Here is a 61679-nt window from a genome sequence, read left to right as displayed (position 1 = left end):
GCAGGGAACCAATGGGAAAAGTTACCTGCAGATGGTACAATTTAAAACATCTAGATCAGGGGTGTCAAACTCGATTTCATTGAGGGCCGCATCAGGGTTGTGTTTGACCTTGGGGGTGGACAGGGCCAAGGGTGGCATGGCCAGCTTGACATCACTCAGGTTGGGGGCGCCTGTGGTGGTCCAACTGTTCTGCTAGGAAAAACAGGCTCCCAAGCTCAGTTTCTGGCTGCAACAACCTCCTGCAACCCTCTGCTAGTAAAAACAGAGCTCGGGAGGGCCGCTCACAGTCCTTCACTGTTTCCAGGGTGGCCCCGTGGGCCAGATCTAAGCATCCCATGGGCTGGATCTGGCCCATGGGCCTTGAGTTTGACAACCCTGGTCTAGATGGGAATGGTTGAATTTATACAGAAATCTGGTCTGCAGCAGGGCATTCCTTCTGAACAGACTGTGAACATCTAAAAGGACTCCCACTGCACTACACTGGATGGATTTATTATTGGTTCTATTATTGATCATGCCTAGGATTAGAGTTAAGTGACAGAACAATGGCTTTGCATGCATAAAATTCCAAGATTCAGTTCCTTGACATCTCCAGGCAAAGTTCCTGCTCAGAATAATTGAAAGTTGTAGGGGAAAAATGGGCAGATGGGTAAGGCAGCTTCTAATATTTTCTTACCAAGAAGCAACAGGATCCTTCAGAAATCATTATGAAGACAGTGAATTAATTGGACAGGAGACAATGCAGGAAGCCGTTAATGTACACTGGACTTTTTTCAGGTATGCTTTGTGTAGACTCATCTGTACCACTGCTCCTTCTAATCCAGGGGTGTCAAACTGGCAGCCCGCAAGCCGGTTGCGTCATACGCAGGCCACGCCCACCCCAGCTCCGCAAAGGGTAAAATGTCACGATATGTCATGTGACAGCAATGTGACACAGCGAGTTTGACACTGGTGTTCTTATCCCCGATTTACAGTTTGTAGCCCAAAGATCACATTTATACCCTAATCCATGTCTATTCAGATATTTGGGGTATTCCCCCCCCCAATACTCTTGAGAACCAGTTTAAGATGATCACTAATTAGTTCATTATGTAAATGTACATAATTTTTTTCTTCTGTGGTAATTTTGCATAACTATATCAATTTAGAATAAATGTGTATTTAAGTTGTTCCTTCCGCTTCTAGAAATATAGAGCTTATTTTACTATTGTAACAGTGCCAAACCTTTTCTCTCTTCAAGATTTCTGCCTTATCAAAGATATAACAAAATACAATAAATTATAAAATAAAATACAATTCCTATTTGAAATGTTGAGCAGATTAATCCTTTTCTTTTTCTATATGGCATTTCTTGTCCCAAATCTTTGCTATTTTTTAAAGATCATATCATGGAATGACCCTATGGCAGCTTTCCACAATCTAGCACACTCTACAGTAGAAGTATTTTGTTTTAATTCCTAAAATGTTCAGTCAAAATGACATTAGTTATTATAGAAGTGAGTCCATCACATATAGAAGTGGCATCAAGCTGGAGCATTGCCTAGAATACACCCTACAGGTTGAATATGCAATGACTTACAATGTCATTCTAAATCTATAGTTTTGTAGATGCCCTTGAATTATGGTTGCTGACAGTTCAGCCATTATAAACAGTGGTGGATGATCAGGGAACCCTGGAAGGTGTATTTAGCATTGTTTTAACCTATGTTGTGGTTCGCCAGCAGCCTGCAGAGCTGGCAACGGACTTGGACAGAGATGAGGCTGAGGAAGAGCGTGGGCCAGTCCTGGAGGCTGGGGAAGGCCGGAATGAGGGCTCTGTGTCGGAAGCTGAGGTGGGGTCAGGGCCATCGGGGAGTGAGGTGTGGACTCCAGAGCCTCCAGAGACTGACAGTAGTGAGGCAGAGAAATAGGAGGAGCCTGTTCCTAATGCACGCATGAAACAAGCTGCCAGAAGGCAAGAGCAGCTCAAGCAAAAAGGACAACTCCAGAGTAGGGCCAAGAGAGGCTTAAACTCCCATAAGGCGTTTGGGCTCTTTGCCGGAAAACAACATTGATAGCTTCATCTTGTTGCATTTGTTTTGTATCGGTGTCTTCTGAACTTTTGCCAAGAAAGGCCTTTGGCAATTTGCCTAATTGGACCGAGGTTAGTGATAGGACTGAGGAATTGTGTTGGGAGGAATTTGCTTTAATTTAGTTGAACTATGCTGAGAATGAAGTAATTCTCAGCTGTTCGAATAAGGTTTGTTTGTTTTTACACTGACTGAGTTTCCTACTACCTATTTGGGCCTGGGTCACAGCAACCTACCCTATCTGATCTAGCCAGGAAGGGCTACAGTCAGCTACAGAGCGTTGACTGGTGGGTCTAGAAGGAAACCCTTTTCTACCATGGCATATCACTGGAATATCATTTCTTCTGGGATTAGATTGGCTTGAACTCTATTGGGGTGCTAAGAGTCCATCTTCTGGCTGTGTGGATAGCTTGGATTGTCCATGGCTGCTACATTTTTTATTTTGGATTTATATTATGCATTTTGTGTTTTTATTTTTATTGTAAGCTGCCTGGAATCATGTAACACGAGATGGATAGCTATATAAATGGAATAAATCAATAAATACCTCAAGAACCACAGGTAATAATCTTCATTCAATTAAAAAGAATATTCAGCTTCCCTATTCTGCAAGATATCAGCTGTGATTCATTGATTGTAAAATACCGTCACTTGTGACATTTGGATTAACAACACTCCAAACCTCGGTTTTAATTATAGGCATTACATAACAGATATCCCTACGTCACAGATGATATGAGAGTATTTTTAAAAGACGAGCATTGAATATAGAAGCTTCTGCTGTTTCATATCTCTTGCTTATAGATTTCTACAAATAACAACCTTAAGTGGGAAATCATGTGTTTTGATCATCACTGTACATTGAGGTGAAATGTAAAATTTGTTACTACCGGTTCTGTGGGTGTGGCTTGGTGGTGGTGGTGGTAATGTGACTGGGTGGGCGTGGCCAACTTTTTTTTTTTTACTTTTAAAAACATTTTTTCTATAACCTCTTTGGCTGAAGAGGTTGTAAAAAACAACATTTTTAAAAGTCTCTGATGATCAGGCAACTCAGTTGGGATCGCCAGAACCTTTTAAAAACATTTTTTTAATGGAAGAGGTTGTAGAAAAAATGCTTTTAAAGTGTTCTGATGATCCCAGCTGAGTTGCCTGATCGCCAGAACCCTTTAAAAGCATTTTTTCTACATCTTCAGCCGAAGAGGTTTGAGAAAAAATGCTTTTAAAAGGTTTAGACGATCCCAGCTGAACCACGGGATCATCAGAGGCTTTTTTTTTTTTACTTTTAAAAGCATTTTTTTCAGCCGAAGAAAAAATGCTTTTAAAAGGTAAAAAAACCCCTTCTGATGGCTCAGCTGGGCATGTGGGGGTGGGGGGTGGCAGGGATTTTTGCTACCGGTTCTCCGAACCATCCGCTGCCATTGCTACTGGATCGGGTGATCTGGAAATAACAGAAATGATGACATACTGACATTTGACTGTTTATTTTCAGAGAATATAAGAAGATGTTGACTTTTAATCTGGGCTTCAGAATTAAACTCCAACCAGTAAGTAAAATAGTACCTACTAAACCTACTACCTACTCAACATTTGTATGAGAAAAGAAGGGACATTGCAAAAATCTGGCAGTCATTCCATGAAGTGCTGGTCCAGCTTAGCTATTCCAAAATCAAAGGATAACTAGATCACTAGTACAATCTGGTGAACTTCCTGAGTTCAAAAGTCAACTTAAGCAATTCTCATGCTGGCCAGGAAGATGGTATGGTATGGTTTCCCCATTATACATGGATGGGGTCAGGTTGAGGAGATGTATAATGATCTAGAGCAGTGATAGCTAACCTTTTTGCCATTGCGTGCCAGGATGGGGTGGGGGAAGGTTTGCGTGCCCACACCCATAACCTATGCATTTGGGGAAGGCGAAAACAGCCTTCCCTACCCCCTTGGAGGCCCTCCGGTGGCCCAAAATGGCCCATTTTCCAACTTCCAGTTGGATAGGAAGTGATGTTTTTTACTGTCCCTAGCCTCCAGAGCCTCTCTAGGAGTGTCTGGAGGCTGGGGACAGCAAAAAAGTCACTTTCTGTCCAACTGGAAGTTGGAAAATGGGCCGTTTTGGGCCTCCAGAGGGTCTGGGGAAGGCTGTTTTCCCCCTCCCTAGATGTATAGAGAGAATCTAGAGCCAGGTGAGAAAGAAAAACGGGCCTTCTCCACCTACTACAGGCCCTCCAGAGGCAGGAAACAGCCTGTTTCCCTACTTCTGGTGGGCCCAGAAGGCCCAAATATCAGCTGGCTGGAGTGCGCATGCGCGCCGGAGCTGAGCTGGCGTGCCCACTGATATGGCTACGTGTGCCACCTGTGGCACACATGCCATAGGTTCGCCATCACGGATCTAGAGAAAACAATAAAGTCTAATCATGAAATACAATAAAATTTGATGAAAGAATACATTTGGTGGAAAGCTTGGGATTGAGACATTTAATTTTCTCTTAGGGCTGAGGTAGAGATAGAAAGCAATGTAAGCAACTATTCATTCTTTGTGGACAAAGTAGGTAATAGAAAACAGAACAATAGAGTTGGAAGGGACCTCGGAGGTCTTCTAGTCCAATAACCTGTTCAAGCAGGAGACCTGTTGTGACCTAGGCCCAAGTAGTTATTACCAGACACAATCAGTCCTAAATAAACATATTTTATTAGAACAGCTGAGAATTACTTCATTCTCAGTCCAAATTAAGTCCAAAACAAAGTCCTTCATAAAAAGTTCTTCGGCCTTATCACAAACCTTTGTCTTCTTTGGTACCCTGTCAAAGGCTTTTCTTGGCAAGAACCCCACAAAGTTCAGAAACAGGAGACAAGAAACAATTGTAGCAATGTTGCTTTCCTACAAAGAACCCAAGATCCATTGCTGCTCTTTTAAGCCTTATGGGAGGGGCCAATCATTTCCTGGCCTTACTCCCGAGTCATCCTTTTTGCTTTAGCTGCTCTTGTCTTCTGGCAGCTCTGTGCATGTGTGCACTAGGAACAGGCTCCTCCTGTTCCTCTGCCTCTGTGCTGTCCACCTCTGGAGGCTCTGGGGTCCACGCATCGTTCCCAGATGGTCCTGACCCCATTTTTGCGTCTGACACAGAGCCCTCGTCCGGGCCTTCCCTGACTCCAGGACTGGCCCATTGTCCTCCCCAGCCTCCTCACTGTCTGACTCCATTGCCAGGTCTGCAGGCTGCTGGCAGACGACAAGAAGACCCTATATATCATTTCAGGTGAATGGATGTCCACTCTCTTTTTGAAAGCCTCCAATGTTGGAGCATTCACAACTTCTGAAGGCAAGCTATTCCATTGATTAATTGCTCTCACTTTTAGTTCTAGGTTGCTTCTCCCCTTGGCTAGTTTCCATCCATTGTTTCTTGTCTTACCTTTTGGTGCTTTGGAAAATAGTTTGACCTCCTCGTTTTTGTAGGAGCCCCTCAAATACTAGAACACTGCTATCATGGCACCCTAATTCCTGTAACCGTAATACATCATCATCATAATCACCCTCACCACTGTCACCATTACTCTTATTTTTTAACAGGATTTTTTAAAGGAATGGGACAGGCTGGTACATGAAAATATCAGGGAAGGAACCCTTTTCTTGCCATCATTTTTCCCATTTGAAGCCTATTCTGTCCACCTGTCTTTTAATTTTCAACCTGTACGATCAGTTCATAAATACTGGCAGAAGCCTCAACTTTATTTATTTATTTTTTGATGCAGAATTAAAATACTGCAATGAAAACTGCCAGTTATCTCTATCTCCATGTCAGGAAACCTATGGTCAGTTTTCTGAAGGGCTCTATTTATTTAAAAGACAAGGAATTTCAATGTAATTTTTAACCTATACATCTAGACTTGAAATATTCCATATTTTCTTCTGTCCCAATTACAGTTACATGACAGGGAGGAAGCGGGCTGCCGAAAGCGCCTCTTTACACAATCTTCTGCTGTCCCTTCTTTCCAATCAAAGACTTGTGGATGTGAGGAATTACGCCTCCACCAGCAATGGTCGCTTTAATAAGAGAGTCCAACTCCTCATCACCACGAATGGCAAGCTGCAAGTGACATGGAGTGATACGTTTTACTTTAAGATCCTTCGAAGCGGTTGCCTGCCAACTCCAACACCTCAGCAGTGAGGTGTTCAAGAATTGCTGCACTGTACACGGCAGCTGTAGCACCAACCCTCCCATGGCTTGTGGTGCAAGTCTTCAAGTGTCTGTGGATACGGCCCACTGGGAACTGAAGCTCAGCTCTTTGCGAGCGAGATACTGCCTTTGCCTTGGCCTTTCCACTGTCTTTGCCAGCCTTGCCTCCAGCCATGTTTGCGTCGCTCCTGGGCGAAGTCCGGTCCTGATTTTGCTCTAAAAAAATATTGCTCTAAAAAAATCAGAACCATGCTTTTCATATAACAGTATTTCAATTTCTAGATTTTTCCCATAATAATGGCCCCAGTAACACACACCCCTCCCACTTCAAGGTATATTTATCTGACATGGCACTCTCTGCCCACTAAAATGTCAACTTCAAATAAGTCATTGCAGGTAATGCACTTTAAAGATATATTCTGGAATTTTAGGGTTTCTTTCTTTCTCTTTCTTTCTTTCTTTCTTTTTTTTTTTTTGAATTCACAAAACTAAGAAAAAAGAAAAAAGAAAAAGAAAAAGAAGCTTGGAATTATTTTTGAAAAGCTGACTTTAGTTTTAAATGATTAAAAGTTAGTATTAAAAGCAATTACTCCACAAGTAATTGTTTGATATGTTTGATTGTAGCATTGTTTTCCAAATGGGAGGGGGGATTTAATAAGGGGAGCAGGGCGGGTTCAGTTTCATTTACATGTATCAGCTACAAATAAGTCAACTCAGCTTTTCAAGTTGATATTATATTTTTATCCCATAAATGTGGTTCATGCCAATTGTAGCAGTTACAATGGCATTAATACATTTGACTAGTCACCTTATCTGAGTTCATTTGGAATTGATTACTCTAGAAGACAAGGTCAGGATCCAAAAAGAACTTGACAGACTTGAACAATAGGCTCTATCCAGTGGTGAAATGTAAAATTTCTGTGGGCATGGCGGGGGTGGGTGGGTAATGTGAGTGGGTGGGCATGGCCAACTTTTTTTTTACTTTTAAAAGCATTTTTTCTATAACCTCTTCAGCTGATGAGGTTGTAAAAAATGCTTTTAAAAGGCTCTGACAATCCCAGCTGAGTTGCCTGATTATCGGAGGCTTCTCTTTTCTTTTAAAAAGAAAGAAAAGAAACGGCTCTGACAATCCCAGCTGAGCCACACAATCATCAGAGGCTTTTTTAAACTTTTAAAATCATTTTTTTTGGCTGAAGAAAAAATGCTTTTAAAAGGCTCTGATGATCCCAGCTGAGCCGCACAATCATCAGAGGCTTTTTTTTAACTTTTAAAAGCATTTTTTTGGCCGAAGGAAAAAATGCTTTTAAAAGTAAAAAAACCCCAATCCTGATGATCATGTGGCATGGGGGAACCCAGCTGGGCATGGGGGAACCCAGAGATTTTTGCTACCGGTTCTCTGAACCACCTGCCACCATCACTACTGGATCAGGCGATCCAGTCTGAACCGGGAGCATTTCATCCCTGGCTCTATCCAACAAAATGGAATTTCATGTGGAGAAAAGCAAGGTTTTACACTTAGGCAGGAAAAAAGCAATGGTACAAGTACAGATTAGGTGAAATCTGGCTCAAAAACAGTAATTGTGAGAGGGACCTTGGAGTCCTAGTGGATGATCACTTGAATATGAGCCAGCAGTGTGCAGCAGCAGCCAAAAAAGCTACCACAATCCTTGGTTGTATAAACAGAGGCACTAAATCAGAATTACGTGAAGTATTAGTACCGCTTTATAAAGCCTCAGTAAGGCCGCACCTAGAATACTGCATCCAATTTTGGGTCACCACATTTCAAAAAAGAGGTTGAGGCTTTGGAAAAAGTGCAAAGAAGAGCAACTAAGATGATTAAAGGCCTGGAGACTAAAACATATGAAGGACGGTTGTAGGATTTGGGTTGGCTAGTCTAGAGAAAAGAAGGACTGGGGGGATATGATAGCAGTATTCCAGTATTTGAGAGGTTCCAACAAAGAGGAGGGCATCAATTATTTTCCAAAGCACCAGAGAGCAGACAAGAAGCAATGGATGGAAACTAATCAAGGAGAGAAGCAACCTAGAATTAAGCAAAAACTTCCTAACAGTAAGGACAATTGATCAGTGGAACAGCTTGCCTTCAGAAATTGTGGGTGCTTCATCACTGAAAGTTTTTAAGAGAAGATTGGACTGCCATTTGTCAGAAATGGTATTGGGTCTCCTGCTTGGGGGTGGTGGTTTGGACCAGATGACCTACAAGGTCTCTTCCAACTCTGTTAATCTGTTAAACCTGTCAACTCAAAAGGCTCAGATTGCCCAAGGATCTGCTAATACTGTTCCGTAGAGGAATTATTAACCAATGGACCAGCTTGCCTTCAGAAGTTGTGGGTGATCCATCACTGGAGGTTTTTAAGAAGAAATTGGACAGCCATTTGTCTGGAATGGTATAGGGTCTTCTGCTGCTTGAGCAGAAGACCTTCAAGGTCCCTTCCAGCTCTATTCTATTCTGATTGATTGATTAATTGGGTTTAAGGCCTACAGGGATATCAGGATAATTATGATAATCCTGAGACCTCAGAACTATTGTTTTTGTGCTGCCTCTGCCTTTTCAAATGGTCTTACACAGACTCCCAAATTACATGGCAAAATGGAACTGCTACAGCTGAGAATTATAGCTAGATGTAGGCCACCAGGAAATTATATACAATGTACTTGAAGAAATAATAAGTTGTAAAGGCAGTCTACTCAGAGGTATGCTTGTAACTCTCCAACTCTCCAACTCATGAGCCATATGCAAAGCTGCACATCCAACCCATTCTCTCTGGGCAGCCTCTATTAAGAGCCCAGTTAGGATTTTAAAAAAATGTCTTTGTTTCTTAGGCCAATGGGAGGGGGGGAAGTGCTGGTGATGATAAATTATAGACTTACCAAACCAAAAATTGTTACTGGACCTTGAAATTATGCAGTTTTGAATAGTGTCTTCTGGCATGTACAAAGTAACTATCTTGTTGGGAATTATGCTACATATTTCTCATGGATCAACTTCTTGACAAATAAGCTAGTTCCAACTGCTAATCTGTACTAATTATTATTATTTCATTTTACATGGGTATATGATTAGAACAGATTATGGCTTGGCTCATAAATACTGATTTGGCTCTTAGTTTTTATCTCCATGGATTAGTACTTATTGAGTTAGTAAACCAGAGTGGGAAGGGAAAGAACCCTATAATTATGAGCTCCTCAGTTTAAAATTCCTTCTGGCACGTAGAAAAATCGCATTGTAAATAGAGCCTTTTCATTGGTGCCATATCGGGATTCGTGCAAAAATGCTTCGTGGAAATCAAAATAAGCTTTAGAAAGTAAGCAAATTTTTGTAATTCTTATCTTGCATTAAATATGAGATAACTGAGGTTTTGAATTTCTTTTTCTAATCATAAAGCCCTTCCTCATGTGACTTTTCTGGCCTCACTTCTGGAATGGAATTGATCAACTGAAATGGCTTTCATCGCCCCCACCAAAGAATGGCACCAGGTTAGAAAGCAGGAGACTGTGAGTTCTAGTCCCGCCTTAGCCATGAAAGCTAGCTGGGTGATTTTGGGCCAGTCTCTCTCTCTCTCTCTCAGCCCAACTCACCTCACAGGGTTGTGGTGGGAAAAATAGGAGAAGGAAAGTTGGATGTGTTGGCTACCTTGAGTTACTTGTAAAAATAATAAAGTTGGGAAATAAATAAGTAAATAAATAAACAAATAAACAAACAAATAAATTCCTTCAAAACAGGACTTACACTATAGCTCCAAAATTAGGTGGGTCCGGGACAAACCTGAATTTAATTCTAAGTGAAACTGGCTGGAGTTGGGTTAAGTAAACACAGTTTAATCACTTATTTCTACTACCCCTCATCTATTTCATACATTTTACTGGGTGTCACAAACACTATAATTTCATATAAAATGGTCAATTTGACTTGGTTCTAAGGATCAATTTAACTTCTCTTAGACATCTTTCTTGATTTGGTTGACCTTAGTACATTCTAATACAAAGATTTGGACAGTGTCATTTCTCTCAGATTCAACCAGACTTTTTAATAATGATTCAACGTCTATATTTGGGGCGGGGAAGAGCATTCTGTTCAGAATCTAGGAACGGTGGGGTTCATATGTCCTGACAAACTGTTCCCTTATTTCTTAGTGCCAGGAACTCAATATATTTTTCACAAAACAATCTGTGCCAGTTCCTTTTGCCCACAAATGGTGGCTGTGGGAGGGATGCTAATTAAAGAGGAGGCTTCACAAATCCAGCTGGTCCTCAATGGTGTAACGACCAATAGCTTAAACCCTCAAGAACCTCAAAAGCGACCCCATGCCTACATGTATAACAGTTCATCCCATAGAGCAGTGCCTAAAATGTTACTCTAACATGCTCCATGCTGCTTGCTTCGTATTATATTCTTTTTCAGAAAGTTAGAATAATAACACTCAGCATTAGTGCTTGAAAACGTGAACTCTGTAACAGATTATTGTTCAAACTATCCAACAGAGTGTATTCTGAAGGCAATTCATAGAATAACACTGCTGAAAGACATTTTGCTGGATGTTATTAAGTCCTTTTTTCTGCTTAGACCCCACTGAGCTTTATATTTTTGTCTTCTTGGGAGTGTTGTTCATGCAAGCACACTGTGATGATTGAAGAGTTAATAAATGTAGAAGAGACAGCTGTCTCCCAGTGGTAGGATGGGAAGAAGTTAATTTAGTAACACAAAAAGCTAAAAAGAACTGTATTTCTTACGAAAAAAAATGTTCAAATCCTTGAAATCAGATACATATCTTAATCCAGAGAATTCTTAAGATAAATAGTACAAGTGAAATCAGAGGTATTCTTTCTAGGTTTGATGGAAGGACTTACAAATTCCTACAATAATGGAATAATGGATAGTGAAGCTAATGGATTTGATTTGATTGAAATGGTGAAAGTGATTACTTTGATTAAAGAAAAGATTGTCTAAACTTTGTTTCTCCTTGGAAATCATTATTGGAAGCTGAAAGAAATGAACATTTAATTTGGGGGAATCTGACAATTAAGAGTTGCTTATGTTTATAGAAATACTGCGTATTATTGTTGATTTAGATCAGGTGTGCCAAACTCAAGGCCCACGGGCCGGATCCGTGTGGTGCTTAGATCTGGCTGCAGTGCCGCCCTGGAAACAGCGAAGGACTGGCCCATGGTGCCTCTGCCAGCGAAAACGGAGTTTGGGAGGGCCGCCCGTGACCCACCTGAGCTCCATTTTCACTGGCAGAGGATTGCAGAACACCGTCACAGCCAAAAATGGAGTTTGGGAGCCCATTTTCGCTGGCAGAGTGCTTGGGCCGCTACAAGGGCCCCCAACATGATTGACATCAAGCTGGACAAACCCACCCCAGCCCCCCCAAGGTCAAACACAACCCTGATGCGGCCCTCAATGAAATTGAGTTTGACACCCTTGATTTAGATTAGAAGATTGATGTATTTTATATCTGTATCAAAGAAAGTTGGAAGTTATTCTTTTTTTCCCCTTTCCCCCCTTTTTCTTCCTTTTGCACCCTGGTTCTGCTGTTTCAAAAATCTCTTTTTTCCACAGCTCCTTTGTTTTTGCATGTTAATATTTTACCTTTTGTTGAAATATAATAAAAAACATTTTAAAAAATCCAAATTCTCTTTTTGGTTAACTCGAACGTCAAAAAAATTAAGACCAAACTTTCATGTTCTCCAAAACATTTTCTTCAAAGTGGAAAGAAGATGGATGGTTTGCATCCAATAAGTGGTTTTGTTTTGTTTTTTACATGGCAGGAGGGTTGCCTGCATTTAAGTTACCCTATACCAGGTGGTACAATGGTTTCCAGATTCCCCCAAAGCTGGGGGAATTTCCGAAGAAAAACAAATATGAATTCCACAAAGAATAAAATCCGAAACACTCTCCCATTCGTGCCAATATATACTTTATCTTTGTTTCTTTGGGTAGAAATGGAGGTAATCTTTTGTAAGAGCAGCAACTCATTTAACAATCTTTAATTACCAGCTTAATTTTTGGAATTAAGCAGAGAATTTTAGCAGAGCTTAAAATGCTTCAGGAAACATATGTATGTAGAACAATCATTTAATACATGGCTCAAAACCTCCTATTAGCAATTACAAGTGCAGGTGCTCTGTTAAGGCCTTGCCTATCTTACCCCTAAAGCTGAAAAGGAAAATGTAAAGAAATGAATCCTATTCCATCTCCTACAGAAGAAAACTTGCTGGCTCGATCGGGGATGACCAGAACATAGGTTAAAAAAAAGTGGGGGAGTGGGGGAGTTGACAGCTGCAACTGTGAAGGTGGATTTCACCGTCTTGACATTTTGTACCAAACCTGGGTCAGCTTGATGACAAAATCATTTTCCTGCTGTCATTAACTGAAGGAAAAATACAGGCTTTAGACATGATGGCCGGGAAATGTGAAAAGAAATTTGTCCATGCTGGCACCTGTAATTAGGTCCATAAAAATGTACGTGTAGAGGCTCCAGTGACGTCACCGCTCCTGCTGGGTGCTCTAACAGAGCACTCCGTGTTAGAAGATTGTAAAAGTCAGTGAAACAGAAAAAATCACTGTTCACTGAGCTTAGCATACCCTCTGGGAAAAAGGGGGTTATGCAGAGTTGTGGAAAAGTGGCAGGTCTGACAGGGGGTTTGCTCTTAAGAGCGAATTTTCCTGGATTTATGATCCCACCGAATTCCACTCCCTCCAACTTCAAACACGCTCCTGTTTTTTATCAGGAAAAAGGAGTGGAGAGTCGCTTCTGCTCAAAAGGACTTATTAAATTGATTGATTTTCTAAGCAGGCAGAATTTCTGGCGTTCGATCTTTGATGTAGAATCAACACGGCAAGTACCGACTCCCTTTTGAAACCTGAAACCTTTCTTTGTCTTTGATTAATTGACTTTTAAAATGGCGTCTGAAAGTGAAAGTAAAATTTTTAGTACGATAAGTAGCGTTATTTGTGGATTGTTACAAGCGGAGTTTTTATACTGAAAGGAGGAAGGAAAGTTGTTAAGTTTAAATTCCTGATTCTTTTGAAGACAGAATGGCAGCTAAACCTTTAAAGCCTTCTGGAAGAAGGGGATCTGAACCAAGTCTTGAGGATATATTGAAAGTACAATTAAAACTTTCTGAAGATAGGCAAAAAGAGATGATGGAGAATTTTAATGCAAAAATAAGAGAAGATATTCTCATGGCAGTTCAAGGACTGAGTAAAAAAATTGAGGGATTGGAAGAGGAGATGCAACAGATCTCTCAGTCAAATAAGCATTTAGAAGACAAAATGAAAGGTGTTCAGAAAAAAGTGGATCAAAATGAAGAATTTAAGGGAAAATTTTTATAAGATGTTTTATAGATGGCACTTAGATCCCAAAAAATTATCATGTATGTATCCTAATATCCAAGCGAAATGTTGGAGGTGTGATTGTGATGACGCTACATATTTTCATATTTGGTGGACTTGCAAGAAAATTAAGGTCTTTTGGATAAGAATTTGGTGGATTATTCAAAATGTACTGAAGAAGAAGATAAAGTTCCTGCCACAATTTTTCCTTTTGGGAATTATAACGGATTGTACAGGGATTGAGACTAAATTGATTCTGAATTTAATAACAGCAGCAAGACTGTTGATTGGACAATACTGGAAGAAAGAAGAGATACCTACAATAGAAGAATGGATACTGAAAGTTATTAATTTGGCTGAGATGGCTAAAATCTCAGCGTTTTTAAAAGACAATACGCAGGAAAGATATTTAATTGAATGGAAAAAATGGATTGATTATCTACAAAACAGATATCAGATTAAGAAATATCAGATTGCCTTTGAATAATTAGAAAGTTATTTTATGTAATGGGGAGGGGGTTGGGAGATGAAAAGCTTTGGATGTGGTTATTTGGATTGGAAGGGAAAATTTTATTCTATGTTTGGTTTATGTATAACAATACCTTGTGATTGACCCGGGAAGCCGGGGGGGAGGGGGAGGGGTTTTTGGGGGAGGGGGGGAAAAGGGGGAAAAATGTTTTTGTTTTTTAAAACTCTTTCAATAAAAAAAAATGTACGTGTATACATTATAGTTATAGACTAACTTTAAGAATAAAAGATAAAGAGGAATTGGTATATTGGTATATTTCAAGACATGGGAAAGATTCTATGTATGGTTAGAAAAGAGACAGAAATAAAAGACGATAGACAATAGATAGATAATCAATGTTAATAAATGGAAATTAAATGAGAGAAACAATAATGAAGAAATAGAAACCCAGATATTGCCAGAGTAAATGGAAAAGGGGGATGGGGGGGAAGAAGAGAAGATTATAAATATAAATGTACAATTATGAAATGATAGATTGGGTAAAATAGAAAAGAAACTGTAAAGAAAGTATATATTATGAGAATATTGGAGTTGCTCGGATACCAAACAAAGGAAATATCATACAACAAAGAACAAAGAAAGAAGAGAGGAATAGAAGGTAAGATAGAGGAGGTGAAGGAGAGAGAGGGATGGAGAGAAGGAGGGAAGGAGAAGGAGAGGAAGGTAAGTTAGGGATAAGAGTAGGAGAGAAGGTGAGAAAGGAGGGAAAGAGAAGAGGAGTGGGTGAGAGGAAAGGGAAGGAGATATGAGGAAGGAGAGGAGGAGGAAGAAGGTAGGAAAGGAGAAGGAGGGAGGGAAAAGAGAAGAAAAAGGTTTGTTGTAAAACGGAGGGAAAGAAAGGGTAGAAGAGTAACTCCAAATGCAATTAAAATGTTTTATTTTTGTGCTTTCTTTAGAGAGAATACATATGATTATCTATGAATAAGAAAATGTACATTTACAATATGTGTATAAGAAAATAAAAAATAAAAAACTTTTTATTAAAAAAATGTACGTGTATTTTATATTTTATTGTCTCAAACTTGTCCTGCTTTTAATTTTAGTATTCTGTAAATTTGTTATGACACACATGCTATGTGAATGAAATAATCCATTCAAAATAAATTTGAATTTGAACAGTTTAGGTTTATTTGGAAGAAACTTTGACTATTCGAAGGTGATGCTAGAGAATGCTGCTGAGTTTACACTACAAAAAGAGAGAGCAAAAGAGCTCTTCCAAATGGTGGCATCAAACTACCATCCATCAGTCCATGAGATGATAGATGATCAACCAGCCATAGGTTGTACTGCCTCCTTTGTTGATATTTGTTCTGGAGCATTACAGGTAGTCCTCGACTTATGACCACAGTGGAGCCCACAATTTATGTTGCTAAGTGAGACATTTGTTAAGTGAGTTTTGCCCCATTTTATGACTTTTCTTGCTACAGTGGTTAAGTGAATCACTGCAGTTGAATTTTGATCACGTGACCATGGAGATGCTGCAGTGGTCCTAAAAGTGAAAAATGGTCATAAGTCACTTTTTTCAGTGCTGTTGTAATTTCAAACAGTCACTAAGTTAACTGTTGTAAATTGAGGACTACCAGGCCCAAGTAGGTAGTAATAAACCTAGTCTGTGAAAAAACAAACTTTACTCGAACAGCTGAGAATTAATTCACTCCCAGCATGGTTCAACTCAAAGTAAAACAATTGCCTCCCAACACAAATTCCTCGGTTATCTCACAAACCTTAGTCCAATTAGGCAAACTGCCAAAGGCCCTTCCTGGCAAATGGAGGAGCATGTGGTGAAGCAGAAGATAATGATTACAATCCCAAAGTGGCTGGTGCTGGCCACTCAGGAGGTGACACGAGGCTGGCTCCAGGGGATTACGAGTGCTTCCTTGTTGGAGGGAGTCTTTCTGGCCGCCTTGAAAGAGGCGGTGGTGAGGCCCCTCCTCAAGAAGCCTTCCCTGGACCCGGCTGTTTTAGGTAATTATCGTCCGGTCTCCAATCTTCGCTTTGCGGCGAAGGTTGTAAAGAGTATGGTGCATATCAGTTTCCCCTGCACCTGGAGGAAACTGTCTATCTGGACCCGTTCCAGTCCGGCTTCCGGCCCGGTTACAGCACTGAGACGGCTTTGGTCGCGTTGGTGGATGATCTCTGGAGGGCCAGGGATAGGGGTTGTTCCTCTGCCCTGGTCCTATTAGACCTCTCAGCGGCTTTCGATACCATCGACCATGGTATCCTGCTGCGCCGGTTGGAGGGATTGGGAGTGGGAGGCACCGTTTATCGGTGGTTCTCCTCCTATCTCTCCGACCGATGCAGACGGTGTTGACGGGGGGCAGAGGTCGACCCCACGGCGCCTCACTTGTGGGGTGCCGCAGGGGTCGATTCTCTCGCCCCTTCTGTTCAACATCTATATGAAGCCGCTGGGTGAGATCATCAGTGGCTTCGGTGTGAGGTACCAGCTGTACGCTGATGACACCCAGCTGTACTTTTCCACACCGGGCCACCCCAATGAAGCTATCGAAGTGCTGCCCGGGTGTTGGGAAGCCGTAGGGGTCGGGAGGGGGAGAAACAGGCCCAAGCCCAATCCCTCCAAGACGGAGTGGCTGTGGATGCCGGCATCCCGGTACAGTCAGCTGAGTCCACGGCTGACTGTCGGGAGCGAGTCATTGGCCCCGATGGAGAGGGTGCGCAATTTGGGCGTTCTCCTGGATGAACGGCTGTCTTTTGAAGACCACTTGACGGCCGTCTCCAGGAGAGCTTTCCACCAGGTTCGCCTGGTGCGCCAGTTCGCCCTTTCTGACCGGGATGCCTTGTGCACAGTCACTCACGCCCTTGTGACGTCTCGTCTGGACTACTGCAATGCTCTCTACATGGGGCTCCCCTTGAGGGGCATCCGGAGGCTACAGTTAGTCCAGAATGCGGCTGCGCGGGTGATAGAGGGAGCCCCTCATGGCTCCCGAGTGACACCTATCCTGCGCAGGCTGCACTGGCTACCTGTGGCCTTCCGGGTGCGCTTCAAGGTGTTGGTGAACATCTTTAAAGCGCTCCATGGCATAGGGCCTGGTTATCTACGGGACCGCCTGCTGCTACCGAATGCCTCTCACCGACCCGTGCACTCTCACAGAGAGGGACTCCTCAGGGTGCCGTCGGCACGACAGTGTCGTCTGGCGACACCCAGGGGAAGGGCCTTCTCTGTGGGGGCTCCCGCCCTCTGGAACGAACTCCCCCCAGGACTTCGTCAACTTCCGGACCTCCGAACCTTTCGCCGCGAGCTTAAAACCCACTTATTCATCTGCGCTGGACTGGGTTAGTTTTTTAAGCTTATGGGTTTTTTAATGGGTTTTTTATTTTTAAATTTTAATTATGGCCTATTTAATAAGTTTTTTAACTGTATTTTAATATTTATAGTGTATTGTGTATTTTTTACTTGGCTGTGAACCGCCCTGAGTCCTTCGGGAGAAGGGCGGTATACAAATTTAAATAATAAATAATAAATAATAAATAAATAATAAAGGTGCTTTTTCAGGTGGCAACTGGACTTTCTTGTTTTTCATTCTGAAGACATTTCACTTCTCATCTAAGAAGTTTCTTCAGCTCTGACAGGATAGTAAGCTCTGACAGGATAGTAAGCTCTGACAGGATAGTAAGGAATGAAAGGATTTTTTGAAGTGAAACGTCTTCAAAAGACAAAACCTTCAGGTTGCCACCTGAAAAAAGCATCTTTGGGACAACCATGACTTGGGTGATTGAGAATCTCCACAGACTTTTATCAATGCAATTTGGGATGAACACCCTTTAAATGGAGTGGGAGTAGGAATGGATTTCCAGAGGAAAAATGGCAGACTACAGGAACCAGGAGCGCTACTCAGGTGACCCTGAGGACACAGATAAACCTCCAAGTGCTTCAACAACCCTCTAAAAGGATGCAGATTACTAGCTGCCTGCAAGGAATATAAATCCTTCCATTCTCCACTATCCTGTCAGAGCTGAAGAAGCTTCTTGGATGAGAAGCAAAATGTCTTCAAAAGAAAAAAGAAGAAAGCCCAGGTGTCTGCTGAAAAAGCACCTTTGAGACAACCATGACCTGCATGATTGAGAATCTCTACAGAATAATGATGACAAGTAAACTCTTCTCAGCCAGTGCTGCCCAGAATGCTAGTGCTGGCAGCAAGTGACCAAGGAATGGCCAGTTGTTAACCTCAAGGCCAACAGCACCTGGTGCCACCAGAACCAGAATGGAACAGGCAAAATGGCATTGCCTTCACTCAAAGTAATTGTCATGGGTTATTTTATGAATACCTGACTCAGTGGGCTCCAAAACCCAAGAGAACAAATAGAACAACACAAGTTGTTGCTGGTATTCTTACGATTTATATTGACTGTTTCCTAATATGATTTGATTGCTTATTTGTTTCCTGTGACTAACATTAAGTGTTCTACCTTATGATTCTTGATGAATATATCTTTTCTTTTATGTACACTGATAGCATATGCACCAATACAAATACCTTGTGTGTCCAATCACACTTGGCCAATAAAGTATTCTGTTCTGTTCTGTTCTGTTCCTTAGACAATACATACACAAGTAGTCAAACACTATTCTCCAAAGCACCTGAGGGCAGGACAAGAAATAATGGGTGGAAACTAATCAAGGAGAGAAGCAACTAAGAACTAAGGAGAAATTTCCTGACAGTTATAACAATTAATCAGTGGAACAACTTGCCTTCAGAAGTTGTGAATGCTCCAACACTGGAAGTTTTAAAGAAGATGTTGGATAACTATTTGTCTCAAGTGATGTAGGGTTTCCTGACTAAGCAGGGGGTTGGACTAGAAGATGTCCAAGGTCCAAGGTCCTCCAAGGTCCCTTCCAAGGTCCCTGTTATTCTATTCTATTCTAGTACTCATTGCTCCACTCTTTCCCACTTCTACTACACATCCTCCTACTGCTCCTCCAATTTACGGATAGTACTTGACTTATGACCACAATTGAGCCCAACATTTCTGTTGCTAAGAGAGACATCTGTGAACTGGGTTTTGCCCCATTTTACAACCTTTGTTGACACAGTTAAGTAAAATGCTGAAGTTGTTAAATTTGTAACCCGGTTGTTAAGTGAATCTGGCTTCTCCATTGACTTTGCTTGTCAGAAGGTCACAAAAGGGGATCACGTACCCCAGGGAAACTGCAACTGTAATAAATATGAGCCAGCTGCCAAGTGCCTAAATTTTGATCATGTGACCTTAGGAATGCTGCAACAGTCATAAGTGTGAAAAACAGTCATAACTCACTTTTTTCAGTGCCATTATAACTTCAAAGGGTCACTAAATGAACTATTGAAGCTGAGGACTATCTATACCAGAGGTCTCCAACCTTAGTAACTTTAAGGTTTGTGGACTTCAACTCCCAGAGTTCCTCAGAACTCTGGGAGTTGAAGTCCACAAGCCTTACAGTTACTAAGGTTGGAGACTCCTGATCTATACTACACCTTGTAAGTTCTATTGCTGAAGAACAGTATCTGTTGTGCCTCGCTCGCCCCCCTCTCCGCAGCCGGGCCCCTCTCATCTCCTGCTATCTCAGCCAGAGACTGATAATGCAGAAGAATGTCCTGGCATGCCTCCAGCCCCCAGCCCTGGCACCATGCCCAGACAAACCGAGCAAACAAACCTCCCCCCGATAGCATGTGCACCTGAAGCCAGCCACGAGCTGGAATTGCCGGCAGCTGGGGACGAAATGATGCAGTGGATAGATCCATGCTTCTGGAGAATGGAAAGGTGACGTCAGCAAAAGGCAGGGAGGGGCAGGCCTGGATAAGTGCTGAGTCATGGAGCCACACCCCGTGGCCTATATAAAGGATCTGCTTTCTGGCATTCTTTGAGTCAGACAAAGTCTAATTTGGATTGCTGAAGTCACATCCTGGTCTTCTGCCTGCCCTGAGAACTCTGACAGAACTTTGGCAAAGCTGCAGAGGCTTTGCGCCCACGCTTGATATGGACTTCCCCGACCTGGCCGTCAGAGGAGGAGTGGGACACGACAGTATCTTTTTCTATCTGCTTTAGTCTGTTTCAGGCTAGTTCATTTCCACAAAGACACACACCTCCTTTCTTCGCTCTGACACACCAACACCTCCAGCTGCCTCTCTGCTCAGCTTTCATAGCCAATAGTTACTGTGCTGGCTAGGGAGAGATCTTAAAGAGACAGACAACAGCAACACAGGTGCTGGCCATTTTGTAGGCAGCCTGTCCTCTCACAGTAATGAACAGGGGAAAAAAAAATGGCTCTATGACAGTGTCAGAGAACCTTTGGCATTCCTACGTGCCAGCCTGCATGCCAGAAGTGGCACGCGAAACCATCCCGTGAGGTATCCCGCGCGGCAGGGCGATACCCAGAAGAGCGGCGGTCCATCCCGCATGCGCGAGCCGGCACCCAAATACCCAGATACCAGCATGGAAGCACGCCCGACGAACAGCTGGCTGTCGCGCATGCATGCGATGTCAACCTGGAAGGTCAGGTGCCAGGCTGCGCATGTATGCCAAAACACTGCTCTTCCGGGGTCCGCCGCTCCCACACGTGCAATGGCTGACCGGCACACGTTTGAGCACAGGAATGCAGAAGAGGAGCCAGCGGGGCCACGCATTCGTTGCGTGATGGTTTCACATGCCGCTTCCGGCATGCGTGCCGTAGGTTCACTGACACTGCTCTATGAAAAACCCTTGTTGGGAGTTGCAGGAGAAAACCTGTAATAGCAATAGCACTTAGACTTATATACCGGTTCACAGTGCTTTTACAGCCCTAAGCAATTTACAGAGTCAGCCTATTGCCCCCAACAATCTGGGTCTTCATTTTACCCACCTCGGAAGGATGGAAGGCTGAGTCAACCTTGAGCCGATGAGACTCGAACTGGCAACACATAACTGGCAGAGGTTAGCTATTATTCCCAGTTGAAATTTGCCTTCTGTGTAGCACAGGACTCAATCCAGATTTAAAAAGCAAGGTAGTCCTGAACCACTGTGGAGTCCAAAATTGCTAAGTGAAACATTTGTTCAGAGAGTTTGCTCTATTTTACGACTTTTCTTACCACAGTTGTTAAATGAATCACTGTGGTTGTTAAATTCATCTAATTGTCATTCAGTGAATCTGGCTTCCCCATTGACGTTGCTTGTCAGAAGGTCACAAGCATCCGAATGTAAATCATATGACTATGGGGATGCTGCAATGGTCATAAATGTGAAAAATGATCACAAGTCCCTTTTTTTCAGCGCCGTTGTAACTCTGGACTGTCACTAAATGAACTGTTATAAGTCAAGGACTACCTGTATTTATGAAGAGTCTGGGTAAGACCCAACAAGTACAATGCAAAGTGTCGGTCAAAAGTGGCAGATGATTCCATGAAGGCCAGATATCTGGTATTTCCTATAGCAGAAGCTAATTTGGCCACTGGGAGAGGAGCACTTCCTAGGCAACCAGAATGTGTGTGTGTGTGCACGCGTGTGTGCGTGCATGCTACGGCATGAAGTAGCCAAAAAGAGTTTGACAGATCCTGTTGTGTCTCGTCCCCTTTCCCCGCAGCCGGGCCCGTCTTATCTCCTTCCGAACGCTGAGGAATGTCCTAGCATGCCTCCAGGCCCCAGCCCTGGCACCATGCCCAGACAGGCTGAGGAAGAAGAAGTGCTTCCAGCCCCCAGCCCTGGCTCCATTCCCAGGCAAACGGAGCAACTAGACCCCTCCCCCTCCTCCACAGCATGTGAGCCTGAGGAAGGTCAATTACCAACAGCTGGAGACTGGAGTGACCCTCGCTTCAGGAGAATTGATAGGTGGCGTCAACAGAAGGAAGGGAGGGGCAGGCCTGGATAAGTGCTGAGTCATGGAGCCACGCCCATGGCCTATATAAAGGATCTGCTTTCTGGCATTCTCTGAGTCAGGCAAAGTCTACTTTATATTGCTGAAGTCACTTTCTGGTCTCCTGCCTGCCTTGAGAACTTTGCTAGGACTTTGGCAGAGCTGCAGAGGCACGCCTGATTCGGATTTCCTTGACCCGGCCGTCAGCGGAGGAGTGGGACACGACAGATCCAAACTTTGACTGTATCATCAATTGTGACGTGAAGTGCATGACCAATTTTGTAGAGGAAAAAGGGGAAAGCACTATTTTAAAACCGGAATAGCTAAGATAGTTACTGGGGCACGTGTCATAGTTCGCAAGACTCAAAGAAGAGTAAAAGCAATATGTTGTACTTTCATGATCAGGACTAAGACATGGGTGTTCTTAGTCTAATTCTGTACTTGTGTACTCAGAAGTAGATTCCATTTTGGGGTTATAAACCGAAATTATGGTTTCGGCATCTCGGCCTCAGTGCTATCATTTCAGCCTCAGTCTCAGTGCTATCCAGATTCTACCCTCCTATTCTCTAGGCAGTTTTTAATCTTGAGTAGAATATCTGAGCTCTCACTTAACACGTAAGCTTATTGTTCTGAAGTAGGTTGGGGCTGGGTAACAAAAAGGAAACAAAAGGAAACACAATGCTTAATAGGGAGTAAAAACTTGTCCTTAGCAGTTCCCTGAAAATTCTGACATTCAAAACGATGGTAACTAACCTAAAATAATCAAGAAGCTGAAACACTGAAGACAGGTTGTATAAAATATGGTCTGAGTAATAGCTCCTTTGCAAGCCAGTACAACCTTCCAAGACCCTTGTCAACTTGTGAAACAAGAATGGCCTTTTTGTCACTCGCAGGCTTAAGAGAAGCGTCATTTATCTCAGCTAAATTCAAAAGCTAAGTTATATGCTCCACCAGCCACGACCCTGGAGAAATTGAAGAGCCAGAAAGAAAACATACGGAACTAAGCAGAAGTAAATAGATCAGGCCCCTAATAAATCCCTATTTTAAGGTTCCTGCAAGTCAAAAATCCAGACTGAATCCGGAGGAGAAAGCTTTCATTCATCTTGGGTCTATTTTACAGAAGACCTTCCCTGTTGAGGGAATCCAAGAAAAACTTGGAAAAAGAATTCTAGCTCTGCTAATATAGGAGCAAAGACTTCTACTCTGTGATACCGAAACAAGGACGACTTTGTGAGAGACCCCTTTCCCCCTGCATATAAGAAGCTCGGTGTATCTGTTGTTTAAAAAGCATGCTAAAAAGTGGTATAACATAGTCAGGGCCCCAAATCTTTCTCATCATGGGCTGTCATATACCCTACCTCAAAGACACGGTAATACTTTAATCTAGATATTAATTGTTCACTCTCTTCTCTGAGTCAGTGTTTCTTACAGCAGAATGAGTAGCCAAAGGCCCTAGACTTAATTTCAGAAGGCTTGATTAATTTAGGCCTGATAAAAGCTACTGTACCTATCATTTCCCAGGCAGCCTATGCTAAGAGACAAAATGGGAAGAAATAATTAGGAAAAGGAAAGAAAGATGGGAAAAGAGGGGTCAAAAAAGAGGAGGGGACTCTTTTTTGAGGACTTATAGTTCTATAAGTTGAGGACTACTGGTTCCATACCAGTAGTGGGATTCAAAATTTTTTACTACTGGTTCTGTGGGCGTGGCATGGTTTAGTGGGCATGGCAGGGGATGGATACTGTAAAATCTCCATTCCCTCCCCACTCCAGGGGAAGGATACTGCAAAATCCCCATTTCCTCACGATCAGCTGGGACTCAGGAGGCAGAGAATAGATGGGGGCGGCGGAGGTGGTATTTACCAGTTCTCTGAACTACTCAAAATTTCCACTACCGTTTCTCCAGAACTGGTCAGAACCTGCTGAAACCCACCTCTGCTCCATACTTTCTACTATTGACATAGTTCAGAGGAAGAACTAACCCTAACCCTAAAAAAAAAGAAAAGTAAAAAAAGGCAGCCCTTAGAAAGAAAAACGGTGGTTAGGACTACCATAAATATTCTCAAGAATAAAGAAAGCTCCATCAGAAATTCTGCCCTTAATTTCAGATATCAGCTTAACTTTGTGCATTAGACAAATTAATATTGGAAGAAGCTTGATTGAAGCAAGAAGATTCATGCTTTGGGGCTGCTTAGTTTTCAAAATTAAACGTCATAGCGAAGTAAAGCAAACTCTGAATCTATCTCTTTCCTGAATTTATTAACAGCTAGTATTCCATATTCAGTGCTCAAATCTCAGCCCTCTTTTTTAGTGCTGCTGCCTGTATTTTCTACTCATTGAAAAAGATAGAACATAAAAAAACAGATTCAAAATATATTTAGCTAAAAGGCTGATATCATCATCTGCAGCTTTAACTCTGGAGTACATTTTTAAGGGTCAGTTTGTCATATCAAGCTGTTGGTTCTGATTTATGTCAATCTGTTCCATCTGATTCTACAGGAGGCCATCCAGGAGGAATGTTGTCTGGTCAGTAGTCAGATCTTTTCTTACAAAGATGAGAAAGATTCACCTCCAGTGAGGAAAATTATTTAAAAACAAATTAAAAAATCCTAAAAGTTAGGTTATATAAAATGGTTTAATGCATATAAAGGTATTCCTACAATAGGACTTCATCAATTTTACTGTCTTGATTGTAAATATCTCTAATTTAAGCCATTACCTACCAACTTTAGAACATTTTATAAATAGCACAGATCTTTCAACATCTGAATATAAATAAAAGGCAGCACTTTTTCTAAGTGTTTTGACTGATGAAAAGTATTAAATGTTATAACTCAAAAGGAATATGGTTTGAACTGTCCTGTTCAAACATGTAATAAATAAAATAGAATAGAATAAAATAGAATAGAATAGAATAGAATAAAATAGAGTAGAATTTTTTATTGGCCAAGTGTGATTGGACACACAAGGAATTTGTCTTGGTGCATATGCTCTCAGTGTACATAAAAGAAAAGATACGTTCATCAAGAATCATAAGATACAACACTTAATGATAGTCATAGGGTACAAATAAGTAATCAGAAAACAATATCAATATAAATCATAAGGATATAAGCAACAAAGTTATAGTCATATAGTCATAAGTGGAAGGAGATGGTTGATGGGAATGATGAGAAGATTAATAGTAGTGCAGACTTAGTAACTAGTTTGACAGTGTTGAGGGAATTATTTGTTTAGCAGAGTGATGGCCTTCGGGGAAAAACTGTTCTTGTGTTTAGTTGTTCTGGTATGCTGTGCTCTATAGTGTCATTTTGAGGGTAGGAGTTGAAGCAGTTTATGTCCAGGATGCGAGGGGTCTGTAAATATTTTCACAGCCCCCTTTTTGACTCGTGCAGTATACAGGTCCTCAATGGAAGGCAGGTTGGTAGCAATTGTTTTTTATGCAGTTCCAATTATCCTCTGAAGTCTGTGTTTGTTTTGTTGGGTTGCAGAACCAAACCAGAGAGTTATAGAGGTGCAGATGACAGACTCAATAATTCCTCTGTAGAACTGGATCAGCAAATGTGTTAACTTTTCTGCCATTGCTATATTATATTAAGCTCATTTAAGTGCTATAACTGAAAAAAAAAATTATGTTTCCAGCTTTTTGGTATGATTATTTTTGTTATTAACATGTAAATCACCAGTCCCTTAGATTTTATTTTCTTATTTTCCAGCAAACATTACAGACAAAAACTGATTGTGATTTCCTAATTATTTTATCTATTTTTGTAAATATTACATCACAGAAAATTTTGATCCTTGGGCATATCCACTGTAAATGGAAATATGTGCCTTTCTCATTGCAGTTATTCTAACATATATTTATTTTTACTGAGTTATTCCCGTTTCACTAAACCCATGTACAACTTATACATTATTTTGGACAGAAGATGAGAATTTAGAGAAAGGATGAGAATATAAGTTTGGCAATCCAAATTTTATCCCAATCCTCTTCGTCGGTGATGGCTTGAAATTAATTTTTCCCAAGTGCTTTTAATTCGACTAATGGGAGTTATCGTGAGAAGATAAAAAGAAATGCAATACATCTGCAGCAAATTCAACCAAATAATTTTGGCATCTAAAAATGGTTGCTTTGTCCATTCCCTGGAAAAAATCCAATCTTCTGAGCATGCTTCATGAAACTTCAAAAAACTCCACAATAATGCCTCTCCAATGTTGGAACTCCAACAGTGAAGATGATAAAGAAGAAGCATTTTATGGGAGTACCAGAAAAATGGACCCACAAACTGCAAAGCTCTTCCCCCCACCCCAATATTTATTCATTAGAATGAATGAGAGAAACATAATTTTGTTAGTGGAACACTTCCACTTCTACTAGTTTCTTGTTGGCATATGAACCCACAGACCCGAGGAAAAGTTAGTTTCTTTACCTCCTTGGGATTTAACTATTATTGTTCTATCTACAATTTCTCATCAAAAGTTCCTTCCCTTTTTTCCCCTTTAATATTAGGCTGTCTTAAATTTCCTTCCCATTTTACTATGCATTGTACTTGTGAACAATGAAGGACTGCATTCAAGAAATCACACCCTCACATATAAGAAAGCAGCTGCTTTATAGTTTTTCTAACAAACTGGAAACATTCCTACAAGGGTGATCAAAATAGCTATTCAATCAGTATTTCTTATGTTGGAACAAACCCAAAAAATATACTTACAAAAACAGATCCAACTCCCCATTTGCTTTATGAAGCTGGAAAAGGATCACAGCACAGCATAGCAATACTGTACAGTACTTTATCAAGGACACTGAGGTTTATGATCAGTGAAGATTTAAAAAATCTTCCCAAGTTTGAATTTATAAAACACGCAAACATCAATATACAAATTTGGAAACTAGGCAGTCTGAAGTGCATTTGATGCAAGTAAAAAATAAATCAGAAAGCAAGCATGGAGAAGTTTTGATGGTATGCTGGCCATTGTTCTATTACTGACATACAATAGCTTAGAAAGATGCCCATGTGCCCATATAAGTATCCCCTGGCAATATACTTTTGTCTGTCTGTCTGTCTGTCTGCTGAAGTGTGTATGCTCTTGAAGATCAGCCTGAGGGCTACCTGATGCTTGAGTAGAATTGTTTATCATGCTAAATTTAATCTTTGTATTATGCTTAAATGATGCTTTCCCTTTTTATTTCTTCTCTACAAGAGTTAGCTTGTCTCCCCATTCCCACCCACTTTCTCCCTCCCTTTCTTCCCTTTCCAATATAGTTACTCTTGCTTCCCCCACCCACACTTCTTTGATTTGCTATTTCTGGCAAAGGAGAAGGAGAGAAGAGAATGTATATGCCGATGTAGGAACCAACTAATTTGTAAATGGAGAACTTTAGTTCACAAGTAATTAATTCAATTCGGTCTTTCTCACTTTCCTGCTCTGTCTGTCACGGCTGCATCTCACCTATCCAAACTTCATGAGCTGACAGCCCGACATTGGCATTGGGGGAGTGAGGGTAGAGGGAAAGATTGGAATGTAAGGAAAGGGGAGGATGAAAGCCCAGCTGAGCCACATGAGAAGTTCCAGCCAGCCAAGGTCAAATGATGATATGCAGAGCTGGGAACCAAGTACCTGTTTTCTGAACAATTATACAAGCCCTTGATTGGACATTTGCAGATAATCAGGGGATGGCAGGGGGAGCAAAGAGGGAACATTCCTTTGTGTTGTTTGCACAGGAAAACCTCAGATTCGGCTTATGCTACTTCTGTAACCATTTAAGCTTCAGTAAAATATACTCTTGGCAAAAAAAATGGCCAGGAGTCTTCTTGTGCTAGATGACTGAATGGGACGGTTGACACTGCCCTGTTTTAGAAGTATGCTAACTGACCTAGACAGAGGTGACAGCAAAAGTATCATATCAGTAGCTTGGCAACAGGCAATATCCTGTTATTTCAATATGTGGGCTGAGTTACACTAACAATTTATCTTAATCTATTAGTTTATTTTAAATATTGCTATCTTGTTCAATCAAACTGCCAAAGACAATACACTTATGTCAGAGGTGGTATTCAGCAGGTTGTGTCCAGTTCTGGAGAAACGGTAGCAGAAATTTTGAGTAGTTCGGAGAACTACTGGCCCTGCCCCCATCAAGTCTCTGCCTCCCAAGTCCCAGCTATTCGGGAGGAAATGGAGATTTTGCAGTATCCTTCCCCTGGAGTGGGTAGGGAATGGAGATCTTACAGTATCCTTCCCCTGTCACGCCCACCAAGCCATGCCCACCAAGCCATGCCATGCCCACCAAGCCACACCCACAGAACCGGTAGTACATTGAGAGCATATGCACCAAGACAAATTCCTTGTATGGCCAATAAAAAAATTCTATTCTATTCTATTCTATTCTATTCTATTCTATTCTATTCTATTCTATTCTATTCTATTCTATTCTATTCTATTCTAAAAGATTTTGAATACCACCACTGACTTGTGTATAGGATGTGTTTAACTCACTAAACTGATGGCCCTTTGTGGGCTTTAATTTCACCTTCCCCCCCAAAAAGCATTTGGTTACAGTCCCTAGTTGCATCCTACATATACAAGTAGTTCTCCCGTTTGAAGTTACAACGGCACCGACAAAAGAGACTTATGACCATGTTTCACACATATGACCATTGCAGCATCCCTGTGGTCCTGTGATCAAACGTCAGGCACTTGCCAAGTGGATCATATCGACGGTTGCAGTGTCCCGGGATCATACGATCAATTTTTTGCAACCGTCTGACAAGCAAAGTTAATGGGGAAGCCAGATTCACTTAACAGTCGTGTTACTAACTTAACAACTTCAGTGATTGACTTAACAACCATGGCAAGAAAGGGCGTGAAATGGGGCAAAACTCACTTAACAAATGCAACAGAAATTTTGGACTCAATTGTAGTCGTAGGTCCGAGGACTACCTGTACAAAAATAAAAGTCAGCAGTATGATTAAACAATGCCCTGAGATCAAGAGAAGGCATTACATATAGTTCTTGTGCCATGAAAAAAAAAATATCTAGAAATGTGAATGTTGAGGTATTAATTCTCACTTCTCACTTTTTAAAGTTCTCCCAGCATTCCAAGCTTTCCCCCAAAGGTTGCAGACTTTCCATCCCAGTTAGTAGAACAAAGTAAGTCAGCATTTTGCAGCTTTGACAACTTTAAAATGCATGGACTTCAACTCCCAAAATTCCTTGTTCAACATGCTGTCAAGGGAATTCTGGGAGTTGAAGTCCACGCAGGTTAAAGTTAAGAAACACTGAAAAAAGTATAGGATTGCACCCTAAGCCATCTTTAAAAAAATGATGAAAGCTTGATTCACTTAAAAGTTTGGAGTACAGAATTACAGACTGAAGCAGTTTTTATTTTACCTGTACAACAAACTCCTTTTGCAGAAAATGAACAAATAAACAAACCATTAGCCATCTGTTAACAGACATGAACTTACAAACACTTTAATCCATTTAAAAAACACACTTTTTTTTTTAAGTGGGTCAATTACGTAGGTTGACGACAGAAAAGGGCTGGAACTACAAGTCTTTAAAATGATTCTTTGTAGATTGAGAACAAAAACATTGTATAGTCAGGGCCTGTTTCGTCTAGATCGGATTGTTCGGCTATGCGTTTTCGTATTTGGTCTATGTGGCGCCTCCATACTCGGCCGTCCTTTAACTCCACCAAGTATGATTTTGGACCTGTTATGTTTAAGATTTGCCCTGCTACCCAGATTGGGCCTTCACCATAGTTATGTGCCCACACTTGGTCGCCTATGTCCATTTCTCTAGTTTTTCAAGTCCCCCCTTGTAATCCTCCGGTGTATAGTTTGGATTTAACCGGTCTAGTGGGCACCTGAGCTTTCGGCCCATTAATAATTCTGCTGGGCTTCTGCCGGTTGTGACACAGGGGGTTCTGTGTTGGACGGCCAGGAAAACATCGATTTTTGTTTGCCAGTCGCCTGGCTTGATTCTGGACAATGCCTCTTTTGCGCTCCGGACGGAACACTCTGCAAGGCCATTCGTCGCAGGGTGGAAAGGCGCCGAGAGGGCATGTCGGATGCCCTCTTCTGCCAAGTATTCCTCAAACTGGGTTGCCGTGGTGCGGGCGTTATCGGAAACTAGCGTGTCGGGCAACCCATGGGTTACAAATAGGTGCCTGAGAACTGAGATCACGGCCTCGGCTGTCATGGATCTCATGAGAATGATTTCCAGCCATTTGGAGTAGGCATCGACTACTACCAGGAAGGTTTGGCCGTGGAAGGGCGGCAAAATCAATGTGGATTCTCGACCAGGGCCCTTGGGGTCTCTCCCATTCCCGAACCGGGGCCGTTGGGGTAGCGGTCTGGACTCTTGGCAGGCCTGGCATTTCCCTACCCTTTCAGCAATTTCCGAGTCCATTAAGGGCCACCACACGCAGCTTCTCGCTAGACCCTTCATCCTTACGATCCCTGGGTGACCCTCGTGGAGGAGATCCAACACCCTTTTCCTCAATTTCTCTGGGATCACCACTCGATCCCCCATAGCAGGCACCCCTTGAGCCGAAAGTTCCCCACGTTTCTTTACAAACTCTTTAAAACGCTACGCGCAGCGGCCACCCTCTTGTACCCAACCAAGTACAGTTCTCAAAATAATGTCCGGTATGGCCGAGCCACCTCCTTAGGCGTGACTGGGCCAGAGTCAGAGAGTCAATTAACAGTATGGGCGTCCCGGGTGGGGTCTCGATCGCCCTGGTAGTGGGCATCTGCTTAATCGTCCGCATGCCCCAATTCTTTTCCTGGCCGATGCCGCAGTTTGTAGGAGTAGGCGGCTAAAAGATAGTCCATCGGGTCAATCGGGCGAAAGTGCCACAGGCGTTGGTATGTCGCCAGCCAGTAACCCTAACAATGGTCTATGGTCTGTAACAATTTCAAAGTTTCTACCAAAAACATATTCGTGAAACTTTTTTACCCCTGACACTATAGCTAGAGCTTCCTTATCTAACTGACTATAGTTCCTCTCTGTCGAGGACATCGTTCTGGAGTAGAAAACTATTGGGGCTTCTGTGCCATTTGGAAGCCTGTGGCTGAGCACAGCCCCCACTCCGTAAGGGGAAGCATCGCAAACTAATACCAATGGCATTGTGCTATGATACTGAATTAGTAAGCTATCGCTCGAGTAGGTTTTTACTGCTTGAAAGCCCTAGCTTCCGTCTTTCCCCAAGACCAAGCAGTATTCTTTCCCAGTAACTTATGTAGCGGCTCGGCAACGGTTGCCTTATTTTCAAAAGACCGCGTAAAGTTCACTAGACCCAGGAATGCCTGTAGCTCTGTTTTGTTTTTGGGCTGGAGCCTTTCTTATTGCCTTGACCTTGCTCCCAGTGGGGTGGATTCCCTCCTTGTCTATTCTGTAGCCCAAGAACTCTACGGATTCTACCCCTATTTGGCATTTGTTCACTTTAACCTTTAGACCGGCTGACCGGAAAATGCCCAGAACTTTTCTCAACGCTCCCCAATTCTTCTAAATTTTCGGCTGATACCAATACATCATCAAATAGGGACTACCCCGGAGCCCTTGCAGAAGTCGCTCCATTAAATTTTGAAATAGACCAGGTGCCACACTCACCCCAAACTGTAACCGGGTACACTTGAAAGCACCTCTGTGAGTCACAATTGTCTGGGCTTGGCTGTGTTGGCGTCTACGGGCAGTTGTTGATAGGCTTGGGCCAAATCTAATTTGGCAAAAGCGCCTTGCCCCAGCGAGTGCAGCAAGTGTTGCACCACGGGACCGGGTAGGCGCTTTTGCAAGGCTTTGTTTAACGTTGCCTTGTAATCAGCGCAGATTCTAACTGACCCATCTGGTTTCACTGGGGTGACGATTGGCGTCTCCCACTTTGCATGATCGACTGGCACCAGTATCCCTGACTGATGAGCTTGTCTATCTCCTGTCAATCTTGGGTTTAAGGGCAAAGGACCCTCCTTGCTTTTAACCGTATGGGGCTACCTGGGGTCTAAATTGAAGGAAATAGGGGTCCCTTGTACTTGCCCAGGCAGTCCTTGAACACATCTTGAATTAGTCCATGAGTGTGTCTTTAGGTTAAAGTCACTTCTGTAGATGCCAGTCACTCCCATGCCCAATGCGGAACCAGTCTAGTCCCAACAAACTTGGCAGGGTCCCCTTGACTATCGTGATGGGCAGGGTCTTCTTGTGTGGTCCGTACTCGGCGGACGGAGGTGGTCCCTCGAACAGGGATGCGATTCCCTTGGTAGTCATGAACTCGTAGCCGCTGTGTTTGCAGTTTGCGTTTGGCGATTCTCGGCAAAGCTTTCAGTGTCCCAGGACATGATTGTGATCGCTGACCCGGTGTCCACTTCTAGTCGGCACGGCACTCCTTCGATTTTCGGTTTAGTGAAGATTAAAAAATCTTCCCAAGTTTGAATTTATAAAACACGCAAACATCAATATACAAATTTGGAAACTGGGCAGTCTGAAGTGCATTTGATGCAAGTAAAAAATAAATCAGAAAGCAAGCATGGAGAAGTTTTGATGGTATGCTGGCCATTGTTCTATTACTGACATACAATAGCTTAGAAAGATGCCCATGTGCCCATATAAGTATCCCCTGGCAATATACTTTTGTCTGTCTGTCTGCTGAAGTGTGTATGCTCTTGAAGATCAGCCTGAGGGCTACCTGATGCTTGAGTAGAATTGTTTATCATGCTAAATTTAATCTTTGTATTATGCTTAAATGATGCTTTCCCTTTTTATTTCTTCTTTACAAGAGTTAGCTTGTCTCCCCATTCCCACCCACTTTCTCCCTCCCTTTCTTCTCTTTCCAATATAGTTACTCTTGCTTCCCCCACCCACACTTCTTTGATTTGCTATTTCTGGCAAAGGAGAAGGAGAGAAGAGAATGTATATGCCGATGTAGGAACCAACGAATTTGTAAATGGAGAACTTTAGTTCACAAGTAATTAATTCAATTCAGTCTTTCTCACTTTCCTGCTCTGTCTGTCACGGCTGCATCTCACCTATCCAAACTTCATGAGCTGACAGCCCGACATTGGCATTGGGGGAGTGAGGGTAGAGGGAAAGATTGGAATGTAAGGAAAGGGGAGGATGGAAGCCCAGCTGAGCCACATGAGAAGTTCCAGCCAGCCAAGGTCAAATGATGATATGCAGAGCTGGGTACCTGTTTTCTGAACAATTATACAAGCCCTTGATTGGACATTTGCAGATAATCAGGGGATGGCAGGGGGAGCAAAGAGGGAACATTCCTTTGTGTTGTTTGCACAGGAAAACCTCAGATTCGGCTTATGCTACTTCTGTAACCATTTAAGCTTCAGTAAAATATACTCTTGGCAAAAAAAATGGCCAGGAGTCTTCTTGTGCTAGATGACTGAATGGGACGGTTGACACTGCCCTGTTTTAGAAGTATGCTAACTGACCTAGACAGCGGTGACAGCCAAAGTATCATATCAGTAGCTTGGCAACAGGCAATATCCTGTTATTTCAATATGTGGGCTGAGTTACACTAACAATTTATCTTAATCTATTAGTTTATTTTAAATATTGCTATCTTGTTCAATCAAACTGCCAAAGACAGTACACTTATGTCAGAGGTGGTATTCAGCAGGTTGTGTCCAGTTCTGGAGAAACGGTAGCAGAAATTTTGAGTAGTTCGGAGAACCGGTAAATACCACCTGACTGGCCCTGACCCCATCTAGTCTCTGCCTCCCAAGTCCCAGCTATTCGGGAGGAAATGGAGATTTTGCAGTATCCTTCCCCTGGAGTGGGTAGGGAATGGAGATTTTACAGTATCCTTCCCCTGCCACGCCCACCAAGCTATGCCCACCAAGCCACACCCACAGAACCGGTAGTACACTGAGAGCATATGCACCAAGACAAATTCCTTGTATGGCCAATAAAAAAATTCTATTCTATTCTATTCTATTCTATTCTATTCTATTCTATTCTATTCTATTCTATTCTATTCTATTCTAAAAGATTTTGAATACCACCACTGACTTGTGTATAGGATGTGTTTAACTCACTAAACTGATGGCCCTTTGTGGGCTTTAATTTCACCTTCCCCCCCCCCAAAAGCACTTGATTACAGTCCCTGGTTGCATCCTACATATACAAGTAGTTCTCCCGTTTGAAGTTACAACGGCACCGAAAAAAGAGACTTATGACCATGTTTCACACATATGACCATTGCAGCATCCCTGTGGTCCTGTGATCAAACGTCAGGCACTTGCCAAGTGGATCATATCGACGGTTGCGGTGTCCCGGGATCATACGATCAATTTTTTGCAACCGTCTGACAAGCAAAGTTAATGGGGAAGCCAGATTCACTTAACAGTTGTGTTACTAACTTAACAACTTCAGTGATTGACTTAACAACCATGGCAAGAAAGGGCGTGAAATGGGGCAAAACTCACTTAACAAATGCAACAGAAATTTTGGACCCAATTGTAGTCGTAGGTCCGAGGACTACCTGTACAAAAATAAAAGTCAGCAGTATGATTAAACAATGCCCTGAGATCAAGAGAAGGCATTACATATGGTTATTGTGCCATGAAAAAAAAAATCTCTAGAAATGTGAATGTTGAGGTATTAATTCTCACTTCTCACTTTTTAAAGTTCTCCCAGCATTCCAAGCTTTCCCCCAAAGGTTGCAGACTTTACATCCCAGTTAGTAGAACAAAGTAAGTCAGCATTTTGCAGCTTTGACAACTTTAAAATGCATGGACTTCAGTTCCCAAAATTCCTTGTTCAACATGCTGTCAAGGGAATTCTGGGAGTTGAAGTCCACGCAGGTTAAAGTTGAGAAACACTGAAAAAAGTATAGGATTGCACCCTAAGCCACCTTTAAAAAAATGATGAAAGCTTGATTCACTTAAAAGTTTGGAGTACAGAATTACAGACTGAAGCAGTTTTTATTTTACCTGTACAACAAACTCCTTTTGCAGAAAATGAACAAATAAACAAACCATTAGCCATCTGTTAACAGACATGAACTTACAAACACTTTAATCCGTTTAAAAAACACACTTTTTTTTTTAAGTGGGTCAATTACGTAGGTTGACGACAGAAAAGGGCTGGAACTACAAGTCTTTAAAATGATTCTTTGTAGATTGAGAACAAAAACATTGTATCTTTGTTCAGGAAAAAAAACTTCATCTGGACAGATGTGCTCCATAATATGATTTACAAGTTCATGGATTACCTAAATCTATTCTATATATTTCATACCGAAGGTGTATGACAGTAAATTAGAATTATAGTATGCTGTAATTTCTGAGAATTCAGCTCTTTTTTTGCAAGCTGATCTTTGTATACAGTTATTTTTAACTTTGCATGCTTTCAAAAAACATGCAGCTTGCTTACGAAAAAAAGAAGTCCTGTAATAAGAATATGGCACGCAACAATATTATATACATACTATTTGATGGCTAGATATTAACACTAACTCTATTAATAAGCATTGGAAACCTGCGGCTCTCCCAGCTCCTAGGAGCTGTGCCAGCAGTGACCATGATGAGAGATGCTGCAAAGTTATTTATTTGCTTATACATTTGTTCAGTTGTTCATTGATTTGTTTCTTGATAATGTTTAAACCACCAGGTTTCAAAAAAGGTTCCTGGTGGCTTACAATGTAACCATAAAATTATAGAACCAATACGTAAATCCATAAAATATCCACCCACCTTCAGTACCGGTGGCAATTTTACAGTTTAAATTACAGATTAAATTCTCTGTGAAGCAACGCTAACTTCACTGCCTTCCTAAATACTGTAGACTCTTCCACTGGAACGGACTCAACAAAGAAAACTCTTGTTTTCTGGGCCTGCTCATTAAATCTCATGTTAAGGGGGACTCTCTTAACATGGATGGGGATAAGAAGATGGTCCTGGATATGTTTGGTGCTAGGTCATAAACAGCTTTAGAAGTTAATACAAGCACTTTTAATTGTACTTGCTGGTAGGCAGTGCAGTGCCTACAAAATTTGAGTTATGTGGCTACAATTACTCTGATAAGAGAGAAAAATTCCACTGCACTTTGTACTAATTATAATCTTCAGGGTAGTCTTCTAAGGGAGAGCCGTGGATGGCACACTGCAGTAATCTATCCAAGCATGCATAAGTTACTATCGCTAAGGCCTCATGTGTTCAAGTAAGTGCTGCATTTGGCATCTCAGTACTGTAGAAACGTGGCAAAAGTTCTCCTAGCTACAACCTCTGCTTGCTGATCAAGTATTAGCTATGAATCACCCTCAGGTTGCAGACCTGCTCCTTCAGGGAGAATACAATTTGTCCTGAATAAGCAGAATAAAGCAAAAGTCAGAAAGTTTGTGGAAAACAGCAACACCATCTTCCAGGAATTCAGTGTTAGCTTGTTCCTTCACATCTAAATCCTCACACCCTCCAGAATCAAGACCTTTATCTACTACATCACAAGACTGGCCTCATAAAGATATATACCAGAATGTTGTCAACATATAGATATGACCTCATGCTGAAGATGACTTATCCCAGTAGCTTCAAATAGACATTGAAGAACAAGACTGAAGAAGCAATGAACCCCACCATGTAACACTTGTGAGCTAGTTGATCTCTCCCAATGTGTAGCCACCAACTAGTCATCCACCCAGGAAGGAGTAGAACCATTGTAATATACTGTCCCCAGTTCTCAACCTCCAGCCTAAAAGGTGCTCTGATTAAAAAAAAGATCAAAACCTACATGTAGACCTGAACTCTGATGGAAAGATTTGTTATCTCTAAAGTTGCTGTTCCAGGAGTTTTTCAACGATCTTCCCTAAAAAGAAAAGACTGAAATCTGGGCAATAGTTACTCAAAGTGAGCAGGCCTGTGGACAAGGTGAATGTATCACCACCTCTTTCAAGATGGCCAGGAAAGCTGTTTCTACCAGTGAGATTTTGACCTTCTCCTGGATCCACACTCTCACCAGCTTCTCAAAGGAATCAGGTGGGACATCTATCCAATTCACAAGGAACAGTGCATCTTATTCTCTTCCCTGGAATAGTCAACCTGAAAAGAATCCCAGGTAACTTTGCAATATGGTTATTGTCATCACCTTCCTGAGTTTTGTCCATGCAGACTGTGGGACTCTAAATCTGAGCAATTTTATCAGTGTAATATGGACACAACCTCTCCCAGTGGTCTACATCAAGCTTGTACAGTCCACCAGAGGTGGGTTTCAGCAGGTTCTGACCAGTTCTGGAGAAACCAGTAGCGGAAATTTTGAGTAGTTCGGAGAACCAGTAGTAAAAATTCTGACTGGCCCTGCCCCCACTATTCTCTGCCTCCCAAGTCCCAGCTGATTGGGAGGAAACGGGGATTTTGCAATAACCTTCCTCTGGACTGGGGTGAGAATGGATATTTTATAGTATCCTTCCCTTGCCACGCCCACCAAGCCATGCCACATCCACTAAGCCACGCCCACAGAACCAGTAGTAAAAATTTTTGAAACCCACCACTGCAATCCACCATTCCTCAAAAGTCATAGTTCATCACTATCAGAATGACTGCATTTCCTCATTATCTTCCTACTACACAAAGCCTAGGCAGACATAAATCCTAAAAAAAAATAGATCAAGAAGACCCGTTTTAACTCATCTGCCATTTGTCTCCTGCTCTCATTAGGCCACTCCAAATCTACACTATATAATAAGTCAGTTATTATAGGAAAAATTTTCTGATTTACCCATTCTTTTATGTAGCATATTTTAGTTTACAACCATTGTAATGCTTAATCCATTTAGAAATTTAGAATATTATGACCCCTTTGTAAATGATGACAATAATGAAACATTTTATTGAGCAGATGATTTCAATGTACAATTTTATTGCTTTGTAGCTTCGGAATAAAAAGGAGCTTTCCCTATACAAAATTTTTAAAAAAGGTACAACTTGGTTTTAGGTCTGTAAGAGTACTTGCACATCATGATGCTGTGGCTGGATTTCCTCCAGGGAAATTAGGCCAAATGAAAAGAAAATATTCCACTGGATGCTGACTTGTAATGTGCTACATCTGCACTTCATAACTTTAAAAAATGACATTTTAATTTCGCACTGAAAATTTGAGTGCAAAATTTGAGCTTAACCATTAAAGGTCAACAGTTATTGAAGATCATAAAATAAAAATACTGAAATCAAATAAAATAACAATAGCCAGAAAGACAGAGACCATTCGTTTTAGTAGAAATCCATATTGGATTTCTAAATGCCATCATTCTTTTCTTTTCCTTTGAAGAATAAAGAATACTCACTTTACCAGTTCCTTTAAACCTATTTTACAATCAAAATAGCAATGTTTCTTTATTTTATGTTACCTTTCCCCACTTAAAGCAAAAGGTGTCAACATTAACGCAATGGAGCAGAGTCCTCTATTTATGAACAGAACATTACTGGCACTAACAGCTGTAATAGACTTGTGTCCTTGTGTCACCCTGTTACTTTGCCTTTACTCAATCCGGGACGTTCGGATGAGTAATTTTTCCTGTGCTGGAAGCCTTCCAAAAGGGATTTGACAGACACCTGTCAACTAAGTGGCAGAAAGAGCTCACATACTTCTCTGTTTTTGAACAGATGCTATGAACTACATAGACTGTCATCAGGCAGCTTCTTTGAAAGCTGGTTGATAATATTTCATCTCTTATTACCTCAGCCTTCCATGAATCACTTTTCAGGCTGTATAACTGACAATATGAAGCTTTTTCTTTTTTAAAAAAACATATAGGATTCAAGTCACATGAGTGCCTTTGGGAAGACGAGCCTTCCAAAATGCCTTGTTGAGGGTTTAAATATAAGATGCTTTGCATGATCTTTTATTCGCCAATCAGGAATGTGTGTATTTTTGACAATTTCCCTAGATAAACTCACTTGTTTGGTGAAATTGAAGGAAACATGACTTATAGTACTTTAGAACAGGGGTTCCCCCAACCCACGGGCCACTACTAGGCCGTGGCTCGTTGGGAACCAGGCCGTGCAAGTGGCAAGTGAACAAGGAAGCTTCATTTGCGCATGCACGGAATTAGGTGGAGCGTGTGAACCCATCCCCTACTCCCATGCCACCGCCATATGCCACTGCTGGTCCGTGCAGCCAAAAAGGTTGGGGACCACTGCTTTAGAACATACAGAAAAGTAGTCATGCAAACTATCAATTCCTATAGAAATTAATGGAGACTGGAAAACAGAGATGCCTTACTCTGAGTGTTCTCAGCTGGAAAATGAAGAACAAATAAGTAGAAACAACCCTTTTTTATTTGTAATGTGTGAAGGAAAATACTTTTAAAAATGGAGTAACAGCTGCTTAATTGCAACATTAATAATATATCATCTTGACAGAAAGATTGCTTAAATTATGGTTCAGAAATTATTATAAAAGGCATTTTGTAATTAACACAAAAATAGTGCTGCTGTTTTATAAACAAAGACAAGGTATGCAAGGAAAATAGAAGAAACAAAGATTAAAAACAGGGAAGAAACTGAAAATACAAAGGTTGTATGCAAGATTTGGGTTCAGACAAAATTGCCCTTCAGAGGAATCTCAATTTTTGTAAAAAAAATAGTGTTTTATTCTTTTGTTGAGGAAGAACTGGATGAGGGGTGTCCAATCTTGGCAACTTGCTGGGGAATTCTGGGAGTTGAAGTCCACAAGTCTTAAAGTTGCCAAGATTGGATACCCCTAATCTAGATTTTAAAAACTTTAGCTGCCTGACTGGTTACAACCTTTGGAAAAAGTAAAGGTTTCCCCTGTCCAGTTGTGTCTGATTCTAGGGGGCAGTGCTCATCTCCATATCTTAGTTGAGGGAGCCAGCATTGTCCGAAGACATTTCCATGGTCATGTGGCCAGCATGACTAAATGCCGAGGTGCATGGAATGTTGTTATTTTCCCACCAAAGTACTTATTTATCTACTTGCATTTACATTTGTCAAACTGCTAAGTGGGCAGTAGCTGGGGCAAGTAACAGGACCTCCTCCAGGGGTCCTGTTTGACACGGTGCTCAGGTCTCAAAACCAGGCTATCAGTTTTCCAGCTGAGAAGCTCAACATCTTTAATCACTGAGCCATCACGCTCCTTTATTTTCAATCAATCTTCCCTCCCCCTATTTTAATTGGCTTCAGGATAAAGCTGAAGAAAGAACCCTTCATTTTTCAAGGTCTCAGCTGTATCTTTGGGCCTGGCATATTTACCGATTACAAGCTGTACTTTTTATTTGCAGTTTGAGGAATGGTAAATCTTAATTTTGGAATCTAGTTGTGTTGCTTGCCAGTGTCATTCTGTCCTCAATTCCCGAAAGCCTTTCATATTCCACCCTTGAGCTGATTCTGGATCGCTGCAATTCCTTCCAATGTCCTTTACCCAGAACACACAGTCCTCAAGTTGAACTGTAGTCAGGTGAAAATCCACCTCCTACCATCAAATTTAGCACTGAAGTCAAATTTCAAAATATTTCTGCACCTAAAGTAAGTGATCCAAACTCTGCTCTGAACTGAAAGTAAACAGAGTGACAGAAGTGGAGCTGGGAGGAAGAAATATACTACTGCCCTGGCGTTTTCTACTTGAAGGAATACTTTGTGAAAATCTAGCCTGATGGAAAACCAAGGCAGAAGTTTGCAAATGATAATGCAAAATTGGTTTGCATTGGTTATTTTTGTTCTGTGAGTCAGAAGGAAGCAGAAATAAAAGCACTGAAACTACAGTTTCGTTGTAGATATGATGTACAATGACAATAAACGCTATACTACAAACAGCTCACCATAGATCTGTTTAGCCTCATTTCCTACTTTACCTATATTGGACATTACTCTGTAATGCCAACAGAGAATTTATTATTTTATTATTTATTTATTAAACAAATTTCTATAGCCAACCAAATCACACATAGGTGATTCTGTGCTGCTTACAAAACATTGCTTAGAAAAAATTAGAAGGTTGCTTAGAAAAAAGAAAGTTGTTTAAAATCTTGAATTATGTTCTAGACATTTCAGACCTGATTATAATTAATTTTTTTTTCCATATCAGCCATTAGACTCCAAAATAAAAAAATGCTGTTATTAAAATATGGAGATAAAATGTTATTTGATGGTGTTTGCAGATTCAAAGAAAGGATATTAAAACATAAAGAAAGCATCAATAAATATTTTTCATGAAATTCCATGCAATTTTCATTTTTTGATAATTGCTATCACACTGCTCACCTATAACCTATGTGGCACACATATATGCTTTGTGAGTCACTTTCAAGAAGAGAATTATAACAGAATAGCAGAATAATAGAAGTAGGTTGTGGTCTACTTTGTCAAATGCCTTACTGAAGTCCAAGTATACGATGTCCATAGCGTTTCACCGGTCCATTAATTTAGTCATTTTGTCAAAGAATGCAATAAGATTTGTTTTGCATGCTCTGTTTTGCCAAACCCATGTTGGCTTCTGGTTGTCATTGTCTGTACTTTCCAAATTCCATTTCCATGTTTTATCCATCTCGGCCACATGCTTGATTTTCAGAATATCATGCCAAACGTATGATGGCAGTCACTGAATTCCATCAAAGTTATATTCCTACATTAAAAAAAAAATACAGCCTCCTTGATCATCCTTTCTTATTATTTGTTGCTGGGAAAGAGAAAAAAAAGATTAAGCACAAATCGTATGATATCTTGTAATCAGGAGCCATGAAAATGTTTTGAAACATCCCCTTCCCTGTCTTCTCCTCCATTGCAAACCAGCCTCTTTTTGAGGCCATTTTTACAATTTTTGAATTTACAGGTCAGAGTTCTAGTAGATAGTTTCTCTTTGTTTTTTCCCCCCTAGTGGTAAATTAGATTTGAAGCTAAAAAAAAAAAAGCAATGCTTGCATTATACTCAGGCTGTGCTCTCATGCTAGATTCTGCTTTATTTCAATTAACTGGACATTTAGTATGGGCAATTCCGCTTTCCTCAATTAGAAGTGTGATGTGAGGGCAAGAGGGAGGGAGACAGAAGAGGAGGTATCATACAAAAAGGGAAAGGAAGCTAGTTTAAGATCAATGAAAACCAGTTTAAGATTCATTTCAATTTACAAATATATGCATCCTCTTTTCCACACTCAAATAACTTGAAGCTTGCTTTCAAAATGTAGGAAGTTAGCACCCACCCCTCTCCCAGAAGAATGAAATATTTTAGAAAATATTAAAAAGGGCAGAATATTATATTTCCCTGGATGAGAAATGGAGAAACATGTTTTAAGGACATGCTCCCTGCAGCTTCCTGCCTCCCCCCACCTTTGTCAATGGGCCAGAGGCAGAAACTCATTCTCCCCACCTTTGTCAATGAACCATCATCTGCAACACAACAGAACCCATCTAGCAACAAAAACTCACCACATGGCACCTGGGAAGATTACATCAGCCAGCAAGGCTAGCTAAGACCCCCACCCCCGGGGAGTCTGACAACCAATCAGGATACTCCTCCTGTGCCCTAGGAAGTTCAAAGCTCAGAGAAAGCATAAAGCCAGGATGCGGTCAGCATCTCGCCCCTTTTTCTGTTCAGGAACTCAAACCATGTGAACCTGTCCACCATTAAACCATCTTCCCAAGCAGTCTCCATGTTTCCAGTGTCTTTTTCCCCACTTGGAACTGAACCCAGATGGACATTTCTTCCAACAAAAACAGGCAAAGGGAGAAAAAAACAGTAGATAGTAGCTGAAAACAGATTTAAGAAGGTGCTTCCCCAGTTCCATTCGTTTTTGAAATCTTCCAGTAATAATCATAAATCCAGGCCACCCTGAAACACACAGAATTGTCTCAGATGATCAGAATCCAATCAGCTCCTCCTCCAAGCGACCAACAGAAGAGTTTCCCAACATCATAACAAATGCCAAAACTTCATAACAAAATGTAACTGGCTTCCTCTCACAATATCTGTGTTTTAAATCCATGATTTAAAATTTCTGTTCACTGCATTGTTCTACTCTGTTCACAGCCACTGCATTGGAGTGATATGAGGATTACATGACTTGACCCTCACAACCCAGCTTTATGGATGGAGGGGCAGGATGGCAGAAGCAGGCCTGGACACATTGACTAACTGCCACCTGTAGAATTGGGCTTAGGCAGGCAGTTGTAGGCTGCTGCAGAGTGGTGGCAGTTGTGGGCTGCTGAAGCCACATCAAAACTTGTATAGGAGGACAAGTAGTTGTTTGCTAGTTTTGGTTCTTCTCTTGGCCACGATTCTCTTTGTCACTCGCCCACTCATTCTCAAGGGCTGATCTCTGCACAGAGAGTATAAAAACAGACAAACCACAAGTTGCACATGTTTGTTTGTTTTTAAAGTTGTTGGTGTATGTATTTGTGTGTGTGCTGATTTTTAGAAAAGGACAACAAAGACTATTATATAAATGCATCAACCTCATGTGAATGAGCAAGTTGGAGCATGTTGAGTCCACCAGCAGCCTGCGGAGCTGGCAGTGGAGTCGGACAGTGAGGAGGTTGGGGAGGACAATGGGCCAGTCCTGGAGTCAGGGGGCGGCCCAGATGAGGGCTCTGCATCAGAGGCAGAGATGGGGCCAGGGCCATCTGGGAGCGATGCACGGACTCCGGAGCCTCCAGAGTCGGACAGCAGAGAGGCAGAGGAACAGGAGGAGCCTGTTCCTAGTCCACGCATGCGCAGAGCTGCCAGAAGGCAAGAGCAGCTAAAGCAAAAAGGATGACTCGGGAGTAAGGCCAGGAGATGATTGGCCCCTCCCATAAGGCTTAAAAGAGCAGCAAAGGCCCTTGGGCTCTTTGTAGGAAAGCAACGTTGCTAAATCTGTGTCTAGTCGGCGTCTCTTGTTTCTGAACTTTGTGGGGCTTTGCCAAGAAAGGCCTTTGGCATGGTGCCAAAGACAAAGGTTTGCGATAAGCCCGAAAGACTTTTTCTGAAGGACTTGTTTTGGAATTAATTTGGACTAAGCTGGGAATGAAGTAATTCCCAGATGTTATAATAAAATAGTTTTTGTTTGGGACTAAGTGTGTCTTCTAATTGAGCCTAGATCACAACAGAGCATCCCAAAATTGGGATGCTTGCCCGAATCTGGTTCCTTGATTCACGGTTAGTGGTGTGAGCTCAGTTTTATACAACATGTGTGGAAAAACAAGGACCAAACCAAATATGGTAGAAGACTTCTTTTTCAGCTCTATCGGGAAGCAACACATCCTTCACCTTAGATCAAACTTCAAATGGTCGAAACACTTGCTCGTTGTTATATCACCCAATAGGAATGATCACCCAGGCCTTTCTGCAACATCCAATCTTGTAATACTAAATAAGAGTATTGAGATGTCCCTAAAATGTATTCATAGTAGGAAATAAACGGAAGGGAAAAGGTGCTCTGGTAGGCTTAACAATCTGTTTAAAACAATTAGTCCCTTTTAATAATTTAAACAATACAGCCAAAAGACGAACAGAGATAGATGCAAGCATTTCATATTGACTCATCAGTACCCACAATAACACGGTTAAAATCAGCCTCAAATATGAGACCTAGCAAGTGCATTAATTAAGCCTATAACGTATGCAGGAAAGCAACCAATGGCAGCCCTTACACCCATGGGAGATGTAGATTGACATAAAGCCGTTTCTGCACGCACAAGGCAGGCTTCAAACGGTTAATGGTAACCGCCTCAGCAAAACGCAGGAAACGAGAGTTCCTGTGGCACAGTAGAACTTTAAATGCAGAGTTTTGATCCACCGGGTGACCCGTAGATATTAAGTGTCTTGCAATGGCCAAATTGCAAACATCTGTTTAAATCAAAAATGTCCCCAGTGAGGAGAAAATATGCACCCTTCCATGTCTATCCCCTGGCATTTCTATATATTGAATTAAATTAAATCTAATCTTCAGCAGCCAATTTAGGCTTCTTTTGAATGAAGGGCTGGTGAACCGATAAGGCCCTGATATAAAATTTAGCTTTTTTCCCCCTGATAACTAACCCAGATATCAAATACTGACATGAAACTTTCCACAGAGTGCAAACAGGAAGTTTTCCATCCATTTTCCTGCTAGCTGTTCCCATAGGTGCAATTAAAGGCTATCCTGCGATATAAGCAGAGAGCAGGGAAATCCTCCCAATTCGGAAACTGCTTATTTTATCAGAGCAACTTGCAGTGAATTGATTCCTGGAGCTTCCCCAGAGATCAAGGCTGTGGGGTCAATGCCCGAAGACTTCATGAGAGACAACCAAAAGCTGCTGTAGGAGGGTAGACAGAGCCAGCCCATATCCAATATTCAGACATTTTAACATATTGTTCTTGGGGCTCATTTGTACCATGAAGCATTTGTTTTAAAGAATAAGTAAATGGAAGATTCCAAAACTGGTGGCTTTGGGGGAAAAAATGGCTTCATATTTTGGCAGTCAAATTGTTATAATGCTTCTTGAGCAGGCAAAGCATACCTCTGGGACATGGGAAATTTTGCAAAATATACCTTGATGTCTGGAATCTCCTTTACTATCCAGGATTTCTAGGAATTGTATTACTAACACAACTGAAAGGCATCAGGTTGGAGAAAGTCAATAGTTACCTTGCTGGCTGTGGTGAAGGAATGGATGCAACTTCAAATAACTAACTGATATACACAATACAGTTGTCACAGAACAGTTGGGTTTTTTTCTGCAGGTTGCCACCTAGCCATGAAAGGCACACCTGGCCTCCTCTTTATATGTTTAAACAGTGACTGAACTGTCAACATTAATAGGTGAAGTTTTAGCTACTTAAAGAGTGAATGTGTGTGTGTATGAAAACATGGATCTATATACTGTGTCTGTGTGTTTATATGTTTAAAGAGTGAATACACACACATACATACACACTCTTTAAGCAACTAAATATATTTATATATAATACACAAACACACACATATATATTACAAATATCTATTTAGCTGCTTAAAGAGTGAATATATGAAGAGTGAAAACTGCTTAAAGAATGTATATACATGTGTGTGTATATACATATGTGTATGTTTATATATATGTATGTATGTATAGGTATAGGTCAGTAGTGGGTTTCAAATTTTTTTACTACCGGTTCTGTGGGTGTGGCTTGGTGGGCGTGGCTTGGTGGGCATGGCAGAAGGTTACTATAAAATCTCCATTCCCACCCCATTCCAGGGGAAGGTTACTGTAAAATCTCCAATCCCGCCCGACTCCAGGGGAAGGTTACTGCAAAATCCCCATTTCCTCCCAATCAGCTGGGAGTTGGGACGCAGAAAATAGATGGGGGGTGGGGCCAGTCAGAACTTTTACTACCGGTTCTCATATATATATATATATATATATATATATATATATATATATATATATATATATATATATATATATATATATATATATTGGGGCTTCAGCTTCGTGCTTCTGGGAGCAATGTGTGATTGCAGCTGTTTCTTCCTTTTTAACTGCTAGTGGGGGTTTGAACTGATTGGGTGGGAGCTTGGCTGTGTTCTGATTGAATGGGGTTTTTTTTGTGCTCTGATTGGCTGGGGGTGTGTCCTGTTGGGTGGGGGCTTGGTTGTGCTCAGATTAGTCTGAGTTGCAGGGGGATTTGAGCTGGTGAGCTGCATTGGTGTTGTTTGGCTTCGTGTTCGTGTTCGTGCTATATCTTCATAGTGGGTGTCAATCTGCTGCATGTATGGATTGGAGGGGTTTGAAATGGCTAATGTTGCAACTGCAGTCTGGCTTCTGGTCCTTGGTCGTGCTTCATGATCAGTGTGGGTTTGGGTCTGCTTTCTGGGTGGATGTGTGGTGGTGACATCCTGGGTGGACCTCGTGAGTGTGGTGTCATTCCTCGTGCTAGGGACTCGTTTGTCAATAAGGGCAGGTTTCCAAATGGCTGGTAGGCGGGAGGTATCATCTCGTTTGTTCATGCTGTGTGGGCGTTTTTCTATCATCGAGATAGCCAGGCCATCCACGCCCCGACACATGCCTCACCTTGCAGCCGTGGTACCCACACTAGCACCACCACTCTGCCTCCTGTTCCGTTATGGCTGCGAGCAAGCAGAAGTGGGGCTGCGGTCATGTGGATTCCTGCTGCACATGGCTGTTGGTGCTGCCACCATGCGGCAGTTGTTGGAGTGTGGAGTGAGGTGGATCCCCCCCCCCCGCCTCGTGGCCACAACACTGCAAGCAACCAGATGGAATGAGTGGCCAGACCGCTGTGCAGAACATGCTAGGTCTTATTTTTTGGATAGGTCTTATTTTTGGAGAAATGGCACACATGCATGTATACACACACACACACACACACTTTTAAGCAGTTTTTAATACACACACGCACATACACACACAGAGTATATAGATCCATGTTTGCTCATAAATCCAACACAAAATAAGATTAAGGAAAAATGCATTATTAGGGGCTTTCCAGACAGACAAATGCTAGCACTTCTTGTGCATTATTTCATGCTGGCTGAAAGATGCACTCCTCTCTCAAATGCACAGTATTTAAAGACCCACTGTTTAAATATTAGAGAAAGCCCCTGCAAACATTAAAAGTGCTTCTTATATTTTCTGTTTCTGAAATGAGTGGATGTAGTTGATAGCTGTTTGCTTAACTGGGTTGGGAAAGAACAGTTGCTTTCCTCTTTATGCTTTATTTTTAATGCTTTACTCCTCGTGGTGCTTCAGGGTTCTAAAGGAGAGGTAAAAGGAACTTGCTTAGTAGGAAAATATTCATAAACTTTGTACTGAAACCAACCTCTGTTATTTTTCCTTTGTTGGACCTATCAAAGTAGAATGGGCTGGCAGGTCATCCAAACAAAAAAAGAAAGAAAGAAAAAAAAACTGTTCAGAACAGAGGCTCTACGGTCTTCAAAAATAGAAGAATGAAAGGTCCCCTAATATAAATATATGCTTAAGCTTCATTATTTAGAAAGGGGACTGATGAAGAATTCTTAAGAGCCACCGTGGTGCAGTGGTTAGAATGCAGTACTGCAGGCTAATTCTGCTGACTGCAGGCAGCTAACAGTTCAGCAGCTCAATTCCTTCCTTCCTTCCTTCCTTCCTTCCTTGCTTGCTTGCTTGCTTGCTTATCAACAAGTACAAGAAAATAAGTAACTGTATAGACATAGACATGGACACATGAAAAAAAGTTGGCACAAATAAAAGGATATAAATAGACAAAACATAGCCATAAACACATAAAATGATTACATATAAATGGGGACAGTAGGACAGGGATGGTAGGCACACTGGTGCACTTATGCACGCCCCCTTAGGGACCTCTTAAGAAACATGAAAGGTCCACAGTAGACAGTTTAAGGTAAAAGGTATGGGGATTAGCGAGACTAACAGGATCAGAGAGAGTGTTCCAGACATTTACTACTCTATTGAAGAAGTCATGATTCTCACCAGCTCAAGGTTGACTCAGCCTCCCATCCTTCCGAGGTCGGTAAAATGAGGAGCCAGATTGTTGGGGGCACTATGCTGACACTGTAAACCACTTAGAGCTGTAAAGCACTATGAAGTGGAATATAAGTCTAAGTGCTATTTGCTAATCGTGTACGCATTTGGAGTGAATTATGTACAAGTGATAAAAAGATGGATTGTGACAAAAAAATCCTATTTTTTACATATGTGTTTCCTAAACACTTGGGAATTTCTGTCACTTCTATGTATTCATAGTGGGAAGCATACATCATGGCATCATATATGAAGATATAGATATAAATGAAGATTTATGTGTTTGCTTTTCCTTATCTATGTTCAGAAGAGTGAGACACTACTATGTCTTTAATAACTGCACCAAGGAAAAAAATGTTGGCAGTTTTCACATATGGATGAAAGAAGGTGCAAAAGAAAAAAAAAATCTTCTTTAGCATAGCTATTAACTCTATATCTTTTTCCTCCTCTCCCTGAGGTACTTTAATTACTGGGATTGAGTTAGTGCAGGATATATAGTTTGATAAAATATTATTTATTTTAAAAGAAGCATCAAAAGAATAAAGTCACAGCTTCATGTTTTTACAGGTCTGACTCTGCTGTAGATAGGAATGTCGGGTTAATCATTTTGCTCTGAGAAGTTGTAGAATTCAAATCACTGCTTGTTCCTAAGTAATTGTAATTTTGTAATTTGAATCACGTTTTTTTTTTTTTAAAAAACCAAAGACCCAGGTATGTTGGAGATAGGGTTGATAATGATCATCAGCTTAATTCACATACAGTGCTTAAATCACAATGTGGTTTGCTTGGTTTATCTCACTGGGTTATGAAAAGTGAGCCGTTTATGGCCTAGCATGATGTATCAATCCATCCACGTATGGTACATTCAGTAAACACATGACTTGGCATGATGTGTCAATCCCAGTGGCTTTCTATTTAGGAGATGAGCTTCAGCTGCAATCCTTTATGCGAATATTTCCAAATGTTATGGACTGAAATTGTTTTCAAATATTTCTGGATGTTTTTCTTCCATTCAATTGTGACAGATTCTTGCAGACTGCCTGGGTAAATCCGTGCAGTTATTTTTAAGCCAGGTTTTTCAGAAGTGCTTTGCCACTGCTTCTTTCCTAGGGTTTAGAGACAGTGACTGGCCCAAAGTAAACCAGCCAGTTTTCATGCTTAAGGTGGAACCATAACTCCCAGTCTCCTGGTTTCTAGACTGATGTCTTAGTAAACTCGCTGTTTCTGGATGAACTCTCCCATAATTCTTCACAACTGGCCACATTGTCTGGGATTAATGAATACTGTAATATTTAAAAGACAATAGCCAGTTCCTTTTTTCATGAATAATGCACTTTGCTTATGCATTAATAGTTAAACCAAATCTTACTTCATTCTGGCCTTTAGCAGCTGCACAACAGACAGAAGCTAAAAAGGTGCCCTACTCTTCAGGTCAGCCCAGCTGAAAATCATTCAACACCTAACACTTGATTTTTGCACAAATGAGCAGTTTACTAAAATCCTTCTGAAAGCAAACCTATGTCTAACAATTAAAAAAAAAAGACTTTAAAAGGCACTTCACACAGTGAATGGAAAGCAGAACAAAGCACCAGATCCTTTATAGAAGCTTTGGATGGGCACTGAAATCAAGGTGCTTGATTTCAGTGCCCATATTTATTTTATTTATTTTATTTATTTATTTATTTATTTATTTATATTTATATACCGCCCTATCTCCCTAAGGACTCAGGGCGGTTCACAGGCAGTTAAAATCCTTATCCATCACAGATAATGACAAGGTTGCCTAGAGATTATGAACGTGATACAGTGCACGTTGTCAACCTATGGTCTTCAATTTATAACCACAATTGAGCCCAACATTTCTGTTGTTAAGTGAGACACTTGTTAAGAGAGTTTTGTCCCATTTTATGATCTTTCTTGCCACTGTTAAGTGAATCACTGCAGTTGATAAGTTAGTAACTCGGTTAAGTTAACTGGGCTTCCCCACTGACTTTGCCTGTCAGAAGGTTGCAAAAGTGACCCCGGGACACTGCAGAGATCATAAATGAGTCAGTTGCCAAGCATCTTAAATTTTGATCACATGATCATGGGGATGCTACAAAGGTGGTAACAGTGCAAAATGGTCCTGTCCCTTTTTTCCAGTGCCGCCGCGACTTTGAACGGTCACTAAACGAACTGCTGCGTAACTCGGGGACTATATCTGTATATGTATTATTTTCCTTTTAACGCCAAAGGATGCCCAGCCGGTTTCTCACATCCCAGGGGAAGCAGCTGGGGGATTCCACAACCTCATATAAATAGATTACAACTGTGAAGCCCTATATATAGCCGGTAAGAAATAGCATTCAATGGGCAAAGGAAAGCGGAGCCAGGATGGCAGCCTTGGGGAACGCAAGGAAATAATTCAACCCCTATTTGGGCTGGTTAGGAAAGCGATGAGTGACAAAGGATCCCGTGTCAGGATCCCGCTACTATGAGGCCTCTATTTAGAAAAGGCGAGAGAGAGCCGGCGGCGGAGGCTGACCTTGAGCCCGAGCAAAAGGGGTCCGATGGCTGGAAGCTGTGTCAACACAACCGCATGCACTCCCCGCCTCTCTTCTCTCCCCCCCACCCACCACCACCCAGCTCTGCCGACAGAGCGATCACGTTTCCCCCTGGCGGGGCAGCCCGGCGCTGATTGCTCGGAGCGCGCCGAGCTCGAGACGTGATTGGTCGCTCGGCCGCTTTCACGTGAAAAAGACAGCGCCGCGTTTGATAAGCGGACGGTGCGGGCCCGAGACAGGGAGCTTCGTCTGCGAGCTGGGACCCGTAGCGGAGCAAGCAAGCGGGAGGGAAGCTAGCTAGCTGGCTGGCTGGCGGGCAGGCTGGGCGGCGGGCTAGGGGAAAAAGCCTTTCACGGGGAAGGGGGCGGAGGCCTTTCCCCCCCCCCTGCTTCTTGTCTAAGCGCCCCGAGAAGCAGCTCGGTCGCCTTTCCCAAGTTTTTGCAAGCGCTTCTCTTGCAGTTTTGAAGGCTCTTCTCGCCGCTCCTATGTAACGTAACCGTAACCAGGTAAGCCCAGCGAGAGAGCTGCGGCTCCAGGGAAGGGTTGCAGAGCGTTTTACAAGCCGAAGAAAGAAGCGATGCCGCGGAAATGGTGATGATGATGATGATGATGACAATTAATTTGTCTGCAATGGTGCAATAGGGGCTCCTGCTTGAACGGGGTGGACTAGAAGACCTCCAAGGGACCCTTCCAATTCTTGTCAGTCTGAAATAATAAAAAGCGGGGGTGGATAAAACTACAGCTGCAGCCCTGGGGGAGGGAAAGAAGGCTTTATAGCTGAATTCGGGAACTTTGGGCTTCTGCATCGAATGGCGGGGGGCGCTTTTAAATTTTTTGCTCCGTCATGGGGAGCGAAAGGGGACGGAGTTGTGCTGCCTTGGTGAAGCGCTATTATTTGGGGGGGACCGTAGCTCGGGCAGAGAGGTTGCATTCTGACGAAGCTTCCCCCACACCCTTCTTTCTGGAAATTGGTGCATCGCGTTTGGGTCCAGACTAGATAATGGCGATGTCAACTTGATGGCAATAAACTTTTTTGGAAAACACTCGTTGCTTACCTTGTTCTCGCCCGCTTCCCAGGACGGGATTTTAAAAAAAAAAACCCACGGCTCTTTTAAGTATGAATGCGGCGGCTGGGAGTAAATTAACTTCAACGCCGGCTTCAGAGGTCGCTTTTGAAGCTCCTTCTGAAAAAGAAATCGCTTTTACGGATCCCGAATTTGAAATGTAATGGGCGAGATTAGGGGGGGAATGGATAAAAAAGGTGGGAAAGGAGAAAAAGGGCCGCTTTTGGGTTGCCTGCCTTCCCCCCCCCTTTCGCTTCGAATTTCGCAGCTGCATTTTGTAAATCCTGTCAAAGTCGGAGGTTGTTTGTTTTTATAAAGAAAAAAAATATCCTGGCAGTGTCAATTCACAAATGGCCTCTTTTTTGGGGGGTTCCAACTACCATGCCTTGAGAGAGGGCATTTCTTTTTTAAATGGGTGTGACTGAAAACTTCTCGGGGTTCTGGAAAATTCTGATAGCCACATTTCCTAAGCTCAACATAAGTTACTACAGTAGGTGATGAAGGGGAAAAATGCTTGAGAGAGGGGGAAGGCTGATTTAGAGATTTTGACCCATATACTTGAGTTTTTCTGAAAGTGAATGAATAAAATTTAAGGAGACTGCACCAAAAATACCATTGGAATGATGCCAGTCAATTCCATAAAGAGTTCCACAAAGTAAAACCAAAAAACTTTTTAAAGCAGATTGTGATAAATCTTGTTTTGAATACTGGACACGCCCACTTTCCCAGTGTTTTGTATATAGGGAATAGGATCTGTATTATAAATGTGCAAATGTATATATCTTAAGGATTATATTTTGGGCTTTTAAAATAATCTATAAAAGCTATTAAGTTAGCTCAAAATGTCACATGGATTTCATTCAAACATTTTTGAATGGAGCTATGTTACTTTATCGGTTCAAGTTTTGGCTGTTAGTCATGGTCCTGGTACATTTTACTTGACTGAAATATTTAAAGTTTTCCCACCATCTGAGCCTTGCTGTTAAAAGCAACAGCAAGCATTTTAAGAGCATTTTAGAGAGTTTTTCCTCAGGGCTTGTTGGCTACAGAACTCTCACTTATTTCTGTTTCCATTGCAGAATGATACAAGTCTTGAACCCAAGACCTTTGCCCAGTTCCATCATGCCTGTAGATGTAGCCATGAGAATATGTTTGGCCCATTCACCACCTGTGAAGAGTTTTCTAAACCCCCTTAATGAATATCAAAGAAGAAATTTTGTGGATCGCTTAAAGCCTCTGAGATCATGCCTCAATGTGAAACGTGAAACTGAGCACCAAAATAGTGACTGGAAACACTCTGCTGGCCGAGCCAAGAAGAAAGTGGTTTTTGCAGACTCGAAGGGCCTCTCTCTGACTGCCATCCATGTCTTTTCTGAATTCCAGGAGAATCCAGTCTGGGATCTCCAATTTGATTTGTCAGATCTTGAAGACATCACAGCCGGCCTAAAATTACATGAAGAAAAGAATTTGATTCTTGGTTTTACTCAGCCTTCGGCTGACTACCTAGATTTCCGGAGTCACTTACAGAAGAACTTTGTCTGTCTTGAAAACTGCACCCTGCAAGAAAATACAGTATCTGGAACTGTGAAAGTGAAAAATGTGAGTTTTGAAAAGAAGGTGAAGATTCGAATTACCTATGATTCATGGAAAACCTATTCTGACTCTGATTGCATCTACATGAACAATGTATATGGTGACTCAGATAATGACACTTTCTCCTTTGCAATCGAATTGCCTCCAGCCATTCCTACTGAGCAAAAAATTGAATTTTGTGTGTATTATCAAAATGGTGACCACATCTTCTGGGACAATAACGATGGGCAAAACTATAAGATTATCCATGCAGAATGGAAGTCTGATGGTGTCCAAGTGGCAACATCACCCAGGAAAGGCTGCCTAACACTCAGATCTTCAAGAAAAGTGCACAAAGCAGAGGGTGAACAACTTGGCAGTTCTCAGATATCCAATAGCTTCTATCCTGAATGGCAAAAGTGGAGCACGGTTGAAACATCCTCTCCATATTGGTGAATGAAATATATCCACAGAGGCCTCTAACATCAATGGCTCAACATTGCTGATCTTCAGCTTCTTAATATGCAATATAAACAAACCAAGTTGGAGGGCATGGTGACTACTTTTAAAAAAAAGCTAACTTCTTTCATTAAAAGAGCAAAAGTTCCAGCTATAACCTAGACTTGGGACAATTTGATGACAATGTTGCCTAGCATAAGAACAGCATGTGTGCTCCATATATATGAAACTCTGTTTCTTCCAATAACTTGCCTGGACATGGAAAAGAGATGTCGGGAAGAAATAATTTTGTGCTGACTCTTAGGAAGCTGTGATTGTGTGGGGAATGTTGAATAGATAGCCACAAAAAACCTTTGTGCCTACTTTAAAATGCAATGGGAACTGAGAGAGATACCAAACTGTGAAGCCTGAGACTTGAATTCAACCTAAACAAAGATTGACCATAACACAATTCAGTGTTTGGGTTTGGGGCCTAGGAATATCTCTTTCAACAGGATAGGGTTGAGAAAGAAAGGGAAGAAAGATGATGTTTTGTATTGTAGTTGAGAATCCTACTTTATATCTCCAAAGAAATTTCAATAGTTTGCAAGAGTAAGAAACCTATAAAAAACTTTTGTTTCCTTGAAATTGAGTTACCAGCTTTGTATCTCAAAAGATAATCTGTACCTTTAAAATCTGTAGGACTGATGGAATTATGTCAGATGCAGGTTTTCTCATCAATATATTTGCAGTCCTGTTAAATGTACCTGTCCTAGGCTGGGTCTATGTGGAAGAAATATCCAAGCATGAACAGACTAAAAGGTGGCAACTGCATTTATAAAAAAGCCCCTGTATATTTGTAGACTTCGTTTCACTATTCTGCCTTCAACTTGCTCTATAATAGACTAACTTTGCTTTCATAAGGCAACTCCCTACACAAGGGGATTGCCATCCTGTGTACACACAAGGTGTGCCTTAAACAAAACCCAGTAAAATACCCCAAGAGCACACTGTTTTGCTTAAAGAGAGATAGAATGACTCTTGTGAAATGCCTTAAATCTATAAATGTTGGCTGTCTGATGAGCTTGCCTTGTAAAAGTAGACAAAAAAAAATCATCTTAGCTTGCTTGTTGTAGAGTTTGGTAAGAATTTTCCCTTCTAAGGATACTCTTCACAACAATAAAATAACCCTAAGCAATCCAGAGTCCTTCATATTGAAGGTTGTTAGATAGCTGCACTTCTCAAGCTAATAGGTTTAAAATGACAGAGTAGGCAACTTGCACAGAAATATTCTATTTCTATTTCTATTCTATTTCTATTCACCTTCTCATACCTCATTTTTCTTCTGTAGCTTTTACAGAGCCAGAACATGTTGGGTATGCATATGTATGTGTTATTTTAATTGGGATTTTGATCTCCCCCAGATGCGTTGTATTTTGTAAATTATAATGTGTGACTACAGTTTTGACACAGATGTATAGAGCAAGCCAATTAGGATGGGGGGGGGTGCGCGCGCCTACTCCCATGTTCACGTTCCTGTTTTGTAGTGGTGGTATTGTTTATGGAGAATGCAAATTAAACTATTGTTTGTTACACCAGTAGTGAGATGGAACATGCATTGTAAAAAAAGGCAAAACTCCTTCCATCTCTTTTCCCTTCCTCCTCACTGTATCACAACTACTGTGTAAGCAATTCACTTCAAAATAAATTGTATTTTGATAATTTTGTCAGTCCTTCTGTTGGGAAATAAGTTGAATATTGTAATGTGGCTTTAGCTGCAGAAAGACTAAACACTGGAATTTAACTGGCTATTCAGCTCTGATCATAAAACTGGATTATTTTTATTAATTGCTATGACGATATCTAATATTTTTGCCCACAAATCTAGTATTCCCTAGTATTTTCCATAATTGTTTTCTGTTTCTGTTTATATCTCTAGACCATCTGAACTGTTCCAACACACTTTTTTTTTCTCACACTCATCAGACCAAGATTGGGCTGTACTCCAGCACAGTTTTATCCACACACACCCTGACGCCCACCAAATGTTTGGAACAGCTCCCAAAACTCTACACAATTGTCAGACTGGTTGGATAAGGCCATGTCTCTGGAGGGCAGCCAGGCTGAGAAAGGATGCTTAGGTGTCATGCCACAAACTAAAATGAAAATATTTGAATGAAAGGGCGATGCTAAATATGGTTTGATGCAATACTGCAAAGACTACTCTTTGGAAGAGCTATAAGGGTCACTTGCTCTTTGTTTCACATGTACATCATAACTTCGCTCAGGTATCCCCTCCAACATAAGCTGATATTTTAGGAGGTCTTTAGTTGAAGGAAGAGCAGTTGCTGGTATGTAATATATTTGTAGCAGTAAGTTCACTCGTGCTTATAAACTGAATGTGGGTTTCTGCTTATTTGTGCTTGCAAATACCAATCGATGTATGGAGAACGATTTGCAAATAAGAGCTGAATGAACATTAGATCTTTATATGGATTAGACCGGTGGTCCACAGCCTTTTTGGCACCAAGGATCAGTTACACAGAAGACAATTTTTCCATGGATGGCGGTGGGGAAGATGGTTTCGGTTTCTCTCTCTTGTCCACTACTCAACAAGTTCCTAATAGACTGGTTTGGGACCCCTGGACTAGGCTCAAGTGGGTTTCTCTTCAGCAGTTAATATTGTATATTAAGTACATTAATTTGGCCACGAGATTTGTTTTCCAAGTAACAATGTTGTGTTTTCTGTTAGATGTGGAATTGTTGAAAAAAAAAAGACTTGGATTTTCAGACTTCTTTTAAGACTTTTTCCTGTAGTATTTTTTTTAGATCTAATGATCTTCAAAGCATGTATTCGTTACCTATTTTGCTGATCAAATAAATAGAGTGCATGTGCAGCACCATCACACACACAGTGTACTAAGGTAGCAAAGTATGGTTTCTTTTTGGTTTTAATGTTTTATAAAATGCCAATTTGGAGTTTTGGTTAAAGTGCCGGTCTAGAAACCAGGAGATGAATCCTATCCCTTGTTAGGTATGAAAGCTGTCTGGGTGACTTTGGGCCATTCTCAGTCCAACTTGCCTCCCAGGATGGAAAATAGATGGCAGAGTGTTAAATATCTGTTGCCTTGAGTTTTATTCATACATACATACCGAGTAAAGTTTTACTGATTAATTCCCATTCTGTAGTCATTTGGAATGCACTAAACTATACAACTATATTTTAAGTTAGTTGGATAAGTCAGATCAATGTAATTAATACTTCAATTTGCTGGGTCAATGCATACAATTGAGTTAACTCAAGTCATATTTAATTGAAGCATGGGGCTCAGTACATAATTTTCAGCCCTATTAAACCAAATATTGAAATAAGCTCAACAGGATGGCTAAAACTACATGCAAGTCTGATTGAACTATACCTCTTTCCTCCTTACACTGCAGTGAATTAGGAGGTATCTATCAGAGCAGAATGGGATAATTTCCCATGGCCCACTATTTATGGCCAACTTGCCGTGGGACAACTGAACAATTATTTAAAATAAAATTTACAATTATATTTTGTCATTCACATTTTGTCCCTTCTTTTGCAACCTTTAATGATTCTATTATACCCTTTCTTCAATATTAGTGTAACTCTTGTCCTGTGATGAGAGTTGTCCCATGGTAAGTTGGCTATGGTGAGTTCATCACAGCAAATTGGCCACAGCAAATTGTCCTAGACCAGTGATGAAATCCAATTTTTTTACTACCAGTTCTGTGGGCGTGGCTTGGTGGTTTTGGTGTGGCTTGGTGGGCGTGGCTTAGTGGGTGTATCAGGGGAAGGATACTGCAAAATCTCCATTCCCACGCACTCCAGGGGAAGGATACTGCAAAATCTCCATTCCCTCCCCACTCCTGGGGGTAAAGGATATTGCAAAATCTCCATTCCCACCCCACTCTGGGGCCAGCCAGAGGTGGTATTCGCTGGTTCTCTGAACTGCTCAAAATTTCCGCTACCGGTTCTCTGGAACCTGTCAGAACCTGCTGGATTTCACTCCTGTCCTAGACTCCTATCAAAGCCTCTTCTGAATATTATTGTGGATTTAAAATCTATTTTAAGGGGCGTGCATAAGAGCACAAAAGTGCCTACCGTTCCTGTCCTATTGTTCCCTTTATTATATCAAATTAATATAGCTAATGCATATTCTTTACTTATATATATATATATATTTTCATGATATGTTTTTACTTATGACAATGTTTATGTATACTGTTATGACAAAATTAAATAAATAAATAAATATTTTGCCCCTTGTCATCTTGGCAATGCAGCTGGAATGATCAAGTCATCTTTACCCTATACATTGAAGTTATGCCTGAGGTTGCCTAAGTAGAGGAGGATTAATGAAGTTAAACCAAATCTTTTGATAACTACTGGTCTTCTGCCTATTTGTCCTATGTGATGGCATTTGAAGTCCTGGCATTTTATTATGTCTCCTGTTTTATCTCCCTTTGGTAGTGGGTGTCTTGAACTTGCTTAGTATATTTTGTAGGGAATATACTTAATTTGCACCCCATGGTTATTTCAAATGGCTGGAGCAATCATTGGTAGACTCTGAAATGCTTTTGAGGTAGAGAAGGGATATCATTTTCATGGATAGAGTTGGATGGATTGGTATGCATTTCTGATGAAATTGTACAAATATCTGTTGTGTTGAAAAATGTGTAAGTAGTCTTTTTCTGCTATTTATACCTGATGTGCTGCAGTAACATAGTTAATATCAAATGGGGTCTTTAGCTTCTTTTATATGCTGTTTGTGTGTAACTTTCATAGTTGAGGACTTTTTATGTGGCTTTGTAAAATGGCGTTGTTTCTTCTGCAAACATAGCTGTCTAGTTGCAAAGCTTTCCGGGTTCCAAGCAATGTGAAGTGTTTCATGCTCATATTTTGTAATGATGGTAGTGAATACATAAATCTTAAGGTTGACATGTTGCTTTGGTGGAGTTCTTCATGCTTGGTTTTCAGGTTGAAGACTTTTAATTACTTTTCTAGATAATATCAGTGCAGGAGGTTTGGAGTTGCAAGGCATTGGTTTGCAGAGGTTATATATCCTTCTGTCTTACCTGTTTTTCTTATGTTTGGAAGGGATGGTCTTGAGGGCAAATGCTGTTTTGCAAGTTCTTGTACTTTGCATGGTAACCAAATTAGATAGTTGTGATTATTTTATATGCAGTCTCTTACACTCACATGACATGTTTAACTAGGATAGTTCAAGGTCTAGTGGTAGTTTTTGTACATGTTAAGCTTTGTTACTTTTTACATGGCTTGTATGTGCAGGTTTGTATGTGTGTCTTGGTACATAGCACAAACTCAATTTATTTATTTATTTATTTTTATTTTTTTGAGTACATATTAGATAATATATATAAGTATAAGCATGAATTGAATACATAAAATGAATACAATTAAAGGGAACATTAGGACAGGGACGGTAGACACGCTGGTGCTCTTATGCACGCCCCTACACCCATTCCATGTTTAGCAACTGAATTCCATTCTAGTGACAAGTTGTTAAGTGAATGGATTAATAAGGAGATGATGGAAAGAGAAAGACGCTGCAAAAAACACTGGTTACTTTCCCATTCAGGTAAATTTCTCTCATTCATTTATGCCAGCATTATTCTCATTCTGGCATGTGTTGTCATCAAGGGCAGAAATTTTGGTCATAAATATATTCATTGGCTGGAAAATTATTTTTTAATTACTGTTTATTACCTTCATATGTGTAAATGGTAAAAGTATTCAGGTAGTCGCTAAATGTATTAGGCAATTTTAAAATTTAGTGTATTGTGAGAATCCAGAAAATGGGTAAATGCAGTAACTACATTAATCATGTTCTATAAAGAGTGATTCACATATTCCATTAAGCCCTTATGTGATTAACCATGCATTGTTAACAAAGACATTCTCTTTTGGGTTTATACAATATATTAAACCATAAGCCAAGATAAAAAGAAATGTCTAGTAAAAACAACAAATATGTTTAGATGAAAGGAGAAAAAATACTAAAGTTGATCTTAGAATAAAAAAATTAGAGATTACAATAACAGTATTAACACTTAAATTTAAATCTGATATGATCTGATACTTCAAGAATTTGTAATAGAGTACAAGTAATAGAAATTTAAATATTTAGGAAATGTAAGATTTAATGAAATTTTTATTTCATATGTTCCTCACAATACTTTGAATGATTGCAGTAAGTTGTATCATCAGAATATTAGCATTTTAATTAGCTTTGTCTGCTGGATATTCATCATGAATCTTTTTTTAAATTCTCCCGTATGAGCTGAAATTGAACAAAAGAGATCAGTTACCATGCTAGGAACATAAACAAACTGAAACAATTATAACTACGCTACAGCCAAACCCCAACATGACTCTTCTGTGTCTTAAATAACTACTTTGGAAATACCATATTGTACCACAAGAGGAAATGTAATACTTTCTCATTTGCTTGAGAAAAGCACGTGAGTAGAGTTGCTGGTTTGTGGACAGAGTGGGGGTGGGAAACTGCTTCCATTCCTTTCTCATTTGCTTGAGAAAAGCACGTGAGTAGAGTTGCTGGTTTGTGGACAGAGTGGGGTGGGAAACTGCTTCCATTCCTTTCTCATTTTCACGACCCACGCGCCTAACGGCGCGCGAATCTAATCTAGTCACTATAAAACAAAAATAGCAATAATATATTCAGGGTTAGTCCACCTGAGATTGTGGTTTGATTCTATTTCAAAATGACTGGCTTAGTTCAATGCAATACTTGTTTTACAGCTGTCTTTCGCAGTACTCTTTTCAAATTTGGGTACTGTCCTCTTTGTAAACAAATTAGCAGTCTACGTGGACAGATTACCTATCTAGAATCTCTAATCTATGCTCTCCAAGCAGAAATTAGGTGCCCAATTCAGCCATTCCAGCTGCTGTGCCATCAGCCCCCTCTACCACAAAGATCCTGCAGGAAAAGGGCAGTATGGACAACCGTGGGATCTGGCAGGGTGAGAGCTGTGAACCATAAACACAAAGCTTTTACAGTGTCCCAGTATAACAGATATAGTGCCCTTGCTGACCTTAATAGGAACACTAAAGTGACAGATCAAGGTAGTTGTGATACTGATAACTCAAACAATCAAGGGATTATGGTCCGAGATGAAGAACTTACTTTGGAAAAGTGTGAATCAGGTATTACAGATTGGTCACACAAGAAGAGCACGGTATCCAAAAAGAGAAGCCACCTTCTGATTGGTGATTCAATTGTAAGGGATGTAAATTTAGGAAAGGATATGGAGGTTTTGAAAGAGGTCAGGTGTCTACTTGGTGCTACTGCCAGCAGAGACAGAGGTGTATTCTTAAGATAGTCAAGAATGCCAGTAAGGATTCTGATGTTGATGCTATTATACATCTTGGCACAAATGATCTGTCCCAAAAGGATGTACTTTCTGTGCAGAATGATTTCCAGAGCTTGGGGCATGAATCTAATAGTATAGGTTGTAGGCTTATCTTTTCAAAGGTTTTACCAGTAGATAAGGAACAAAAAAGTAAAGGCCAGCGTGTAGTGGAGTTTAATGTGTGGCTAAAGGAGTGGTGTAAAAGGGAAGGCTTTGGTTTTATTAGTCACGATCTCTGCAACTGGTCCAATGAAAAATTGTACAAAG

General features: G+C 41.1%; 1 protein-coding gene and 1 pseudogene across 2 annotated transcripts; one reads left to right on the top strand and one right to left on the bottom strand.

The window, feature by feature from the left end:
* Nucleotides 1-5967: 5967 nt before the first annotated feature.
* LOC131200851 (histone H2A.V-like) lies at nucleotides 5968-6440 on the bottom strand (annotated as a pseudogene).
* Nucleotides 6441-51012: 44572 nt separating this feature from the next.
* PPP1R3C (protein phosphatase 1 regulatory subunit 3C) lies at nucleotides 51013-55739 on the top strand. 2 transcript variants are annotated; one of them, XM_058188920.1, is made up of 2 exons: nucleotides 51013-51510; nucleotides 53063-55739. In XM_058188920.1, the coding sequence occupies exon 2, from the start codon at nucleotides 53064-53066 to the stop codon at nucleotides 54009-54011; it is 948 nt and encodes a 315-aa protein (XP_058044903.1). In that variant the 5' UTR covers nucleotides 51013-51510; nucleotide 53063; the 3' UTR covers nucleotides 54012-55739. The 2 variants fall into 2 exon arrangements, with proteins under 2 accessions (XP_058044903.1, XP_058044902.1); XM_058188919.1 differs by having other exon boundaries at nucleotides 51019-51425; nucleotides 53063-55734.
* Nucleotides 55740-61679: the final 5940 nt, after the last annotated feature.

The sequence above is a fragment of the Ahaetulla prasina genome, chromosome 6 (assembly GCF_028640845.1).
Source record: "Ahaetulla prasina isolate Xishuangbanna chromosome 6, ASM2864084v1, whole genome shotgun sequence".
NCBI lineage: Eukaryota > Metazoa > Chordata > Lepidosauria > Squamata > Colubridae > Ahaetulla > Ahaetulla prasina.
Note: the sequence above shows the minus strand (reverse complement) of the source record. Positions and strands in the feature narration are given on the sequence as shown.

Bases quoted from the DNA above. Each gene is read 5' to 3' on its own strand.
- PPP1R3C (XM_058188920.1), top strand. From the start codon at position 53,064: ATGATACAAGTCTTGAACCCAAGACCTTTGCCCAGTTCCATCATGCCT.